Source organism: Ipomoea nil, unplaced genomic scaffold (assembly GCF_001879475.1).
Source record: "Ipomoea nil cultivar Tokyo-kokei standard unplaced genomic scaffold, Asagao_1.1 scaffold2761, whole genome shotgun sequence".
NCBI lineage: Eukaryota > Viridiplantae > Streptophyta > Magnoliopsida > Solanales > Convolvulaceae > Ipomoea > Ipomoea nil.
Genome location: NW_017619189.1, coordinates 2,747,982 through 2,820,070, shown reverse-complemented (window position 1 = coordinate 2,820,070; position 72,089 = coordinate 2,747,982). Strand labels below are relative to the sequence as shown.

Here is a 72,089-nt window from a genome sequence, read left to right as displayed (position 1 = left end):
TGAAGAGATTGATATATTGTACACTCAAAACGTATAATGAGTGAATGAGGAATTAATTCTCAGACCCATTTGAATTATTAGAAAATAAAGTGGAAAGACTAGTAACAAGCATTTGTCCCACATTCGAAAATTTTCCAATGGTTCTAGTTATTGTGAGCAATGACCACTCAACCTTGCGAGTGCCTACCTCTTGGACTTGGGTGACTGAAAGGTCAAAATAAGTACCCTTTCGAGCACCTTTCGAAGGTACCATCCGGAGGAGTCACCGTTCGAAAGTACCATCCAAAGTAGTCACCTTTCGAAGGTAACATCCGAAGTAGTTACCTTTCGAACTACTCACATTCAATTTTCGAACCACTCTTTGGAGTATCGTTATGGGTATTAATTCATATGTTACGAAATTAATTGCGAATTAATTCCAATTTTGAATTTGAGAATTAATTCTCAGGTTAATGGTCGATGGTTTTGGATGTTGCAATTATTATCAGTTTTAATGCCATGATTAAATGTTATTTAATCCTTCAACTCCTATATAAGTTATGGTTGAGCAGGTGATTTTATACATTGACTGAAATTAGTTTTCTCCATCTCAAAAAAAACTATATATGTTCTTCCTTCTATTCTTCCTGTGTTCAAACCTTATTTTCGTTCGTTGGGTTCTTTAGTTTGAGTGCTCAAACTTAGAACCATAACTTGTTTTATCATGAAAAACCTACCTACAACGCTTCTAGCACCAAAATGAGGTAACAAATAAGTTTTAAGAATAGTGTGAATATCACACAACTTAAGCTAACCTAGCTCTTTCTTCTTTCGTTTGTTATGCTTGTTATTTTTTGTGGAAATAATCCTTTTTTGTACCTTAACAGATATTAGCATACTTGGTAGGGCCTATAAACAGTAACAAGCAGCTAAATTAAAATAAAGTACCTGCTTCATCCAAACTTTACTCAAAACATATTTGGATATATAATAATCGGGTCTAGAATGAGTTCAACGTATACTATCTATCGAGATAGTTCAAATAATCATGCAATCAACGTTTAGTGTTGCTTTCAATAGCATGGTGAGGAGTCAAACCTCATTAAAAACCTAATAAGTCATTGCTAGACTTTGACTAATCGATTAATAGTAGTAACGACTTCTTGTGCGTAAACGCGTATGCGAAGAACCTAAAATCACATGGGGCAACCTAGGTTATAAAAAATTAAAATAAAAAAAAAAGTATTAGTATACTATTCTTGGCTGCAAAGCCCACATTTGTTTTGGGGGTAATGTTGTTAGGTGAAAAGGGTTGACTTGGGCCACATTAAAAGTTTAGAAACTTTTGAGCTATTTTGAGATTGACCTCAGCTCCATGAAATGGCTTGGACCAAATAATGGCTTTTGGGACTCTTTTATTGTTTCAAGTGCGTGCTTATTGCTTAATTAAAAAGTGTTTTTTGAACCCAGAAGCTTTAAACAGTGATCCGGTATGAGTACTGATCAGTACGTGGTCACCGAGGGTTGGAATTTTATTTCTTTTCTCAAATAATGCAAAGATTTAAAAAATCCTCATAATTTATTGGATCAGTGTGTGACTAATTTGAATTCCACTCAGATCACAATCGTAAAGTTCGATTCTTACTCAAGGTGATTTTAATTTTCACATTGTAGTTGTATTAGCCGTTCGCTTAACCATTGCCTCAATGCTGAGTTCTAGGCTTAATAAAATTGAATAATGTTATTTCTCCCTCATGATTTTACATCCTAAATTTCACATTTTTATTTGCGAATAAAATTCTTTTTAGACTATTATGGATTGGTTGATTCCACGGCTATGGTTAAAAAACAATTTACTTATTAATCAAATATAAAAAGGAACGTAACCAATCAAATATTACTAGTTTACTACGTAAATAGATAAAAATTACTAGGTGAAATTATGACGGGAATGAAACATTGCTCAATAAAATTTTAAAATTATAGGAAAGTATATCTTGGCAAATATATTCTTTGTTGCATTAAGATTTACAAATGCAACCCAAGTTACCAATCAAATTGGTATGATAGTTAGTTTGATAATATAAGGTTTTAAGTTCAACTTTCATTGCGAGAAATCTTGCTATTTTCGTCTAACATTTCCGTTCAATAACAATGTTGGTCGATAATTTGTAAAAAATTGCAACTTTTTGTTGCAAATAGATATGGATGGAACGTTGGACGGAAATGCCGACCGACACTAAATGTTGGATGAAAATTTCGTCCAACGGTTGCGCCTTGGATAGAAAATCAAATTGACCGGTAGGTGACATGCAACATGGAAGGTATTACTAAATACCGTCCAACAACAATGTTGGACGGAAATTAGAATATTTAAGCCTCCCTTGCCTATTTCAGTTCATTTTCTTCAACTTTCCTTCATTTTTACTCTCATTCTCCACTGTAAAACTTGCTTCTTTGTTTAAAATTTGCATGGGTAACAATATATATATATATATATATATATATATATATATATATATATATATATATATATATATATATATATATATATAGAGTTATTTTTGATAAAGTATATTCCAAATTCCCGTAGGAGCGCTATTTATTGACTTTTTTTGTTTTTTTTTTTTTTGTTTTTTAATTTAAACTGGTTAACCATGGATAACCTAGACTTGTTTATTTCTTTGTAATCTTTTATCAACTAATGTTACAAGACAAACTTAACCCAAAACACACATTCAAATAACAACGGCAAACTTCCTTCGTAAATCAAAAAATAACTTCTTTATCCCACATGGTTCTAAGTCCGATACTTATGAATTTTTTAAGTTTGAAATGATGAGTATATAATATAATTTATTTATAATATCAATTAATAAATAAATACAATTACATTACTACAAGAAAATAAGTATCTACCGATGGATTTAGCTATAGTCTTCATTCGTAATAATTAGATTAATAACAAAATAGCTACGACATACTTCCTATGAAGATCAGATTTCCAAAATAAATAGAAATTATACCATAAGTTAACAAATGATATACTTCCCAAGTCATTGAATTACTATAATTTATCACTCTATTATCATGTTTAAGTGAAATGCAAGAATCTAGCTAGGGTGATAAAATTTCATCTTTTGTGAACAATTTAAAAATATACCAAAAACAATTTTTATTGTTAAATTTTAAAATAAAAAAACATAAAAAATTAACTCACAATCAAATAAGAATAAAATATCTAAGAGAGTAAGAGACTAAAATATCCTACACAAGATTCTTCAATCTTCATTTATTGTGGGGCATTTGAGCCTAAGACCGGTCATTTGCATCCCCATGCCCAATTTTATATAAAGGCAATTAAAGATCACAAATTCCTATCCCCATTAACGTGGAATAAAGTTGCACAACATAACAAATGTGTTTCCTTTGGAAAATTTCTTTATAAGTAACTAGTATTTGCACCCGTGCGATGCACGGAATGTATTCGTTATAATATATGAATTATAATCTGCTTCATATTCGATAGTGTAAAATTTTAACGTTGAACTAAGGTTTGTATGAATGTTTTGAAATTGAATTAATTGGTCTCATTATCTTTATGTGTAGTAATTGAGCTATAGAAATTTTTGTAACGGAATATATACGTAATATGTAGATATATAACATTTTTGTTATATTTGTGCAAGAAGAATACATAATATAACTATTTTGAATTAGACACTGTTGAAAACCTCTTTGTAGACGATATTAGTAGTAGTAACAAAAGTTTGTCCATCCTCGTGTAGAGCTAAAACCTTAAGGCCATCAAGATGAGTGACTCAGGAAAAAGCCACGTACAATTGACCATGATTAAAGACTGATTTTTTCAACAATAAGTCAACGTGAGTTAGTGTTTGACCCTGGCTTTTGTTGATAGTCATTGCATATGCTAGTATCAATGGGAATTGTTTACGCTGGAACTTGAACGGTAATCTCATATCAAAAGGGGTGAGAGACATTCGTGGTATAAGAACTTTGTTTCCTTGTTGCGTTCCATTAACTATTCTTGCTTCGACAATATGATCCGTCAATCTTGTAACGATGAGGCGCGTACCGTTGCAAAGACCAAGAGAGTGGTCTATGTTTCACCGTAACATAACAGGTGCACCAACCTTTATTGTCAATGAATGATTAGGAAGTCTAGACAATCTCAATCTATTTAAAAATTCAGGAGTGTGTACTTGTGAGAGATTATCACCATTTATCTGATTCTGCCTTACATAAAGAGTCACAGTTTAAATACGTCTGACCTTCTGCAGTGCTCATGTCACACATATACTGATTAATTTGATCAACAACATCTAAAGTCGGTGAGAGGATCGCTTGTCCTTCTAGGTGCGATTCTTCTAGCATTTCATACTTCGCGGTCGGGAAGATGCTTTCAACTATAGTTGCAATTGGATCAGGTCCACACTTCAATATTATTTTGTGCGTCCATTGTCACGCCTTCTGTAGATTAGGTAACCATCTTTATCCAGAATCGTCTGACTAACATATTTTTTGGGGAAATACTTTGAACATTTACCATTTACCATGCATGGTGAATTCTTCTGGAGTTGTCCGCATGGTTCGTGCAACATAAATTCGCTAACTGCGTCATTGTACTCATTGTCAACATCTGGGTCTGGAATCTCAGCAGAAATCAAGGCATCAACTTCTGGTGCAGAATGTGCCCGATTCATTCTTTTAGCAAATAGCAATATGTGCGCGTGAGGGAGTCATCTTTTTTGAAATTCAATTGTGTAGATAATTGTGCAGAAAATTAAAATAAAAAAAATTAATTTTATACATGGAATTTAGATTTAATTAGGGCACATTAAAGTATGTATGATAATCAAATACCTCCATATGTTGCCAAACAGCTTTTCTATCTTGATCTCTTCAATCATAGCATCAAGTTTCAACTTAAACACGCGACAAACAATATCGGGTCTATCCTCTGCTTTAAGCCCACGTTGTGCAACATACCGCTCAATCTCAGACCACTTCGGGTTGCATGTGAATGTTATGAACAAATGAGGATAACCGATGTGCCTGCATATTGCCATTGCATCTTGATAGTTTTGAATCATATACCTAGCTCCGCCTGTGAATGATGATGGTAGTATAATTATTTTACCTCGAGTTGTGAGATCTAATTCGCCCCGAGTTGAATGATGATGGTAATGCAATATTTTCAATGAATTTTTCCATTTATTACGTTGAATTTGTTTTAATTATTCTCACAATTATAATGGTTTAATTATTCACAGAATTTGTTAACTATTTTTCATTTTTAAGTACATATTGACTTTAATTTGGGGTAACAATTCATTAGATATTAGTTAATTTTCATATAAAATTTTGTTACCAATTAAGCTTTATTAATTTTTTTACGAATTAATTAATATTCTTTATTAGTTTGGACGGAAATTTGAAAAGGATAATTTGTCTTTTATTAATAGTATAGATTGGTGTAAATAATAATTAATAAATTATTATTTTCTTATAAAATTACGCAAAATTTCAAAAGACGTAATTTTCCCATTTATTACGCAGAATTTGTTTCCATTATTCTCACAATTATAATGGTTACTTATTCTTAGAATTTGGTAACCATTTTCCATTTTTAAGTACATATTTTGGGATGGCAACGGGGCGAGGCGAGGCGAGGAATATACTCCCCATCCCCGCCCCTGCGACCCCGTTCCCATCCCGATCTTGTCCCCGTCCCCGACGTGAAATTTGAAATATTCCTCATCCCCGTCTCTGCGGAGAATTAGGCGTGGACGGGGATTCTCCATTCCCCGTCAACTCCTAGTCAAAATGTTACATAATTCAAAATTTTAATAATAAAAAATTTAAAATATAAGTCCTAGATATATAGATAAATAAATTATTTATTTATTAATAACATATTTCTTTATTTCCAGTAATATATTCTGATCCATTTTAATCAAGTATTAATTATCATTTCTTTTTCCAATTCGCCTAATTTTCATGTCATTTTTATTACCAGGCAATAATTTTTTTAATGCATATTAATTAGATAATTATTAATATTTTTTTTATTTCCAGTAAATTATTAATAACAAATACCTTTTTCCAATTTACATATACTATTGTTAATCCGTTTTCTTTTCGACATTGTTAATTTGGATATCTTTTTTTTTTAAAAAAAAAAATTATACCATGATTTGTATATTTCGTGTCATTTTTAATCTCAGTCAATTATTTTTTAAATTAACAGATTTCTTTTTCAATGTACATATACTATTGTTTGGGCGGACTTGTTATTATTTTTATTTTTTCATTTGAGTCAATTTGAGATTATTTTTAATTTTTAATCAAGTATTAATAATCATTTCATTTTCCAATTAGCCTAACTTTCATGTCATTTGTATTCTCAGTCAAATATTTTTTAATACATATCAATTAATTTATACTATAATTATTAATATAATTATCGTTATATATTTAGAAATTATATATCTCGTGCCATTTTTTAAAAGGATTCCGTGTCATTTTTAATCAAGTATTAATTATCATTTCTTTTTTCAATTGGCCTAATTTGCATGTCATTTTTTATTCTTAGTCAATAATTGTTTTTAATACATATTAATTAGGTAATTAATAATAATAATTTTTTAATAATTCCACTAAATTTTTAATAACAGATAGTTTTTCGAATATACATATACTGTAGTTAATCCATTTTCTTTTCGACATGGTTAATATGAAGATCCTTTTTTTTTTTTAATATTATACCACAATTTATACATTTCGTGCTATCTTCAATCTCAGTCAATTATTATTTTTATAATTAACAATTTTTTTTTTCAGTTTACTTATATTATTGTTTGGACGGTCTGACCATTTCCTTTTTCATTTGAGTCAATTTGGGATCATTTTTAATTTTTAATCAAACATTATTAATTATTTTATTTTCCAATTGGTCTAATTTTCATGTCATTTTTATTCTCAGTTAATTTTTTTTAATACATATCAATTAATTTATACTATAATTATTAATATATATATTCAAAATTTATATATTCCATGCCATTTTTAATCAAATATTAATTATCATTTTATTTTTCAATTGGTATAATTTGCATGTCAATTTTACTCCCAGCCAATGATTTTTTTTAATACATATTAATTAGTTAATTATTAATAATATATATATATATATATATATATATATATATATATATATATATATATATATATATATATATTTATTTATTTATTTATTTATTTATTTATTTCCAGTAATATATTATGTGCCATTTTTGTTCAAGTATTAATTATCATTTTCTTTTCAAATTGATCTACTTTTCATGCCATTTTTATTCTCAGTCAATGATTCTTTTTAATACATATTAATTAGTTCATTATTAATAACAAATGTTTTTAATATTTCTATGTTGAATGATTTTATAATACTAACAACTTTTAGTGTAAATAAGTTTCATGTGTAAATATGATCGATATGTAACCTTTATGAATTTTAAAGTTTTGTTATGTAATAACTATATAGGAAACATACCAGGACTATGTGGCCTAATGGTACTCGGGTTGGACTTCCATTTGGAAGATTATGAGTTCGAGCCTCAGTGGAGGTGTTATTGGTTCTTTGTGTTTCAGTAGGTTGAGAAAGTATATGAACAGATACTACAATGTAATAGAGCTACTAACTTCCAAAAAAAACTATATAGGAAACATTGTGATATTTTATTGATTTCTAAAAATATACTGTCAATTAAATAAGATTTGATATTTAAAATGAGTAATTAGCTAAAATAATAAACTTTTAATACACCGTATTAAAATAAAAAATTATTACAAATATCTTAGTAAACTACATTAGTAGTTAAACTACAAAAGAAAAGTTAGGTGTTGCCACATCCTTTACTAACATCCATGTTAATTTGTCCAATGTCTAAACTCATGATTCATCTGTATAATCTTCATCACAATAAAATTAAAAAGAATATGATAGTTGTTAATTCATCCAATGTCTAAACTCATAAATACAATCTTCATCACAATAAAATTAAAAAGAATATTATGATAAAGAATTGGATATAAAATTAAAACTCATAATATGCAGTATGCACGTTAATTCACTATGCAAGTTAATTAAAATAAATAATCCATAATTAATTAGTTTATATTACCATAATATTCTTTCCATAATTAATTAGTCAATATCCATAATCTATACCTAATTATATATATAATATATGAACTATGCACGTTAATTCACTATGCAAGTAAATTAAAAGGAATATTCCGTAATTAATTAGTTTATATTATCATATTATTCTTTTCATAATTAATTAATACATGGATATTACATAAATGACCCTAAGTTTTGAGAGAAAAATTTAGATAAGAGGATTTTGCTTGTAATTATATATAGATTCTTATAAACATAAATGATATTCTACTAATTAATTTATGATATTTATCAAATTTAATTTTAAAAAATATAGTTTTTACCCGTTTGTTGCACATAAAATTTTTGTTATTATGAATTTAAAATTGAAAAAAGAAAAAAATGAAAAGATGTTAATGTAACACCCCAATTTTCATATTCAAAATTTTCCTTACAATAATTGTTTTTCTCAATTGAAAATTAATTAAAATCATAGAAGCATTTACTAACCAAAATAAATGGGTGTCACCACCACACTTACGCAAACAACAACCTAAGTGCTAAGGCTAAAAATTACAACTTACAAATAAACAATACAAATTCAACAACACAATAAAGTTAAAATTTCTACACAACTGTATAATCCTCAAAATAACAAATCTTCATCATGTATATTCTTAGATAGACTTAATTCCTTCACAACTTGAATTCATCTCGAATTCCTATATCCATGTTCACCTGTAAAAATGATTTGCAAACAAAATAGGATGTAGACAAAAATGAGCATAAACTAAATAAGAATCCCTTGTAAAATATAGACTTGGATTTTTATATATTTTCAAAACTCATATGATTTTATACTTTTTCCAAAACACATGTGGAGTTATACTTTTTCTTTTATAGAGAATTAATATTTATAAATGGAGAAATAATCAATCTTTTTGAAATCCACTTGGAAACTGGACTAAAACATATATACACAGGGCTCGACACACACAGGGTTCGACACATCGAAGCTCATTCTCGAAAATCACCACACACAACAATAAAATTTATCAATAAATTCACATGTGATCACTTAAATATTATAGTTCATAGCAATACATTTTTGTAACAAATAATTTTGATAGATATAAACACTCATGAATATATATATCATACAATCAATCACAAATATATATAAATTTGTGGAAAAGTAATTTTAGTGAACATGAAAATTTATCTTCGAAGCCCAAAACTCTTATGAATTCTTAATAGCATCTTAGTCACCATTTCATCGTCATCAACTTCATCTCTACGCCATTGACAACTTCTAATCATCATCATTATCTAATCATCTCAACAAATTTCGTCATCATAATCCCTCATTTTTTTATCACAAAAATAGATATTGCTACATCATTAAAAACTCATCGTCATCATCATCTTCATCATCAACACATAAGCCACCATTACTTTCTCCAACTACACAGCCAGTCAACACTGAGAGAGAGAAAATGCGGGGAAAATTGTGTTTATGTATATGTTGGTGTATATAATTATCTAGAGAAGAAAGAGAGACATGATAGAATAGAGATGAGAGAGTATTTGGGTAGCGTATAGCTCTTAAGGAGAGAGATGTGAGGAAAGGATGAAAATATATTAGAGAAGTTTTCATGCACATATATGTAAGTATAACCAAGAGAGATGAAAGGAAAGTGATGGAATTAAGAATATATTTAGGTTAGGAAAAATGAGTACATATATGTGCATATCTTATAAGTACTAACGTATTTATGTATATCTATATTTATTATATAATTAAAATATATACATATTTAGGTAGGATTAAAAAAAAAAATAGTACATATATTGTACATAATAAAAACGTATATATATACCATATATGTACATATATAAATTCTGTAAAATTTGAGGAATAGAAATATATTAGGGTTAGGAAACAAAGATAATACAAATACATATAGTAAAAAAATAAAAAGAGATATTAGAGGAGTCAGCACTCAGCATCCCTTTAAACGGGCAGAGTATGCACCACTCAAAGCGAGATTCACATGAGGGCTGTCTTTCATCAATGATAATGAAATTTCAATAGAAGCAAAAAATCAATATATGAAATGGACTTGGAGTAACCGTAGAAATATTCACAATAAATCATAATCTAGTCATATGATATGAATAGCTTTTCGCTGAAAAAAGTATTAAATTTGGACAATACAATCATGAACAACGTATTGTATCTAATCCAATCAAACTACTTGGATGCTAAACCTACCGTTAATTTCAAAACGCGGCTAAACTGAATGATCAAGGCTGAAGACCTAGTGGGAAAAAAAGGATGCAATATAAAATGAAGACTTATAATTTTTGTAGTCATCAACTCATTGTATTTATAGATGAAAAATATGAGAATTATAAATTTGTAAAATTTTTCAAAAAGAAAGTTATTTATTTATTTAAGGTATTTCTCTAATCAATTTATTATATTGATATTCTTAATCAATTCATTGTATTAATATTCCTAATTAATTATTTGCTTACCAAATAAGCTTTATTAAGTATTTGACCAACAAAATATAAAATATTTAATTAACTAGTATTTGCGCCCGTGCGATGCACGGAATGAATTTGTTGTAATATACTAAGAATATTTGGATCGATATATAATTATTTAAATTAGAACATCAAAGATTATATAGTGCAATTGAAAGTATGGTTTGGATCATTTATGTGTTTTTATGTTATTAATTGCTCAAATTAATAGCTAATATGTAAATGTACACATGCGGTGCTGTAACTTTGGAGATTTTATTTATCATTGTTCAGTACTTTTATAAATTAATCAAATGTGCTCGTTCTCTAGCAACTCAGTTATAAAAATGAATTGATATCCTAATTTATTTGTATGGAAAATATATTTTTTGTCTAGATATATAGCAATTTTGCCATTTAAAAAAACATAATATCACAGATTGTATTTACATACTATTGAAACCTCTTTGTAGACAACATTGATAGTAACAACACAATCTTGTCTATCTTCGTCTAGAGCTAACACCTTTAGTCCCAAAGGATGAGTGACTCGGGTAAAAATATATAATGGTAGAATTTCAGTCAATTAGTAATCCTTTTATATTTTCAGTCAATTACTAATATCAAATTCATTTTCAGCCAATTATTCTTTTTTATTTTTAGTCAATTAGTCAATTAGAATATTAGATGTATTGATATTTTTACCTAATTTCTGTTCCAGTTTTAATTGATGATGTAGAATATTTTTATTGAAATATTTTCTTTGTATTTTTAATTTACTTTTACTATTGTTTAAAATATGTATTTACTATTGATGATGTAGAATATTATTATTGAAATATTTCCGTCAAATTTTTAATTTCTGTTTCATTTTTTAATTAAAATGCAATGATCTGTCAATTTATTTTTTTCATTTCAATTATGGATCATTTTTTATTTGTAGTCAATTATTAATATTCATTTCCTTTTATAATTTCAGTCAATTAGTAATATCATATTCATTTTCAGGCAATTATTCTTTTTATTCTCAGTCAATTGGTCAATTAGAATATCAGATGCAGTGATATTTTTACCTATCCGAACCATTTTTAATTGATGATGTAGAATATTTTTATTGAAATATTTCCGTTCCATTTTTAGTTTACCTTTACTGTTGTTTAAAATATGTCTTTACTATTGATGGTGTAGAATATTATTATTGAAATATTTCCTTTTCATTTTTTATTTACTTTTACTTGATGATGTAGAATATTATTATTGAAATATTTTCGTTCCATTTTTAATTTCTGTTCCATTGCTTAAAATTGTGAAAGATTTATGATATAATTGTGTTTTGATTTATTCTACTATGTAATATTATTGTGAAAATTAAAATGCAATAATCTGTCAATTTTCTTTTCAATTTTAGTCAATTATGGATCATTTTTAATTTTCAGTTAATTATTAATATTCATTTCTTTTCCACTTAACCTAATTTCTATTTCTTTTTTTCATTTTTAATTTTCAGTCAATTATTAATATTCATTTATTTTTCAATTTACCTAATTTTTGTTCCATTTTTAATTGATGATGATGTAGAGAATTATTGTGAAATATTTCTGTTTGTTTTTTAATTTTCCTTTACTATTTACTATTGTTTGAGCGGGAAATCAAGTAAATAGAATTTTGTTTTTAATTATATTATAGATTATAGATTTTCCAGCAATCCAAACACTATGGATAAAGAAAAGTCATTTCATTAAGAAAATTAAAACTAATTAAATTAAATCTAATCATGCTATATTTATTTGTAACTGTATATTAATTTCATTTTGAAATAATTGGTTCACATATTTAAATTATTTATTTTTTCGTTAATTATTATAAACAAAAATGATACTATACTAATTAATTTATGATATTTATCAAATTGTATTTTTAAAAAAATATAAGATTTACACATGTTATGAGGGGTTAAAACATATTTTAAAACATATTTTAAGATTTACAAAAGTTTGGGCGGGAAAATGAAATAGGAGGATTTTACTTTTATATATATATATATATATATATATATATATATATATATATATATATATATATATATATATATATATATATATTTTTTTTTTTTTGAATCCGGTGCACACCCCTCAGTCAGCCGAGCTCATGAGCACATTCCCTGGTCGTTGATTTGTTTTGATCAAGGGCTCAGATGGTGTTGGTTTATTCCACACATGCGCTGTTTATTTAGGTAAGGAGGAGCTGTTTTGTAATTTAGCTTATGCTTTTATTATCCTAGCCTTTATTTCCGGCGTAACTAAGGATTTGGGTTTTTATTTTTTATGTTGTTTTTTTTTTTTGTTTCTCTACGCTTTGCTCTCGCATATCTCTGTATTCCCGCGCATCTCTCTCGCCGATTGGTCTCCCTCCGGTCGAAGGGTTGCATCGATTGCTCGGCGTTAGTGTCTCCATGGATGGGTGTAGCAGAAGGCAGTCCAAGCGACTTAGGGGTATCTCGTCTTCGTCTAGTGCGGGTACTATCTATCGCAGCTCTATTTTTATTATTATTATTTTTTTTTTGGTTTGTTTTTATGGTGTTTTTTTCCGGATGTTGGTGGGTTTGTTGCCGTAGCGTACATGATTGGTTTGGGGTTTTGAATTTTCGTTTTCTTGTGCGGTCGGAGTTCTTGGTTGTGTGTTTTTTCTGGGGGGTTATCACCGGGGGGTCGTGTATTTTGTGTCGCCTCTGTAATTAGGGTTTGGGGGTGGTGTGAGAGTGACATTGGGGGTTGTTTGATTTCTGGGTTAGGGTTTTGGGGTTTGACAGTTTGGGTTTTTTTTCTCGAATGGGTCTGGGGGTTGGTGATTAGGTTTGTGCATGCGGGATGTGTTGGGGTTTTTCTCTCTGGTATGTTGGTGTTTAGTGTATGGGGGGGGGGGGGGGGGGGGAGGGGGGCTGGTGGTCTTGTGTTTTGGGGTTTGGGTCCGACGAGGTTGTGGATGGGCGGTGGTTTGGGGGCGGCGGGTGTTCTTCTTTATTTTATTTTATTTTATTTGTGTGTTGTTGTGTGTTTTTTTTTTTTTTAAAAAAAAAATTTGGTGTGTGTGTGTGTGTTTTTTTTTTTTTGTTTTGTTTTGTTTTTGTTTTGTTTTGTTTTTTTTTTTTTTTTGAGAAGAAGGTCTGCATATGTGCTTGCATTCTTTACCAGCATTTATCTCCTCTGGATAACAGTAGTTAATGATGAACAGAGAGTTAATGAATACATCTTCTTCATGAGAGGAGAAAACCTTTAGGCAGAGAGAGCAGAAACTTAAATGGAAAATGAAGATAAATACATTAACACCAGTCTAGTTAACACTATACAAAAGTACACCCAATATAAATCGCAAATGAATTGTTTATAATCGGAAGTGTTATTTTGTGTTTTTTTTTTTGGATTATTGGTGCGTGTTTTTTTTTTTTTTGTGTGTGTGTGTGTGTGTGTGTGTGTGTGTGTGTTTTGCAGTGTATTAGAGGTTAGAGTTGATAATTATATTAGTTTGTGCATAGTAGCGTATCGTCGTGTGCAAGTAGTGTAGAGTTGTGGGAGGTTACAGTGGGTAATTGTATGTCTGTGTATATATGCATGTCTGTACTGTTATTTTCATTCATTAAAGACAATTGTAATTTTATTTATGTGTGTTGTCATTGTTATTCATAGAAGATAAGTGTCCAACAACGGTTTTTAGTTAATCCTGATCTTTTAATGTTTGTGGGGCTTAGGATGTTTGGTTGCTTGGTCTGTGCGTAGTTGGGCCTCATTGATTCGGGATTGTTTCTGAATTTCGTTGTTTGAAATTAAGGGGGGGAATTAAATTCACAAATATGGGAAAGCAAGGACCTTGTTATTACTGTGGTGTTACCAATGAGTTTAATTTTTTTGCTTATAAGAGTGTTTATGTAGTAAGAAAAGATTGAGTCTTTGTGATTGTTTCCTGTTGGGGTTGTTCTTGTTTGCGGTAAATGACTGCCTATGATTAGATTATGTATTGAATTACGAACCTGAAAATCAATAGGTTGCTGTTATTGGACAATGAAGAATAATGGATAGTATGTGATGTTGCTCACCTTATTCCAGTTGTTTTTTGGTGGTTTTGATTGTGTTGTTAAGGTGTTATAGAGCTATGGCTTCACATAAACTGTGGGTTTCAACAATTGGTCTTAGTTTTAAAGTTGAATTCAACAAGCTTAAATGCAATTTAAATGTTTTGCTAAATGTATTGCCTATACCTGCACAACAATTCATGTTTGGAATTCATCCTGCACTACAATTCATGATTTTGCAACCTCCAGGGAATGGGGTTTAACCCACGGAGATACAAGTTTCTTATAGTAGTTCATGCCTTCAGGGCAATGAGCAAAGAGACTTGGGAAAAGAAGATGGAGGCTTATAAGAAGTATGGATTTTATGAGGCTGAGATATTCAACCCTTTTGAAGTTGTATACAGAAAGAAAGATTGGCTCTTCTTTATTGATCATGACCTGCATATGAAGAGAGAGCCAGATACTCTTTTATCTCTTTTATCTGCCAAGGTGTACATTTCACCATTTTTGCCTAGAATATTGGTTGTTAATAGATGACATTTAGGATTTCACACAACCAAGATGTAACTGAAGTGACTCAATTTAATTAAATGGTTGCTTTCTTGCCAACAATTCATTACATGTGTAATGTGTTTAAATCAATTGCCTCCAAAAGTTGGTTTTCTTCTCATTGTATAGAAGTATCCGAATTCGTGTGGTTCCAATGTGATATTGCCTCCACAACGCGTAAATGCGCACGCCCCATCATCATTACGCACACGCTTCTCCATTGCCCGACAAATAAACATCTGCTACCAAAATGAATTTACCCAACACGCACTAACCGAATCCACGACACGCACAGACCACTACATGAATACGCACACTCCATAATTAAAAACGCATAGACCCCCCATACTTCTACCCATTCAGTAATTTTCTTCCATATACGGTCAAACCACATGCATTCAACCATATCCCTAATAATAACTTAGCTCCTTGGATCTCGAATTTCAGGAAAAACATTTTACACCTCCAATTCACCAAAACGCACACGTCACAATAGTAACACGCACACACCATTACAAGTAGACACACATACCACAATTCCAAACGCACAGACCCGCAATACTACTCCTGTGACTAGGGGTGTGCAAATTTTGGAGAAATTTCGGTTAACCGACCGAACCGACGAAATTCGGTTAACCGTTTTCGAACCGAAATATTTCGGTTCGGTTAATGGTTAAAGGTTTTCCTAAAATCCGGTTAACGGTTAATTCGGTTCGAAAGTGTCGGTTAACCGAATTAACCGAACGGTTAACCGAATTTTAGAATATATATATAATATATAATATATTAAATATTAAATATATAATTACTAAAATAAAAAATAGTCAAAATGTCAAATAGAATACATAATAATATGAATTTATTATGATATGTATTTTATTTTAATTGGAATTATTATTTTAGGAATTATTTTATGGATTTTAAATTTTAGGGTTAAAAAATTTCGGTTAACCGACCGATTAACCGAAAAAAAGTTCGGTTCGGTCAATTCGGTAGAGTAAATTTCGGTTCGGTTAACGGTTAAAGCAAAAAAAAAGTTCGGTTAATTCGGTTCGGTTAAAACGGTTCGGTTAACCGAACGGTTAACCGAATGAACACCCCTACCTGTGACGCCCAAAAATAACAAACCACTTCTACCTATTTAGTTAATTTCTTCCATATTCGGGCAAACAACATACATTCAACCATACCCCAAATAATAACTTAGCTCCTTGGATCTCGAATTACAGGAAAAAGATTTTACACCTCCAATTCACCAAAACGCACACGCCACAACAGTAACACGCACGCACTATAACAAGCAGACATACAGACCACAATCCCAAACGCACAGACCCCCAATACTACTCCCGTGACGCCCAAACAATAACAAACCACTTCTACCCATTTAGTTAATTTCTTCCATATTCGGGAAAACAACATGCATTCAACCATACCCCCAATAATTTTTTAACTCCTTGGATGTCGAATTACAGGAACACGCACACACCATTACAAGACGCACAGACCGAAATTCCAAACGCACAGACCCCAAACACTACAACACTAAATTTCCGTACTACTACTACATGTTCGTATCTCATCCACAGATACTTTCTATTTGTTACCATTCTTATTCCATCTAATATTATGCTAAATATTACTAATTTATTTTAGCCATAATTAACAACACTATTACAATGACTCTTTTATCCTTATTTTTAAATTCTAACCTTAATTATCTAACACATCTCTTTCAATCACATCCATCAAATTCTAGTAACTTAATGGTTGTGATGAGACCTCATGACCTCATCTAGTATAGGGGGTGCACCAGATTCGAAGCATATATATATATATATATATATATATATATATATATATATATATATATATATATATATATATATATATATATATATATATATATATATATATATATAGTTTTAAAATCAAAATAATATTATGAATCATTCATTTTAACAAATAATTACACTAACAATTTTTAGTTCGTGTTGAGGGTCTAACTTTATTGACTCTTATTAGGTTTGTAGATTTGTACAAATGTGATAGCTAGTGTGTTAAAGGGTTAATTCAACTAAAGGTCCATGGTCTTTGGTGACAATTCCAAATTTAGTCTCAGACTATCGTTTTTGCCATTTAACATCCCAAACTATTATTTTTTTGGACACTTTTAGTCCTCATGATTTTTTATACTTTTAGTAAGGGTATTTTTGTCTTTTCATATTTTTCATTTTTTATTTTTCCGGTTTCAATCGGTTTAATTGGTTTAGAACTTTACTAAAAACCGGTTGAAAAATATGGTTACTAAAAATTATAGGTTACCTAAAGTTCTAAACCAATTAAACTGGTTGAAACCCGAAAAATTACAAAAGAAAAATATGAAAAGACTAAAATGTCCTTACTAAAAATAGGAAAAGTCATGAAAATGACTAAAAGTGTCCAAAAAAATAATAGTCTGGGATGTTAAATGACAAAAACGATAGTCTGGGACTAAGTTTGAAATTGACCCCAAAGACAAGGAACCGCTGGTTGAATTAACTCTTTGTTAAAATTAAAAGTTCAGAACATTAATTTTAAAATGTCTAAAATTTCAATTAAACTCAACTGATAAGTCTAATACTATAAACTTTTAGGGTTGGGGCAGCAAAATTTTATCCTAAAGTTGATAAATTCGATGGTCTAAACTGATTAACTCGAAATTGAGTGAGTTAGTCTGGTTGATATTACTAACTAATATAAATTCTTATCTTCTCGACGTAAATATACTATATAATTTAATTGGATAAAAGTGTTGTGACATCATAGATCCAATGTAGTGATACCTCAATAAATATAATAAATAAGCTTCAAACATATATACCTAGATGGCTAGATATGGTCTTAATGATAAAACCATAATTTGTATGCTCACTTTTGCAAAACAAAATCTTGAATGAGGTACGTAAAAAGGGTAAAGCTTTGATGAAAGAAACGTGGGAACCCTGTCCCATTGCTTGCTTGTCTTTTCCTCTAAGTCAAGAAATCTTTGACACAAGGAGGTTATTGTTCAATCCTGGCCCCACATTCCTTTAACTGCTCAAATCCAACGGTTTCTCCTCTTTCCTGCCCTTTTCTCACACCAAACCCCAATATATCCCATATATAGGTACAGAAGTACGTACCCCTTAAACAATTGTAGGAGTAATTTAAAACCATATTATTATTATTATTATTATTTTTTATTTTTTTTGTAAACTAAAACTATGTTTTTAAAAGGATAAAATGGACCAACGAATTATTTAATATATGAACATTAATATGATATATTTTTTTCATACAATATTAAGGGGTGTTTGGTAAATAGTTGTTAGTTGATTGTGTTAGTAGATTTGACTAGTTGATAACATTAGTTGATTGTAAAAACATGTTTGGTAAATTAGCTGATAGCTGATTACATGTAAAATGACTTTCTCAGAAAGCTGATAAAAAAAAACTGTTTTGAGCAGTTTTTAAATTTTAACATTTCGGAGCAATAAACTATTACAAAAAACTAATTAATCAAACACCCATATTGCAATTTAACCAAGTCAAACAACTAATAGTGATCAAACAAGTTAAAATAAGCTGATAAATTAACTATATTATCAAACGTGGTCTAAGTTTTGTTATTGTTACGAGACTAATCCAATTCAATCTGAGTCTCCCAATTCAATCTGAGTCTCGCTTATAAAGTTTAACCTGCCTACTTTGCAGATTTAGTTTGCTTACTAATTGTTCTAAATTGTTAAATTTTAACTTTTAATCTTTCAAACATTGCAAAACAAATCTGAAACATAGTCAACATTAAGTTCCAACCTTTCAAATATCAATAGAATATTTCTTATTTTAAATTTTATATTCTCAGGCCAATTATGTGTTGATTTATCAAATAATAAAAATAATGATGAAACACGACATTATAATGCACAAATGCATCTATTACATGACATTTAGTGACCTATTGATTCACGTTTAGATTGTACGGCCAAAACAAGTTGAGATTGTATATAGTAATTAGTAAACTCAACCGTTTCTAAATTCAAACTTTTACGTTAAAATTTCAAAAATAGTAATTAAAAGACAATAATTAAATTAGTATCAAGAGAATACATAAATTCATTATCGTGAAAAATGATTGCATATCGATAAACACTATGTAAGCACATACCATTCTCTTCATCTTTATTTTTATTATAACTACACTAAGTTTTCTAATTCAGAACGAATTCTCACGTTTTTCATATTCTCTTCCTTAGCTGATTAATTAAATAAAAAAATGAACTAGTATATGATTATTAATGCAATAAATATTATATATATATGAACAGCTAAGAATCAATTTCGTGACTTTTTAGTGACTGACATATACCATCCATTACAAAAATTTAGTTGAAAAAAATACGGAATAATGTAACCTCTTACCTAATTCTTTCTAAGTTGTAATTTTTTTATTTTCTATTTGAAGAATATATATATTGATATTGGTTTTATTTTCATGTTTTGGGATCAAAGTTACATCTATGATCTACCCACCCACCCACCCCGGCGCATGCCTAACATTTTTGGACTTAAACGCAGCAATTTCCCCATTGTCCTTTGCCTTCGTCTTCCCTGAGATCTTTCGTCGGAAAGCTCTTTGATTTTTTGTTTGTTTGTGTTCGTTTTCTGGGCTATACCCATGGAGTCTTCTGTGAATTCCCGCCACAACCGCACTTTTCTGTCCAATATGCAGCCTTCTCTTTCTTTCATTTGTTTTCAATTTTGACATTTTCTGTTTGGTTTCCCTCTCTCTCTTTCTCTCTCCTTGGAAAATTCAGAAAATGGTCAAATCAGGGAATGGTAATGGGGGAAATCCTTAAACATGCTGCGGCGCAAGTGCTGGAGCTAATTGAGCTGGGAACATTTGATGAATGCTCCAAGAAATAAAGAAAAGAAACACGGAAATCTCTGTTTCTCGTTCGAATTTCGGGTTTCTGGAGGGGGAGAGAAGAATGGATAAATTTTCCTTCCTTTTTTACCTGAGAAGAAGAAGCTTTGGTTTTCAGGATGGATGTTTGTAGTCTCTGCATTAACTGTTTGAAATCTTGAGGCTGCCGTACACCATTGTTGATAATCTTGTTTTCTGCGTAGAAATTTGTTGAGGAGAACAAAAATGGCGACTTCCCAGGTCCAAACTTCCCCCTCTGAGTGTGTGTTGAGAAAGCAGAGCCATTTTCACACGAATCTCAAGGTTTTGATGAGTTCCTGCGGGTCCGATCGGCGGGGGAACGGTTCAGATTCCGATGAAAACGGTGTCGTGGTTGACATTACGGACCTCTGGGTTCATAAACCCCAATATCTAGACAAAACGCGTAGGAATGATGAAAGGAATACGAGTACTGAGGATTCTGGTAATTGGGGTAAAGTCAGAGAAATTGTGTTTCCCGGGGTGGGGAAAAACGCGGGTGCGAATAAATCGGAGAATTCGCCGTCTAGGTCGGATGCCTCGGCGGCGCAGGTTCGTAATTCCGGCGGCGTCTCCTCCCTTGTGCGGCGGTGGAGAGACTTCGGAGTGGTTGCAAAAACCGCCAATTCCGCCGCCGCCGCCGCCAACAACAACAACTCCTCTATTAGCATCTCCAGAAGCAACTCCACCTCCTCTACACTGTGCGATGATTCTTCAATCGACGGAAGGCTCGTCCAATCGTCCTCCGGCGACGGCGAATCCGACAGGACGATGCCTCACAAAGACTCCGATGCCTCGGAGAGAGAGAGGCTAAAGGTCGCCGATATCATCAAAAAACTCTCCTGCAACGTCGGCGAAGAAAATCAAAGCGATCACGGAGGCACTGATTCCCCATTGCCGCGGCTTAGAACTCCGTCCGATCATCACCATTCCGATCAGTCGCCGTCCAGATCCCACTCCCTGGCCGTGAATTCGCCCCGCTTCATCAGAGGCCGCAAGGCGTTTGTTGATTTGCTTATGCAGATGGAGCGCGAGAGGGTTAGGGAGCTTGAAGGAGTTATGGAACGCAAAATCGTCTCAAAATTCCAGCACAAAGGCCGCATTCAGGTTATAATATATTCATGTTTAAGCTGATAGTTAAAACTGCATAGTTAATGCTCCGAATATGCTTCGAACAGGCTATATTCATATTCTCGACTAAAAGTTTAAGCTGATAGTAAAACTGCATATTTAATGCTCCGAATATGCTTCGAACAGGCTATGCTTCGGCTTAAATTCCTCAGGCGTCCCGAGGATGCCAATGACAGTCGGCCATTACATTGCAAGGCGTCGTCTGAATCGAACCGATCAAAACAATCTTCGATAGTGAATCTGAGGTAATATGTTTCTACATTATGATCCCAGGAAGTGTAATGTCTTTTTTACATGTTTTACATGTTTCATTTGATCCCAATCATATAAAAATCTTACCTTTTCTGAGAAAACAGAAGGGGAAGTACTATGAAAGTTTTGATTTATGATGTATCTTACCATCTCTACTTAGAAAACAGAGAATGGAAACTGAAAAATTAGAAAACAGAAAACAGTTTCCGTTATTAAACAGACCCTCATTGTCTTCTAGGAAATGGTGGGTGTAACGAGGGGTAACCTTAAACCTTGAACCTTGATTCACATTTGAGTGAATAGATTTCTTGACCATATTTTCGACTAGCCTGAGAAATTTCTGATTCTAAAGGATATTAAGTCCATCTGGACCTATTCGAGTCGTGATTCCCAGGTTTATTTTGCATATAAAGCATGCAATGAAGCCTTATGTTGCTGATATATTGCTATTAACGATCACTGTTTACCGGTTTTCAGGGAGAGATTCAATGCTGTGCTTCAGCAAGGCGTTGCGGATTCCAAAACAACTCCCAAAGAGGGTGCTGATAATAGAGACGTTGTCGATCGTACCTTAGTAATTGGAAATGTTTCCACTTCTTGTCAGGTGAAAGAAGAGAAACATCCTCAACAAGGGGTGGAAACCTCGTTAAGTCCACAGAACGCGAGGAGTTCTGTTGCAGGCATTCGACTTGACGGGTGTTCTAATAGCAAAGAAGTAACAGGGCAAAACGTGAGCTCTGGAGTTAGGCGTAATGAGGAAACTGGGGATACCGAAGAAAGGAAAGAAAACTGGGGAACCAGTCACAACAAAGATGAAGAGACCATTGGTCATCAACCAATGGAAAGTGAATGGGGGTGGGTAAGGGAGTATTCTCACGTGCAAAATAGATCAGATGAACTGCATTACGATTTCAGTCAAGATTGGATAACTGATGTTTCTCGCCCACAGAGCGTATGGGAAGATCTTAGGCAAGCTAGATACCAAGAAATGCTCGATCCGTTCTTAGATAATCAAGACATTCAAGAACTCCTTCAAAGGTATTTCACTCGTCCTTGTTGAGCATATAACCATTAATGTACAATCCAACTATCAGCTTAGCCTTTTAGTTGAGATGGAGCACATGCTTCAATTGTCCTGTTGGAAATGACCAACTTCAAGAAATCCCCATGGTTTTGTAACGTTAGATTGATTATTACTTGTGTGTAGACCAAAGGAATCCAAGAATGTAGGATAGATTTGATCCCATATAATAAATGCTCTAAACAAATTTATACTGCACACAGGAGAAGCGTTTCAAATTTCCTTACGGGAGGCATGAGGGAGATCATAGATCTGCTGATGATATCTCGCTCACAAGGACACCAAAGAACAATTGATACTGCTGTGCAAGAAGTAAAAGAACAAGCAGCAGCAGATGATGGTGACAAGGTGGAAGAGCGACGATGCATTGCGAGTGGGGAAGATGAATATCAAGAAGAGGAAGACGAAGAAGTTGATAACCGTGAAGAAGATAATGGTGTTAATGATGGACCTGCAGGTTCGGTTGATCAGACGTGGAGCTACAATCAAGGCCGTGATTTGAGCGACGACTCTGATCAGACCACATCAGCATACTCCCAAAACAACGAACCGTACCGGTCCTCCCAAAGGCATCCTTCAATCGTGAGTTGTTGATTGATGCTGTTTGTTACTTTGTAATTTCATGGATCAGACATAATAACTTGCATTGACAGGAAATACAACTCATATATGAACTAAAGACTCACATGGAGCAACTCCGTCAAGAGATGTTTGAAGTACAAAGATCAATAAAGAGTTGCGTGGACATGCAAATGAAACTACAGCGTTCCATCAAGCACGAAGTCACAGCCGCGCTTGCTCAATCAGGTAACGAAGGAAGGGTGGGCATCAAATCCGCCACTTTTTTAATCTGCAGAGAGGTCTGAAATAATACATTGAAATTTGGCGAGTGCAGGGCATAAGAGGGGGAGAGGTTCAGGCAATAAACGCGTACGCAAAGGGAATTGTTGCATTTGTCACGACATGAAAGTGGACTCTCTTCTTTACAGGTAATATAATCTTGCGACTACGGTCCACGTGTTGCTTAGAACCCACCGTACACGTGAGGGGGCGTGTTCAGCATATAGCTGTGCAATCCAACTATCAGCTTAGCTGATAGTTGGATTGCACATTAATGGCTATATGCTCAACACACAGAAGCTCATCATAAACTTTGATTGAGGCGATATGATTTCTTCAAGTTATAAACAAGGCAATGTTCTTCTTCGTTGTTCAGATGCGGGCATATGTGCACGTGCTTCAACTGCGCTCGCGAGTTGCAGTCAGGCGACGGGAAGTGTCCAATATGTCAAGCTCCCATCCTAGACGTTGTGCGTACACATACTCATTAACACAAGCAAAAAAGGGTTTTCTTGCTTAAGATGAACAGTTAAGATGATGAGAAAGATGAGATGTATAATTCTGGAATAGGTTAATCTATTAATGGGCATTTCACATCAGATTGACTGATGAATGCCCACTCTTCTTCTTCACTGAACCTAACGGATAATGCATCTTCTTTTAGAATTTTATGAGTGATGCTGAAATTCAATTAAGCTTTCTGCACAAGTGGCCATAGATCCCATGGACCCAGAATCATGTGACATTTTATGGGCTTAACTTTGTCACAATCACAATCTCAATCTTCTAGCCTCTTAATCTTTTGTCAGCGTTACATGATGATACTAGCAATTATAATTTGAATCAAAATAAATAAATAATATATATAATGCACCTATAAGAAAAGAGTTAAATACTGAAATGGTCATTTGACTATAGCGAAATAACCAATTTGGTTATTGACTATTTTTTTTTTTAAGTTCATCAACTTTAAAATTTTTAACCAATTTGGACTTTTGTTTATTTGACCGTCAGATATTAGTTTATCTGGGACCAAATTGCTAATTTTGTTATAGTCAAAGACTATTTCGGTCATCACATGCACAATTTCCCTTTTTATTAAATTGAAGAGTTAATTATCGAAATGATCCTTTGATTATAGCAAAATTATCGATTTGGTCCCGAGTAAACGTACGTTTGACGGCTAAGCAAATGGAGGACCAAATTGGTTAAGATTTTTAAAGTTGAGAGGCTTAATTAGGCAAAAAAATAAATAAATAAATAAATCAAAGACCAAATTGATAATTTCACTAAATAGTTTTATTTTTTTGATAATTAACTCTATAAAAAATTAATCAAGGGATATTTTGATAATTAACTCTATAAAAAAATAAAAAAATTCTAACATGTTGATCAATAATAGTGCCGATTAAAATGCAGTAATACTTAATTGTATCTGGTACCATTAAAAATTAATTTAAATAATACCAGGTACAATTCAAGTGGAAATTTTTAGCAAAAATTAAATTTTAAGTAATTATTTTGTTATACAAATATATGTAGGTCTACTTCTGATTTGCGTAATGTCAAAGTTGATTCAGACTCTTCGAAGTATATTATTGTACGCTCAAAACGGATAATGAATGAATGAGAAATTGATTATCAAAATAGACTTATTTGAATTGAAATATGGAAAAGTAACCTGTCCCACATTAAATGAGAAGTGAATTTGCACTAGAATATACTCCGTATACAATTTCCTTTTAGAAAGAGTCCAAATTATATAGGATAAAGACTTTCTCTCGTCCACATAAGCGTTAATTTGAGACTACTTAGATTCCCCTTGTTTCGTACCGTTTCCATTTGAGTTCATATTTTCAGAATTCAAATCCTTTATTATATTTATTTTTGAAGTAGAAAAATAAAAATATAATAATTGAAATCAAATTTGATAGTGAAATATAAAAGGATTCAACAAAATGACACCTTAGCCTGGAAATGAGGATTGAGACATGCCTTTAAAGACAAAAAGAGCACCACTTCCACAACTTCCGCTTAGTACTACAATCCATTTTCCCCTGGAATTTGGATTCTGTACTCCCTATGTGCAAATGCAATAATTAAAATAATTTTATTATTATTTAAAGGACAATTTAGAAGCCAACCAGTATGTAATGTGATAGTATATCTGTTACCATCTCAAATGAGTAGTTACGGGATCAAATCTCGGTGGTGGGTCCATTGATTCTTTAGGCTGAAAAAGATTGAGAAATTATAAAACATATATTGCATTGTAAAGAACCACGAGTGTTTTTAAAAAAGGACATTTTAGGGAAAAAAATTGCTAGTAGAGTTAACATCTCTTACATGAGCTAGGGATGTCAATATACTACCTTATAAGTTTTAATAAAGAATCATGAGTGTTTAAAAAAAAAAAAAGGACATATTAGGAAAAAAAAAATTGCTAGCAGAGTTAACCTCTCTTACTTGAGTTTAGGGATGTGAATCTTAACCTAAAATTGATGGATTACCTTGATAAGATTGAAACATTTTAGGGTTAGGGCTAAAAATTTTAGTCGAATAAAAAATTAATCTGATAGTCCGAGCCACTTAAAATTATTCTTTGTTTTACAAGTGATTTGAAAAAATGTACATAAAATTTATATATGTAACTTCGTCTTTAGTATTTTTTTTTTATTAAATGTGTAAATAAAATTGTAATAAATATATTACAAAATAAAATATTTTTTATGAAAATAAATAAAAAAAACTTATTATAATTATTACTATGTATATTATAGTGTAAATATATTAATTAATTTTAGTTGAAATTTGAAAATGTAGTTTTAGATTAATTGAATGATATATAAGTTTATACTCCGTATTTATTAGTTTAAATGCGTTACTTTATTAAAATTGAAAGTTTAAAATGTTAATTTGAAATTGTCAAAAGTTTTAGTGAGACCTTTCGATAAGTTTTATAGTTTGAAGTTTTAGAGTTATGACCAAGAATTTTAAACTGACAAAAAAAAATCAATTAGTGAAAACTGATAAACCCAATAGCCCGATAGAACTAGACTAAAATCGAAGAGATTGGCCTGATTGATATCTGTTTTCGGCGTGGACAATCAAATTTTCATCTAAAAGATATGTTGAAATCAACATGACTAATCTTTAGAAAGTCATGTGAAAGAAGCTAAGTTTGGTGAACTATTTCATTCCATCTCCTTTATTATATTCGTCGTCGTCCTTCAACTAAGATATACATGCAATGTTTTCTTCATATAATGTTGTTAGAATTCTTTTTCTAGAGGGCAACCCATGTGAATTTGGATGTGATGTTTGCTTCATCTTATCTTAATAACCAATCTTATTCTCACTTTCTCACCTTGTGTTTACATGATTTGGAGTAGCTAGCAACAACGGATTGTAATTTGTACATTACTGGAAGTGATCTTAAATCAAGTCGAAAGCAAAAAGTGATCGGAAATAGCAACAAAGGTTTTTCCGGACACCAAAAGTGGTCGGAACAAAACTTTCGACTTGATTTAAGATTACTTTTAGGTGGTCGGAAATTTCATAATTTCCAGTAGTGGTAAATAAATATTCTATTTGATATATAAGCGAAGAGTCTGGTGAAAGATGGGGTGAGATTTGAGCCGTTGATATAATCTAGATCAATGGTTCAAATCAAGAAAAATTATTTTTTTTAAAAAAAAAGCGTGCTCCCAATCAACTTGCATGCAAATGATCAATTGTCTCAAACTGATGCATTTTAAAATATAAAACTACGAACCTTGAGCTATAAAACAACACATCTTAAGTTTAAACTGATACACCTTAAACTAGAAAAGTGACGCACCAAGCTTTAAACATACGGACATTAAGCTATAAAACAATGCACCTTAAGCTATAAAATAATACACCTTAAGTTTTCAATTGATGCACCTTAAACTAGAAAGTGACACACTTTAAGCATTAAATATACGCACCTTGAGGAGTACATTTTAATTAAAAAGTATTACATACAAATTTCACGTGAGATGATTTTATTCAAGATTTATAAATTACTGCAAGGGTTACATTATAGTCCATGCCTAATAGAATTTAGCAACGTATGTCCAATTAGCCTAATATGGTATAGGGTTGAATCATTAGAAGAGAAATTAAATTTATCAACAAAAAATTCATAAGCAAATTATTAAAATTCATAAATATTTAATTTACCAACGGATTTAATATTAAAATTTCAGAAGTATTTAAATTGTATCTATTTAATATGTTGTTATATATAATCTCTAAGTCTTTTGTTGTTTTCTTGTAGTGCATGACCCATGGCTTGTCACAAGATAATGTAGGACGGTCCATGTCCAATTCAAATACTAAAAGATTTAACTTGGCCGGAAAATATCTCTTCGATCGGCTATGCTCAAGAATTGGTGTTCAAATGGCTACATCTTACAAACTTTAAACAATGCCTTTTACCAAAAATAAAAATAGCATAATATTTTAGTCATATCAAGAGACTAAAAAAGAAAAGTGAATACTTTTTTTTTTTTTTTTTTTTAAGAATTATCTATTTTTTTGAAACATTAAATTATCTCATTTTAATTTTACTTGACGACAACAAAATAAGAAGTAGCTAGCCATGTGCATTGGACGGGTTCGGGTTTTAAAACCGTCGACCCGTTCGGTTGTTGGATTACATTATTTGAATCCAATCTGTCTATTTTTAGAAGGCAATCCATTCGAAATTTGATATTTCGGTTTCGGTCGATTTGTTATCGAATTTTGGTTATATTCAGATTAAAATATATATAAAAAAATTACTTAGTGAACTTAACTTAAAAATTACATACCAGGACTATGTGGTCTAATGGTACCCGGGTTGAACTTTCATTTGGAAGATTGGAAGCGTTATTGGTTATTTGGTTCTTTGTGTTTCAGTAGGTTGAGAAAGTATATGAACAGATACTACAATGTAATAGAGCCAGTAGCTTTCAAAAAAAAACTTAAAAATTACATATTTACTAATTTACATGTTACAACTTACAACTTAATTATAAAAGACAATCAAGTGAAATAACTTTGTTTAAAATTATACAAAACTAAGATGAAATATAATACAAAATTACATTTTTGAAATGTAGATTGTCCAAACTGGCAAACTCTAAATGACCAAATTAAAAGTTTAGAAATTACAACAAGTCAACAACTTCATTCGATCCCCTTCAAACTTCAATCACTCATCAACTCAGGCACACAGGCACTCAATAATCAGCATTCATCACCTTCCTGCTCAAAGTTAAAACACAAGTTAAATAAACGTATTATATGAACTTGAAAGTTGAAACCACCAACACAGTTGTGTTGAGAAAGGAAAAAATCTCAAATTGCTATATTTTCATATCAAGGTAGGATGGGGGCAAATTGTTACTTGAGTTTTGGGTAACTCATGAGCAACATACCAACTCAAAGCCCTTTATTTCAAAAAAATGATGGAATCATCATAGCCATTGACAACAACTGGAGTTAGTATTTATTGAAGTTGTAAAGTAGTAATTAGTAAAACTACTAATGAGTAAAAACAAAATGAGAATAAGGGAGAGTAATATACCATACCAGATCAAATGACTATAAGACCCATGCACTCATGATTCAATTAATCAAGGCAAAAGGCTTAAAGCTTAATAATCCGATACTGATACAGTTATACTTGATAGAAAGGAATCAAGGGTAGTAACAATTCAATTGTTGCCAAGCCATTGTCCCACAATCCCAGACATTTCCCATTAATCAATTTGCCCTAAGGATTAAGGATCTTTTCAAAGTGCATGATCCCAAACTTTTAATCTAGACTCAACCTCCTTCCTCTTCTTTGCAGGAACAACAGTAGGAGTCTCCATAGGCTGCTGAGGATTTGCCTTAATACCTTGGACTTCTACTCCATGTTCTTCCTTAGTTGAGGCGGTAGGATATCTAGATGCACTGATACTTTCTATCTATAATGATGGGCATCAGTAAGTCAAATGAACACAATATCACATCACATAAATATTAATAATCATACAATCATATTTAGGGGACATACAGATACAAATATCCACATACAAACAAATTAGGGACAATAACTTCCACCACAATTTTCATACTCAGAATTCATTATCATATGGAATTGCCTAAATTTTTGGGCTCAGATATGGGCAACAACCAACATATATCCACATAAAGCAGTAAAGCACATTAGAGACAATAACTTCCACCATAAATTCCATACTAAACATTCATCATAATATGGAATTGCCCATATTTTAGGGCACATAATCAGACAATATTACAATAGTCCAACATTCAAACATAATAGCAGAAATACTCAAATACAGACATAATGGATCATCATTCATCCAAATACCCAATCATTTAGAATACTGAAATATTCATATACATCCATATATCATAAATTATTCAATTTCATCATTTACAACGAATTTTAAGGGTCTTCTAACCATAAACTGTTAAATGTACAACCATATATTAAAAATTATTCAATTTCATCATCTATATGGAAAGTCCAAAAAACTAGGGCTCAGTGGCTCACTTACAAATTAGGGTTAAGTGGCTCACTTACAAATTAGGGGTCACAAATTCTTCACAGAAACTAAATATTTATAGATTTACAGAACACATCAAACACAGAAACACTACAAGTATACAACAACAATATTTAAAAAAAAAAAAACTGCGATTTACTTATTTTCTCCTAATTTTTCTCGGAGAACTAGGACTTCAAGCAAACGCTTCCACTACGGTTTGAATACCTCTGAGGCTTGTAGGCTTCCACCACAGGACTACAATAGTACATCAGCACCGACGTCGAAGAGACTTAGAGAGTCAGAGAGTGAGTCTGGGAGACAGAGTAAGAGAAGACGAATTAGTACTCTAGTACTCTAGTAAATACTATTAGACTAGAGATTGGAGAATGGACTAATGGAGATTTGGATTTTGGAGAAAACGAATAAAGAATGAGATTTAGAGATTGAGACTATGAGAGAACTAGAGAAGAGAGTATGAGAGTCTGACTGTCTCTGACTGTCTGAGAGACAGTGAGAAGCCTCAAGTGCGCAACAATAGGAGAAATGGCGAACCATACACACACACACACATAAAATGAGGTATTCGGACTGGTCGGGTGATCTAAACCCTTACCCTACCCGTAATCAATTAAACTTGTGTACAACGTGATAGCAGGTCGATTTCTAAACTTCGAATTTGGTTACCTTTACCCTTGCCATTGTCCGGGTCTTTGTTCGGACGGATATTTCGGGTGGGACGGATTTTGCACACCCTTAGAATTGAAGTAGCAAAGCCCTTCTCTAAATTTTATATACACACACATACACATTTATTTGTTTGTTCGACGGTGAGCATGTGGTGACCTATAATCGAAAGTGGATATATACTTGTACGTATATACATAACAACTAAGGTCGTACGTTGGTGTATAAATAAATAGACGCCACGTGGTGCGAGACAAAGAGTGTATATTTATATAGTTACTTCTATAATAATACGTATGGAAAGGAATAAAAAGAGGAAAAACACAAAAAGAAGAAGCAGCAGAGAAAAGACCCAACATGTGTGCAATCAACATTTTGTCTTTCAATTTTGCTGCCTCACTTCGACATTTTCCTAATCTTATCAACACGCGTCTAACATATATCTCACGTTTGGGATTTGATTTCTTAAAGAATAAAAAACAAAAATCTTTTCAAAAAAAAAATAAAATAAAAATCTTGATACATGACATGAAAGGGTTGGTTGAGTCGGTGGAGCATAATTCTTTTATTTTTACGGTTATGAGTTGATTTTTGTCAACAATTACTCAATCGAACATATTGCATACACCCTCGGGTAATGTCTATGAATTTTTATCATCACTTAAAAAAAAAAAAAAACTTAATACATTTAAAGAGAACGAAATTGAATTTAAAATTGATTAGAGTTTATTTTACTTTTAATTTTTTTATTATAGTAATATTTTAACTTTTTTTTTCCATCAACATTAATTTGTTTCAGTGTTTAGTTATTAACTTCTAATAAATGCGTTATTAATTTTAATTTATAATATCTAAAATGTTCTCACTTTATGAAAAACTTAACCAAATCTTACTTTGTTGCATTGACATTTGAACATTTTGAGACTAAATTTGTGAAGTAGTGTAAACCACAACGTGGGTGGATGAAGCTAATTGGAGTATGACAGGTTGTGGAGTCTTATATGATTGGCTATCGGAATTGTTAGGCGGATCGGAGGTCGATAAAGGATAAGTCCAACATTGATCAGGTGGCTAAGAGATTGTTTGGTGGAGACCTGCTGAAAGGTCAAGTCTAATACCTTGCCTTTTAAAAGTGTGACGATTTAAAAAAATAAAGTTACGTCTGATATGATCTTCACTATGACCTATAGCTTTTGGTATAGTGCGTGGCTGGTAAACGCTTGATCCTAACAAGATGCATGTTAGGTCACGGGTACTGGACCCACGTGCTAATTAAAGCTTTCTTTCCACAATGTTGTTGTGGACATTTTGGATGATCCCTCCTTGAAAAAAAAAAAAGAAATTATATTCATTTTATTGTAAAAAATCTTGGCACAAGTGTCAAATAGACCCATCTACTACTGTGAAGTGCTCAATTCCCACCACGAACTAAATTAAGTGTCAAATAGACCCATTTACCAGCTAAATTTGTTCGATTGACATTTTTTACAGGTTGCCTATTTAATTATTAAAAATAAATAAATAAATAGAATAAAAAATAAAAATAAAAATATTAGCCGGCGGACAGCCACGACTGTCAACAATGAGGTCCAGATCTAGACCTCATTGTTGACAGCCGTGGCTGTCCGGCTGTCCTCGTTGGACAGCCACGGCTGTCTGCGAAAGGGCAGCCACTGGTGGCTGATATTTTTTTTTTTTTTTTTAATTTTTTATTCTATTTATTTATTTATTTTTAATAATTAGATAGGCAACCTGTAAAAAATGCCAATCGAACAAATTTAGTTGATAGATGGATTTATTTGACACTTAATTTAGTTCGTGGTGAGAATTGAGTAATTCGCAGTAGTAGATGGGTCTATTTGATATTTGTGCCAAAAATCTTTGATATTATTGGGAAATTAAAGAAAAGGTATGTGTATAAATTTGGATTATCATTGTGAAAGGTGGAAAGACAAGAATATAGGAGGAAGCTAGGAAGGAAGGTACGTTGTGATATATAATTGATTGATGTAGTATTAATGTATATTATGATAGATTGATAAGATATGAAGAAGCGAATCATGTGTTTTGCTTCCTCATTATTTGTACATGCAATTATGTGCTCTATGCACATGCTTTGTTTCCCCCTTCGTGTGGATAAATATGTGATTACCCACCATTCATCTTCAATTTCTGCTTTCTTTAAAGTAGGATTTTTTTTTTCTTTATAATTAATTTTGTTTAAAGTAATAACATGGAAAAGAGGGCGGATATGTATTTAGGATATTTGTAGGGTAGCTTGTAACACTTAATCTTATAATATCTTATTTATCCATAAATGATACTAGTTCAAATGTTGACCGTGCTTTCCATACGGTTAGTGCAGACTCACCATACAATGTTTGAAAATGCACTACAATGAAATGCACCATACACAAAAAAATGCACAACATCGCACCACACCTAATGGTGCAGTTTCAAACCCTTTGTGGTACATTTATGCGTACCTAATAATGAGTGACCGCAGAATCGCATAGAAAGCACTGTCAGCACGAAAACCTGACCCTATCTACAATATATTATCTTCTCATTGTTTCAATTAATTATCTTTTGAACTTCACTATCATTATTAAAATTATTTATTTTATAAATTGTATTTAAAAAAAAAAAAAAAGGATAATTGTTTGCCAACACCTAGCGGGTAGCGTGTACTTGCCAATCGTTATATCGTGCACCAGGGCGCACAATACGCCTTGCCCAAAATATTTTTTATGTTAAAAGTTTATGTGTATTTTGTTAAAAGTTTATGTGTATTATGTTAAGAGTGTATGTATATGATGTATTATGTTAGATTATGTGTATTATGTGTTGAGTTTATGGGTATTCTACTATACAATTATGTACATTCGAAACAAATGACTTTTTTTTTTTTAGAAGTTAACGACAGAAACAGGAAACCAAATTAAAAAAAAAAAAAAAAACAGATATAAAACGATGTCGTTTTGGCCAAGGTGCACAGTGCATTGTGCACCCTGGTGTACGATATAATTTGCCTGCAATTGCTAGCTGGGCTTATGATGACCCTGTTTGGTAAATGGTTGTTAGCTGATATCTGTTAGTTGTTAGCTGATTGAGTTAATTAAAGAGTATAATTAGTTGATAACATTAGCTGATTGTAGAAAGGTGTTTGGTAAATTAGCCGTTAGTTGATAGCTGTTTGGTATAATTTCTTTTCTCAAAAAGCCAATTGAAAAAGTTGTTTTGAGTAGCTTTTTGAATTTTAACATTTTAGAGTACAAAAAGCTAATTAACCAAACACTTATATTAATTTTTTAAACCAAGTCAAACTACTAATAGTGGTCAAATAAGTCAAAATTGACCTATAAGCTAACTATTTTACCAAACGGAGCTGATATCTAATGTGTGAAATCACGTGATATACTTTTTTTACCCCTCCAAATATTCAAATATAACAAAATATCTAGCTAGAAACTTGAAATATGTATTAGTCTCCTAATGTGCAACATCCATACATCGTGTGAGCTAAGTTATCATCCCAATGTCCAACATCGACGATGCCTTTAGAAATGCAACTCAGTAATATGTCACATTAATTTGGGATTGATTATGTGACGAAATGAGTTGAGGTTGACTATATGCACTAGCTCATTTGTGTTTATATTTTTACCATATTATGTATTGATTTGGCATATTCACTACTTTCACTAAATTATAGCTGAAAATTCATATGGTACATAATAATTGAGTGAGACCCTTAAAGTAAACACTACATTCAAGTACTTAAAACCTTTAAAAAAAAAAAAAAACCCTATTTTAATACCTAAAGTGAGTATAACAATTGGAAATTGCTAATAACATTAATTAATTACAACTTATTTTACAACCTTGGACCGGTTGTTGACCGGCCAACATAATCTGTCAGATAATGAAATAGAATATAAATAAATTGAGAAAAAATAAATTGGATACAATTATTATTATTATTTAAAGAAAAAAGAGTTTGGTCAATTTTATTTTTAGGGAAAATGATACTCTCCTGAGTTATATACATATTGCACTTTTTTCTCTTGAATAATTCAAGTAAGCATATTAGTCTTCTCAATTATTCTAAAAGTGGCGATTTTTTTCCCTAAAATATTAAATTGACATTTCTATCCTTAAAGTAAACATTCTATTTATTTTTCTTCTCCAACAAATTATTACGTATATGTAGGGATGACCACGGTTTGATTTGAACTGAACTGGACACTATAGCAATCGAATTAAAAGTTTCCGGTTATGATTCGGATCCAGAACCCAATATTTGGATTTCAATTTATTAAAATTATAAATAAAAAACTGGATCCTGAATCGTGAACCGGCGGTTTCGGATCCGTTTCGCGATTTTGAACCGTCTTTATTTTTAAATAGTCTAAATTCAACAATAAATGTATTTTATTTTTTTCAGTTTGAAACATGAACCGACCGTTCCGGTTCGCGATTTTAATAAACTCTAAATATATGATTTCGATTCTAAATTGTAATTTGTATATTTCGGTTTGGTTGCTATAGTGTATGTTTGGGTTGAACCAAATTGTGGTCATAATTAGTTGGGGAAGAAAAATAAATGAAATATTTATTTTAAGGATAAATATGTTCATTTAACATTTCAGAAAGAAAAACAACCACTTAAATAATTTAGGAGGAAAAGTGCTATTTTCCCTTATTTTTATTTTTAATAATTTGACGAATTGTAATTTACCAATAATGTATAACATACATATTGAGATTTCAATTCCACTTGAAATAGCAATCTTCCTTTCCTTGAACTATATATGGCTCTGTTTGGCAAACCTAGCTGAAAAGCTATAAGCTAGGAGCTGATAGCTGAAAAGGAGCTGAAAGCTGAAAAGCTATAAGCTCGGAGCTGAAAATTGAAGAGCTGTTAAGCTAGCTGTTATGATTGAAAGTGTTTGGTAAAATTAGCTTTTTGATAAGCTGATAAATGTAAAAAGACTAAAAAGGACATCTTCATAAAATTTAAATTAGTTTGTTTACATATTAAAATTTAACATTTCGTCTTCCAAAAAAAAGTAAACACTTTTTAAAATAAAACTATTAGCATGATCATGATCTAGCATCCCATAATGAAGTAGCAATATTGTTGCGAATCTCCTTCATCTCCATAGAGGTGTGACTTAAATTTTCGTTGATGGAGATATTACTACTTGAGTCTTGAAGTTCATTGGGCGGTATGTAATCTGGATGCTGCTCAAGCACATTAAAAATCATGTCATCTTGTGAATTCTTCCGAATATAATTATGTAGTGCAAATGTGGCCATAATAACATCAATTTGGGTCTCCTCACTAAACTGCGACGACATTTTAGCAAGTATGTTTCATCTCTTATTCAATACTCCAAACGATCTCTCAATACAACTTCGAAGAGAAGAATGTGCACGATTGAATGCTTCTTAAGCATTAGTTGGCGGCTCTTGTTCAAATTGAGATTGAAGCCATATTGCTAATTTAATAATAATAATAATAATAATAATAATAATAATAATAATAATAATAATAATAATAATAATAATAAGCTAAAGTTTCAACATAATTGTTTAGCATGAAACAAGACTAAGGAAGGGATTGACGTGAAAATTAGGATAGGGGAAGAGAAATGGTTTTAATTCATAAGGTTAAAATATGTCATTACTTTAAAATAATAAGGGTAAAGATGAAAAAAAAGTTAGGAAGCTAGTAGCTTATTTTGAAACGCTACCTAAAGTAGCGTTCCAAAATAAGCTCTTATTTTAAGCTAGGAGCTTATTTTGGGAACATTACCAAACAAAGCTTATAGCTTATTAGTAGCTTAAAATAAGCTATAAGCTCCTAGCTTAGCGTTGCCAAACAGAACCTATATTTGCTTAAATCTTACTATTTTGACCATTCATCACTTCTTTAGAAAGTAATTCAAATTCAAGATTTCACACTTTTTGTTCATATCTATTGCTTGCAACTCAAGGATTAGATTATGCGTTGAGGGAATTGAAGTGGATTTAATTTATTATATCAATCTACTGATGGCAACAAGCTACCAAAGAAAGGGTGGTGCTTCACTACTCCCATCCCATTTTAGAGCATCTGATTAATTTATTTTAAAACAAAGTATTATAAATTCCTTCTATTTATACTCTTTTCTTCAATTCTTTTTATAACATAGGTTTCTTGACTTCGTCAGACTATATCTTGGATCTTATAAACTTATTTCAAAACCTATGATAAGATAAATCGAACTAATCTAGTTTTGAGACTCAACATCAAACTGTACATTTTTGCGTATAAGGATCCAAACCCATGCCTAAACTCCCAATGTTCCTGGCAAGCTAAGAAATCAAACCTCCACACTACCGTTGGAAGTAGGTCATAAGTGAGATTTCTCATACACTAGACCAATAACTTCATCACAATAAGTAATTAACTGTACTACACACTTTAAAAAAAAAAAATTGGAGACAATAAAAATAAACGAGATAGATTGATACTATATGTAATATAAGAATGGAATAAGGTTCAAATTGGCCACTGAACGTAACCTGAAAATGCAATTAGGCCACTGAACGAAAAAAAAGTGCAATTAGGTTGAACACTCTAAAAACGTGCAATTAGGCCACTGAACTCTCCAAACGTATGCAATTTCACCGGATAGCAGGTTACCATCAATTTTAGCAGGTTACCTGCTTACGTGGCAGCTGAGTTGACATTTTTAAATAATTTTTAATAATTAATTTTAATAATAAATTTTATAAAAAAATTGAAAAAAAATAAATAAATAATAAAATAAAGTCGTTTTTATTTTTTTTTGGAATAAGGTTCAAATTGGCCACTGAACGTAACCTGAAAATGCAATTAGGCCACTGAACGAAAAAAAATGCAATTAGGCCATTGAACACTCAAAAAATGTGCAATTAGGCCACTGAACTCTCCAAACATATGCAATTTTACCGGATAGCAGGTTACCATCAATTTTAGCAGGTTACCTGCTTACGTGGCAGCTTAGTTGGCATTTTTAATAATTTTTTAATTAAATTTTAATAATAAATTTTAATAATAAATTTTATAAAAAATTGGAAAAAATTAAATAAAAAATAAAATAAAGTCGTTTTTATTTTTTTAAAATTTTTTTTAATAAAAAGTTATTATTTAATATTATTAAAACTTAATTAAAATTTATTAAAAATGCCAACTCAGCTGCCATGTAAGCAGATAACCTGCTAAAATTGAGGGTAACCTGCTATCAGGTGAAATTGCACATTTTTAGAGTGTTCAGTGGCCTAATTGCACTTTTTTTTCGTTCAGTGGCCTAATTGCATTTTCAGGTTACGTTCAGTGGCCAATTTGAACCTTATTCCTTTTTTTAAAAAATTTTTAAATAAAAATTTATTATTAAAATTTATTAAAATTTATTTAAAATTTATTAAAAATGTCAACTCAGCTGCCACGTAAGCAGATAACCTGCTAAAATTGAAGGTAACCTGCTATCAGGTGAAATTGCACATTTTTGGAGTGTTCAGTGGCCTAATTGCACTTTTTTTTTTCATTCAGTGACCTAATTGCATTTTCAGGTTACGTTCAGTGGCCAATTTGAACCTTATTCCTATAAGAATTATTGTGCCTGTATTTAAATATGAATAGAAAGGAATGACAACAATTTTGTAAGTAATTATTATATAATATAAATAAAACGAAATAATAACATTTTTTTACATGAAATTAAAATAAGCTAAGTAATTAATTGCATAACAATTTTTTTTTATCCTTTCGTGATATGTGATCATTTGTCACATCAAGATAATCGAAGGAGTTGAGAGACTGAGAGAGTAAATATAACAGAGATATGTAATGTAGAAAAATCAACAACGACAAAAAACTATTATGACTACTACGTACTATAATTAGGAAAGAAAAATGACATTTTTGCAAATGATCGATTATTATCATGAAAAATGTACAATGTCTTGAATTATAATACGTGTGTTTTGTAAAGTTGTACATACGCTGTACTTTGCATGTTATATTCTTTTGATATATATCTTTAATATAACATAATGTACAACTTTAGAAATTACACGACGTTATATAAATTTTTTATGATTTTATTAAAAAAATATCCTCCTTATTTATTTATAATATGAATAAGGATCAAATAGGCCACTGAACTATACACCAAAGTGTAATTAGGTCATCGAACTCAAAAATAATATAATTGGGTCCCTAAACAACACAAAATCATGCAATTAGGTCTGAAATGACCTGTTTACCTAAAATGTCGGTTACCGATTTTAAAAATAAATTTTAAATAAAATAATTAATTAAAATTATTTTTAAAAAAAAAAACAAACAAACTAGAATTGCCGGGAAGAATCGTCTCCGGCAGTCTCCATGGCCAGCTCCATGGCCGTAGACCATCCCTTTGTCTCCGGCCATGGACCTTCGTCTCCATGGCTAGGGAGACGAACCTTCATCTCCATGGCGGGAGATGAAGCTTTTCGTCTCCGGCCATGGAGACGAAGACTGCTGGAGACAAAAACGATTCGTCTTCGACAGGTCTAGTTTTTGTTTTTTGTTTTGTTTTGTTTTTTTTTTAATTAATTATTTTATTTAAAATTTATTTTTAAAATTGGTAACAGTCACGTCAGTACAATTTCATATCAATGGGTCATTTTAGACATAATTATATGATTTTGTGTTGTTCAGAGACTTAATTATATTATTTTTTAAGTTTTATGATCTAATTACATTTTAGTGTGCAGTTCAGTGATCTATTTCACCCTTATTCTTTATATAATAGTAAGTAACATACCTTTTTGGTATATTATTTAAAATTTCAAAGGGATATGAGGATTGGTATCCAATAAAATAATATTCATTCATCATATCATATGGGAGTGCACTTTAATATCTCATCATACGCTTGATTGACATGTACGTTACCGGTCTAGAGATATACGCCAGAATGGTGTAACCTTGGAATCTGAATTCTGAAACTCCAATGAATATATGCATAATATACTTTCCTGAATGTCATGCCCCATCACACCACTCGCAATCATTAAACTTCTCCATTCCCAATAAGAGGTGAAAATGCAATGCCCCAAAATAACTCATAATACCCTATCCTACTTTTTATATATGTAACATGGAAACAAAAAAAAATAATAATAAAAATCATAATATCAATTTGATAATTTACTCTTTTATTTAAATAAGAAATTTTGACTTTAAATTTCATTTCGTGCATTATATAAATAGAGAGTATCTCCAATTAGTATTGGTCTCTTGTGTCATGTACAAGCTACCTAAACAATTTTGAAAAATAAACTCTTTAGATTTTTACCATATACAAAATACAAAAATCTTTACCATTCATTTTATATTATACTGGATGCAAGAAGTATTAATATTGATTTGTATATCTCAGTGGTTGTGTGTGCGCACACACACATACACATATAGAATATATATATATATAGGATTCGAATCAAATAAGAACATGTCGGCATGAGAGAATTAGGAACCAATCAGAATCATTTATATGGAGAGATCTAACAACTTTAAAGCACTAAATATGAAAAAAAAAAAAAAACGTGGTGATATTTTTGTAAATAACTGAAAATTTTAAGTGTAAGTAATAACACTATGGAGTGCATTTAATAACATCATAGAGTGCAAAAATATAAAGTACACCCGAGTAACAAAAATAAGTGCACCTAATGTTATCATTAATTGCACCGATTGTGAAATGTAATTACTTGGACTCTATATAGTGTAAAAGGTTGCTCTTTATAGTGATCAAGGTTGCAAAATACGTTAGGCGCCCCCTAAGCGTTGAGGGGGTGCCGATTTTTTTTAATTTTTTAAAACTAAAAAAAATAAAATTTAAACTAAAAATTTTAAAATTCAATAGTAAAACATAAGATTCTTCTAGTTTTTTCTTACAAATTATTTACGTAAGTGGTTGTAAAATCGTTTTGAATATTGTTGAAACCATTTAAATACATAAAAAAAAATTAAAATTAAGAGCAAAATACGCGATTTGAAAAAAAAAATTGTCCAAAACGGACAACCGAGTCAAAAGTTATGCCTTGTCAAAGTTTCTACACTTTTCAACACAAAAAAAAAAAATGAAAATTGTTCAGCCGGCTAGGCGGCCGCCTAGCTGCCCGGCCGCGGAGGAGGCCGGTTCCGGCCTAATCGTCCGCGGCCGAGCGGCGCCTAGCGCCTAGGCGTCGATTTTGCGATTTTTGCAACACTAATAGTGATGTTACTTGTACTTCAAAGTTTGAATTATTTACAAAAATGTTACAACGTTTTTTTTTTTTTTAAATGTTTATGATCCGTTAGATCTTTCTAGATAGACGACACCGAATAATTCATAGTTCTCTTGTGGGAGCAGTTCTCACGAGGCCTTGTACTTAACACTTCGCGAATACCTTGACTAGATGAATCTTAAAAAGTTGATTTTCTTTTGAATAATTTTTCCATAACCAATAAAATCCATATGACTAAGATTTAGTGAAATTAGGGCAGAAACAAAATTAGGGAAATTATGGCAACACCAATAAAATCTAGACATACTTACTGCCTCACTAGCTCACAATCCTCACATTCAAAACAATATTAGAATTTAGACATACTCACTGCTCAAGCCTCAGTGCTCACATTCATATAATTGATATAAGGGTCCGTTTGGAAAGCTGGAAAATGAATTCTGGAAAATGTTTTCAGGAAAATGAGTCATTTTCCAGAAAACATTTTCCTTTCCAGTGTTTGGTTGCATTCTGGAAAACTGTTTTTGTGTGTTTGGTTCATTATCTGGAAAATGAGTAGAATTGTATAATTAAACATTTTAATTATTTTATTTAGAATATTACAACATGTATAATAATATATAATAATATAATAATAATTTTAAATATAATAAAAAAAATAACTAATAATATATAAAAAAAAATATTAGGGTGGTGGTGGTGGTGTAGTGGTAGTGGTGTTATTTGTTATATAATAATAATAATAATAATAATAATAATAATAATAATAATAATAATAATAATAATAATTGGTGGTGGTATGACGGTGGTGGCGGTGGCGGTGGTGGTTCCGGTGGTATGGTGGTGGCGGCAGCGATGGTGGTTGCGGTGGTATGGTCGTGGTGGTGGTGGTGTGGTGGTGGTGGTTGCAGTGGTTGCAGTGGTATGGTGGTGGTGGCGACGGCTGTGGTATGGTGGTGGTGGTGGCGGCAACGGTGGTTGCGGTGGTGGTGGCGACGGCGGCGACGGTGGTCGTGGTGGCGGCGGCGGCGGCGGTGGTGGTAGTGGTGGTGGTGTGATGGTGGTGGTGGCGGTGGTTGCGGTGGTATGGTGGTGGTGGTGGCGGCGTCGGCGTTGGTAGTGGTGGTGGTGTGATGGTGTGGTGGCAGTGGTATGGTGGTGGCGGTGGTTGTAGTGTTATGGTGGTGGCGGTGGTTGCGGTGGTGTGGTCATGGTGGTGGTTGTGGTGGTGGCGGTGGTGGTCATGGTGGTGGCGGCGGCGGCGGCGATGGTATGGTGGTGATGGTGGTGGCAACGGTGGCGGTGGCAGCGGTGGTGGTGGTGGTGGTGGTGGTGGTGGCGGTGATGGTGGTGGGGGCGGCGGCGGTTGTGGCAGTGGCGGTGGAATGGTGATGGCGACGGCGGTTGTGGGATGGTGGTGGTGGCGGCGACGGTGGTTGCGATGGTATGGTGGGGATGGTGACGGCGGCGGTGGTGGTAGTGGTGGTGGTGGTGTGATGGTGGTGGTGTGGTGGCAGTGGTATGGTGATGGTGGTGGCGGCGGCGATGGTTACGGTGGTATGGTGGTGGTGGTGGCGGCGATGATGGTTACGGTGGTATGGTGGTGGTGGTGGTGGTGGCAGCAGTGGTGGTATGGTGTTGATGGTGGTAGTGAGGTGGTGGTGTGATGTTGGTGTAAAAGTTGGAAAATGACTTCCCCTCAAAAAAAGGGAAAGTCATTTTCCTCAAAAACAAGCCTATTTTCCAAAGTCAACGAAAAATGATTTCCGTTGACTTGATTTTCCAGGCACATCCAAACAATGGAAACTTGAAAAATGATTTCCAGAACTCATTTTCCAGGTTTCCAAACACACCCTAAATTGAACAAATTGAGACACTGTTTAAAAAAATTGAGACACTACTCACATTCATATACAAAAATCACATTCATAAACTAAACAAATTATGTCTCCCTGGCAGCGAACAAACTCGAATTGAGTTCTTCGATTATGTTCTAACAATATTTTTGAACTATAGAATAACGTCTTAAAAAGAAAAAAAAAACTGAACAAATTCACATTCATTGATTCACAAATTGAACAAACTGAGATACTGCTCACATTCATAAACAAATTGAACAAAGCACATACATTAAATTGATTAAAAATAAAATTAGAGAAATGAAGGAAATTAGGGCATAACTAAAATAAATTAGGGCAAAAATACGAATCTGAGTCCTGAGAGAAAACGGGAGGCGGTGTTCATGTTGTCTTGCTGACCGATAAGGCGGCGAGCCGCCGACTGGTCACCGGTGTGGCGGTGTCCGTGCGACACAGACAGTGAGACAAGGACAGAGTCACATAGGACTCCTAAATTCTGAGAGGTGACGAGAGGCCAAGAGGGGCAGTAACCGGTACTTCGGTAGGCAGGGACGGGAGATGCAGGGAGGCCGGAGGCGACGAAAGAGACGAGAGCTCTGCGGTAAAAAATGTGAAAAAATGAAAATAAACAAATTATATATATAATATAGCCCCAAAACAACGTTGTTCTGGGATTGTATCATTTTTGAAAGTGGGGACAACTGCCCCCATAGCAGCTCCGTCTGTATGTATAGAATTTGGTTCATATGAGAACCAGTCACTAGGTGAAAATCTGTGGACAAATTCAAACTGTGTATCCACAAGATATGATGGATAGGAAATCAAGTAAAAAAAAAAAAAAAAACGAGGGCATTTTCATAAATATATATTACAAAATTTATATGAATAGTTGAGATCAAAACCTAATTCTAAGTTTTCAATGCTTTTTTTTTTCTTCTTAAATTTGTTTAACTCAATATCCACTCTATTGTAAAATTATTGTGTCATACTCCTAATAATGTAAAATATCCATTCTATTAGCACTAATTTACTAGCTAGCATTGTGGAAAAAGTTGGGATACATATATAAAGATCAAAGAATTGAAAAGGATTGTGGGCAAGAATTGAAAAGGAAAGAAAGGGAAATTCAGGCCAGCTCTAAAGCAAATAGCAATGATTGGTCTTTTTCCACCCCCCTCACCATGCTAGATTTGGCTTGGGTTTTGGGTTAACTCTCCGAAGCTGGCCTCTAGTGGCGCCACCTGTGACTTAACATCTCCCAAACTTTTTCTCCTTCATTAACTACCCAAGCAAATCCTTCTTTTTGTGTACAATAATCTATAGTACTAGCTAGAGTAGTATGCAAGTACAAAAAGAAATTTGCGCTGCATTTGGATGGGTGAAAACTATGGATAACTAATGTGGGTGCAACAACAATCTTAAAAAAAGTTTCTTTCGAATGGGACGGGATCAAAATTAGGCCGAATTAGTCCCATCTAGTGACTTGCTGAATACGGGTACAATGTATTATGCAAGAAGTATAAAGAACAGCAAAGAAAAGTATATACTCCAGAAACAAATGCTGGGTAGATCAGAGATCTAGAAGACCCAATCTAAAGTTTTGCAGTAGAAAGGCTGATTGCTATACAAAAACTTTTGACGTAATGATAAATGCTTGAACCTAATTAAGAATAGAACTTGCCTAGCATGCCAAAGTTTCATCTATAAATGCTTTTACACAAACAAATGTGGTTACTAAAGCTTTAATTAATTAAACTCCCAAGTTGAAAATTTAGAATTCAAGAATTCTTATGACCTAACCATTAGGTCAAGATGGATGTTAAGTGTTGAATAAATTAAAAGGAAGTGCCCTTCACAAGAAGGTGTGTATGTATGGCAGACCCCAACTTCCCCATGTTACTAACTTCCCCTTGACCTGTCCCCACCCCCACCCCCCACCCCCACCCCCACCCCCAACTTCCAACTTTTTATAAATTCCCATCCCTCCCTCCTTCATTTTCATCTCATCAATACTATTTGCAGTGCTCCTTCATTTGCTCTTTCCCCAAAGCTTTTAGTACCTAAGCCCAATTCTCCCAATTTTTAGAAAGGACATAAAATAAACAAAACCAAACATCATGTGTTCATCCGAGACTAAACTGCAGGCGGCTCCGAATGTTCTTCAACCCAACCGCAACAGAGTCTCTCTGTTGGAGCGGCGCAGTTCCCTTAAAAAGCCCTCCTCCGCCGCGGTGCTGCCCCTTCCGCCGCCGTCGCGGGCGGCGGCGTCATTGACCACCACTCCTCCGGCGTCTCCCAAGATAAAGTCGCCCAGACAGCCCGCAGTGAAGCGGTCAGGGAACGACCCCAATGGCCTCAACTCTAGCGCCGAGAAGGTTTCCACTCCGAAGCCGTCGTCAGCAACCTTGTTGGCAAAGAAGTCCAAGAAAGGCGGCGGCGCCGGTGCGCCGGCGGCGGCCGTGATGGTTGACGAGCCGGGAAGCATAGCGGCGGCGAGGAGGGAACAGGTCGCAATCATGCAGGTGCAGAGGAAAATGAAGATTGCTCACTACGGAAGAACCAAATCCGCCAAGTATGACGGAAAGGTGGCTTCCGGCGACTTCTCAGCCGCCCCCGCCGCCGCAACGGCGGTTGTCCGTGAGGAGAAGAGGTGCAGCTTCATCACACCCAATTCGGACCCCGTCTATGTCGCTTACCATGATGAAGAATGGGGAGTTCCTGTCCATAATGATAAGTAAGTATACAGATTTACAATGCATAATTAAACACCTTAATTAACTCCTTAAAAAACCCATTAATTAATTTTCTTTGGGTGTAATATAATTGCAGCATGTTGTTTGAACTATTGGTGTTAACTGGTGCACAAGTTGGATCAGATTGGACAATTGTCTTGAAGAAAAGGCAAGATTTCAGGTATATATATATATAACATTTGCATTATTGATATGATATTCATCTTATGTCTGACTTTCTGTAACCACAAAGTTACAAGTTGACTCTTAATGGGGACTGTTTATTGGTTTTCTTAGTTTGAACTAGTAACCTATACTGGTCACCTGGTTATAAGACGGGGTTTAGTTACAAGTTCGATTTTTAATGGAAGCGACCTATTGGCTTTCTTGGTTTGAACCGATCTTGGGTAACTGACTAGTTTATCTCACTGCTGGAAATTATGAAATTTCCGACCACCTGAAGGTGATCTTAAAATCAAGCCGAAAGCCTTGTTTCCACCACTTTTGGTATCCAGAAAAACATTTGTTGCTATTTCCGACCACTTTTTGCTTTCGACTTGATTTAAGATCACTTTCATGTGGTCGAAAATTTCATAATTTCCAGCCGTGCCTCCTCGTATTCCTTTGCTGACTAAAGGTCATAAGGCAGGGTTTTTTCGTGCAAACTCTAGATAGTGGTTGCGAGTTTTCATAGTAACTCTGAAGAATTTTGGTAGTTGTTAATTGCATGATGTGTGTTTTGTGCAGGGATGCATTTTCAGGGTTTGATGCAGAAGCAGTTTCAAAATACACAGAGAAGAAGATAACTTCTGTAAGTGCTGAATATGGCATAGAATTGAGCCAAGTGAGAGGAGCTGTTGACAACTCTATCAGAATTCTTGAGGTATTAATCATGCATTATTATTATTATGATATGTGATTTACGTACTAAATAATCTTTAAAAGTTTGTATACTTTAGGCTTCCACTTGGTTGCCACTTGGAAAGTGAAATTAATTAGTTAATTAATTAATTAATGTGGGCTTAATTAACATTAACACACCTTCATGACATGATCACATCATCCCACATGCCCCACATGGACTGAGGATAACAAATTAAAGGCACACCTTGACTAATAACTATGTCACATCTCACATGGTCTGCCTAGCTAGCTCCAATCCATTTAATTTTTATTTTTTTTTTCATTAAGAAAAATTAATTCTTGTCATTAACTTAATTCACTCTTTGTACAGGTCAAGAAGCAATTTGGGTCATTTGATAATTACCTATGGGCATATGTGAACCACAAGCCAATTGCCACACAGTACAAGTGGTGCAACAAGATTCCGGTGAAGACCTCAAAATCAGAAGCCATAAGCAAAGACATGGTGAAGAGAGGGTTCCGGTACGTCGGTCCAACCGTCATCCACTCGTTCATGCAGGCCGCCGGCCTTACCAACGACCACCTCACCACCTGCCCGCGACACCACCCGTGCGCCGAGCTGGCCGCTCCCCAACGTCCCTCCACCACCCCCTCAATCTAAATCAACTGCCTTCAACAAATCATCGTGACTTATTATCATGATTGACTAATTAACACTAGATAGTTGTACTTTTTGGTTTGATATGATGCAAGTAGTTTGAAGTTGTAATATGATTTGGGAGGTGTGACATGCATATTATATTCTTAATTAAGATAAAGATGTAATTAAGTAAAATAAGAGTTGGGGGGGGGGGGGGGGGGGACAGGTTGCATGTGCAATGGGGGCAGGGGAATGGTTAAAGGCATGTGTTTGGTGCATATGCCTTTCATTTATTCTCTTGACTGACCCCCACAAACCTCTATTATTAATTTCTTGCCCCCCCTGCATGTACTTTGAAGAGAAGAGAAGATAAACATTCTCATCATCAGAGCAGAGAAAAGGAGGCTCTTTTGGGACCCACTCCTTCATTTCCTTAAATTATTTTAGGAAAAAAATTGAGGAAAATAATAATATAAAAAGACATGTATAGAGATGGAGTGGTTGTGGTTGTGGTGTTGTTGCTCATCCATCCATCTTGCTGATCTCTTCTAACTTTTTACCAGCTTATTAGGGTCAGAGTTATGGGCAAACACAAAAGTTTGTGTTGGTGGAATAATATCATGTACCACATTATCTTTTGTTTTTGTGTTTTTTCTAGTGTGAATTTTGGTGTGTTTTTGGATCATATTTGATATTTCCCATCTTCTTTTTTTTGGTTGGGGATTGTAATGTTTTGGATGATGTTCTATATAAATAAGTGGTTTGTTTTGTTATTTTGATTCTCTTTTTGTTATTTATGAAAAATGATAAGTATTATATAAAAAGTACTTCTAGCTATTATCATATGTTCTTCATTAACAAATGAAAGAGAAAGAGAACAACAAGAATATATGTCTTATTGTTGGGGACAACTCCAGCAAAGTTAGTTAGGCGTGCCATTGACTTGATAATCACAAGATTCTAAGCTATTGACCTTTTTGGTTTAAGCCGGTTAACTATGAGCAACTTAGGTTGATTAATTAACTTCCTTGGCTCTTGTGGTCTTTTGCCGACTAAAATCACAAAGTGAGATTTATTCTGTGCATACCCGGCTCTCAGCCAGTGACAGTAGATTTTCATCGTCACAAAAAAAAAAAAAAAAAAAAGTGATCTACATGCTAGCACCAATGATATGGCATCATGTTAGGGATCGGAGGAGTACAATTGTATTATGTGTACCATCATTTTACTCTTACTTTTGACATATTAATTGATTATTGATTGATTTCAAAGAATGACTTCTTATTTTTATTTTCTTTTTATTTGTCTTTGTGACAACAATAATATTTTTAAGAATATATTATTTATCATATTTTGTAATTTGATGAAGAGTTATTTTGATTGGGGTTGGAATCTTGGTGTGCCAATGTTAGAAGCATTGTATAAGTTAAGGATGCTTTCCCATGTGCAAAGATCCCCCCACCCCCAAGCTTTATAATTTTTCTTTATCTTTTAATTGCCTTTTGTGATGGGAGGGATAGCATATTTTGATACATGCACATGGCCAATAATACTTTAGGTGTACAATTGCTTTTCGACACAAAATGGGAGTGGGATTTAGTCAACTACTTAATTATGCTATACTAACTATTACTCCTTATAATCACACACAACTCCAAACAATATCGTTTTGTACATTTTAGTTGAACAATTTATTGCTTATTTCTAATCATTCAAAAAATGATGAAAATTTCTCACTTTTCAATATTTTTTTTGTTAGCAGGAAAAATTGTAATCACCATCCGAAGGTATGTCTGAAGATAAAATGTTCTTTTTGGGGGTGTTTGATAAATAGCTATTAGCTGATTGAGTTAGTGGGTTTGACTAGTTGATAACATTAGCTGATTGTAGAAAAATGTAGCAAATAGTTGTTAGCTGATTGAGTTAGTAGTTGATAACATTAGCTGATTGTAGAAAAATGTTTGATAAATTAGTTATTAGCTGATAGCTAATTACATATATGCAAAATGACTTTCTCAAAAAGCTTATCGAAAAAATTACTTTGAGCAGCTTTTTGAATTTTAGCATTTTGGAACAATAAGTTGTTACAAAAAACTAATTAAAAGCACTCATATTGATTGTTTAACCAAGTCAAACAACTAATACTGGTCAAATAAATAAAAAAAATTTTTTCTTTTAAAAGGATAAGTAAAATTAGTTGATAGGCTAACACTTAAAGTGGCTGGACGGAAAATTTTTTATAGCTAATTCAAAATATTTGAAAACTTGTACTTCTTATGTATGGTGAATAAAGAAAGAGGAGAAGAGAAGAGAGACAAAAGGGGAAAAAAGAAAAGGAAAGGAGAGGATGGAGAGAAATATGAAGAAAAAGAATTATTTTTTTTTTAAAGAAAAATAAATTTAAATCATTCTATTTGCAGTGGGTTTCCAAGCGCATCACTAGGTTTTTGTTTTTGAGTTTTTACCTTTAGATAGAAATATTTGCTTTTTTTTTTTTTTGCCTTTGACAATGGCTATGGTTGAAGGAAAATAGTTTAAAATATTGTTATTTTTTTAATTTTCAATCAGCGGGTGGTTAAAAATTTAGGTAATAACCATTAGGTAGTTAGAAATTTTGACAGCAATTGATCATCTTTCAAAATTTTTCAATGACCTTTTAGGTAGTCCGTATTATACATTTATACTATTATCAAAAGTGATTTGTTAAAATATTGAAAGTGGCTAATAAGGTTGTTTTCATCTACAAACTCTTGTTTTCTAATCTTGGGTATATCCTAGCTAATTGAGATTTGAATTTAAAACTTTTATATTATACACATTCACTAACTTTAATCCACCAAAAAAAAAGTGTTAACTAATAATCTTTGTTAAGACAGTGATATGATATGACTATCTAGAGTACTTTTTAACTGATGAAAAATTTTCATTTATTGGGAAATTAGAAAGCTAATAGGGGGGTGACATTATGTCCCACGTTGTTACCGTTAGGACTCTAAGTATAAATAGGGCTCTCCTCATCTAGTAGAGGACACACTGTACTTTCTATACTGAGACAAAAGGCAATACAACTATTGTTACGTCTGTTGTTACTTTGTCACATCATTTGTTATTCTAATATTATTACCGGTAACGTTTTTACCGTCAGGGGGAAAAAATTACTTTTGGTTTCCGAACAATTAAACATGAATCACATTTGGTCGTTGACTATTAAGATTAATTAAATGTATGATTATGTAATTTGTATCACATTTGGTCCTATCATCAAATTTTACAGTCAACTATTGCTGGAAGAAGCAAATGCAGTGGTCTTTCTGGAAAAAGAAAATGCAACGCTCCTTCTTGTTCATTGATGTGAAAGAATATAAATGATTTATTGTATTCTATATAAAGAGCTCTACAGAGATCTACTATTTATACATGTATTATCTTAATGGGCTCATTCTTAAGAAGAAGGTTTAGGGATTCACTTCTGGCAATAATTTTTTTACTTGATTAATGATGAGAATAGTTTAAAACGAATTTTAGTAACCAATCATTAATTAGGTAAAAATATTTTAACCTCAAAATTTACAACTAAATTTTGCATGTGACATAATACGGTTTATATATATATATATATATATATATATATATATATATATATATATATTGAAAGGTTCCTGTGCGGATGTGCGGTTGATTAATGTGCGTGAGATTTGTACTCAATGTGCGTGAGTGTTGTGCTTAATGTGTCTGAGATTTGTACTTAATGTGCGTGAATGTGTAAAATGCAGCAGAAAATATTGATGTCAGCTTCTTCCCCATCCCCATCCCCAGTAGCCATTGCCTCCTCCCTGATGATGATGATGCGGAGGCGGGCTATGGTGGTTAAGAATTATGCGAATAATACAACAGAAATCCACACTTAGCTGCTGTGCAAATTTTACTGTGCGTGCGTCATCTATATAAACATTCAACTGCACTGAAGGTAGCTGATAATCCAGAATCCATGGCCAAATTGAAGGAAAAAGTAACAAGAAGCTTGGGCGTTAATGTGCGTGAGTTTCTGTTCTGCTCCCTTCTGAGCTCGTAATTATGAAATACTCACGCATATTAAGCACAAATCTCACGCACATTAAACACAATACTCAGTCACATTAAGTACAAAACACACGCATATTAACATGACGCACATTATGTACAAATCTCAGGCACATTGAATACAAATCTCACTCACATTAAGTATAAACCTCACGCACATTAATCCACCGCACATCCGCACGGGAAGCCACAAATGCACATGATCCCTTCCATATATATATATATATATATATATATATATATATATATATATATATATATATATATATATATATATATCAAAAGGGAGGGGTGACCCCGAAGCAATCAGAGTTGCCTCTCATAGATACGTCTGTGACGAGAAAACCCCCATCAAATCATCTATAATCATCTCCATCAACTCGATCAGAATCGGGTTGCTTGGTCTTTTCCCACCATATATACATGTTTTGGCCCGTTTAGCTAATATGTTAGCCACACGATTCTGTTCGCGGTAACATTGAATAAGTATGATAGTCCAATCCACCACTCCACCAGCAGCATTTTCTAATGATATTATTTAATGGGACACTACTTTCTTTTCTCTTGTGATATGTGTTTGGGTATACATCTTTTGATGAGTTTGCAAATAGCGTCTCAAATTACCTCCAAGACCAATGGATATAACAAGGCAAATTATTCTGTGGATCCTGGTCCACACACTGTTATGTGAACTATAATAAAAAGTACATTTTTAATATATTAAATGTACATTATTTTTATACTGAATGTACATTAGACAATATAATATACACTCAGTACAAAAATAATGTACACTCCCTAAATACAATGTACATTATTTTTGAATTAAATGTACATTATTTTTGTACTGAATATACACTATTTTATAGTATACAAAATATGGTCCACACAACTTGTATGGACCATGGTCCACACAATAATGATTGATATAACATATTGTTAAGGTGATTTTGCAGATCAGAGGGATAAGATGTTTCAATAGTTATGTTGTACATGGTGCACACGGTTGCAAAACGACGTCGTTTTGACTAAAAACGCGCGTCCCATTTAAAAAAAAAAAAAATCGGTTTCGATTCCCCTCAACAGCATTATGTTGTTCATTCATTATGGATTTTTAGTTCATTCATTGTGGATATTTAGTTCATTCATTGTGGATATTTAGTTCATTTATTGTGGATATTTAGTTCATTCATTGTGGATATTTAGTTCATTCATTCTGAATTTTGTGTTATTCATTCACTGTGGATATATAGTTATAAATTTGTGGATATATAGTTATGAATTTGTGGATATATAGTTATTGTCAGGAATCGAACCTGAATTTTTTTTTAAGTGAGACGCGCGTTTTTAGTTAAAACGGCGTCTTTTTTGCAACCGTGTGCACTACACAGCATAATGTGCGAAGATGTTTGGTTCAATTTATAAACCCAAATAAGTGGTATTGTTTGTGAATAATTTAAGCCCACATACCTACAGGCCAGTCTAGTAGTAATCCAAGTTTGTGTAGACCCAATAATAGTGGATTATATTTTGGCATCTAATCTCTGTAAGCCAAAACCCATTTGACCAAAGCCCAATTTGAACAAAATATTTGAACTCAAATTTTATAAAAATATGTTTACTTCTCTCAATGAGTTTGTTTTACTCTCTTTTTGGCCCATTATAATAACGAAAATGAGTTAAATTGAGTATTGAACTAAACATTAAATGTAAATAAGCCAGTGAGCAATAAGTGTAAATGTATAATTCACTCTTCAAACAAGTTCAAACTTAAAACTGTACAATCAAACCAATTAGTCGATTCCTCTAATAAAGCTCAATTAATTCCTAGATCATTAATAACCTGTTTCAAAACACCTGAATGATCAAGAAGTTCGTATGGTCCAAAAGATCACGACCTTCCGGACCATTCCGGAATGTTGCCTAAGCATGCACCTTCTGAAATGGCAAATTATGCTATGAATGGTGGACACGCTATAGATTTATAATTTCTATACTGTAGATTTATAATTTCTAAACTGTAGATCCATAATTTCTATACTGTAAATTCATAATTTCTATACTGCACATTCATAATTTCTGTACTATATGAATCTACATTATAAATTTTATGAATCTACAGTATAGAAATTATGAATCTATAGTACATAAATTATGAATGTACAGTATATAAATTATGAATTTACATTATAAATTTACAGTATAGAAATTATGAATTTACAGTATAGAAATCATGAATGTACAGTGTGTCCATCATGCACATGGTGAACACGGGTCCACAACATAATGCTCATTCTGAAATATTTCGGAAGGTTGCCTAAGAATGCACTGCACCTTCCGAAATTTATCCGGATGGTCACAACCATTCGGATCTGTCCGTATGGTGGCCATTCGTTGCTGCCACCTTCCGAAAGGTGCAATAAAAGCACTCCAAAGTACTTAAGTTTTGACATGTCTCAAATATGTTCACTTTTGATAATTAATTTTTCATTCACATATTATCTATTTTGAGCGTACAATATATTAATTTATTTATCTTACAATGAAAATTTTGAATTCACTTTGATCTGACCTAAATCAAAAGTAAACCCCGCATATATTTACACCACAAAATAACCACTCAAGCTTGTTCGTCTTACGATCTTACCCTACATCATAAAGGAAAAAATATATAAATATTTGTATCATGTGATAAGAAAATTCTACTTGACTCAACCTTGTTGAGTTGACTATAACTTAGCAATTATAATTTGTAAACATCATTTAGATATGTGGAATGTTTTTTTAGATAATTTAGTATGAAGCTTTTAGTTGTATGGAACAAACATTTGGATACATTATACTAAAATATAAAGAAAATTAATTAATACTTATTATTCAAATAAGAGAATAAAAAGATCAATAGTTTTTGTAAAATAATTTAGATATAATTTCGATGTGTTAAATTTTGAATTTTGAATTTTAATTTTCTTTTTTGTTATTATACATTTTCCTTGTGTGGTGTTTTTTTTTTACATGTCAATTAATAACCAATTTAACATGAGTGGGTTAAGCCAAGTTTTTGCTTTGAATTCAATACTAGTAATTGTCCTGTGCGATGCATAGACTATTATTAATTTAACAAATTTACTAAATGGTTGTGAAAACAGAAAAACGTACTTAAGTTCTTCAGCTCAGAATTAGTTTTATTAAAAATGTAAGTATTTATAACTATACAATGTAATATTTAATATTTTTAAAAGTTTAATTATGTTATTATTATGTTGATTTTAAAGTTTATTGTTCCTTGTATTATTATTTGAATTTGAATTTGAAATAACTACTTTAATTATATGACTAACGTATTTAAATAAACTTTGTAAATAAAATAGCATGCAATATTTGTCGAAAATCTCCACCAAAAACTTATTCATTTGAAAAAGATTATTTATGCAAGAACTATGTTTATTTTATATCTAATTTCTCATTTTTATATATGTGGAGTCAAGTTAATTATAATTGAGGTTTAAATGAATATATACACAAATTATATTAAATATAAAACTTTACCAATTAATTTGAACATAATAAACTTTTTTCTCTACTTCATTTTGCTTATATATATATATATATATATATATATATATATATATATATATATATATATATATATATATATATATATATATATATATATATATATATATATATATATATAGATAGATAGATAGAGATATAATAAAATATAATTTATAAAATATAAATACACATAATAACTTCAAAAAAATATGTATAAATACATTTACCCACACAATTAATGCATTCATACTTGCTAATCTTGTTTCTATCAAAATGCATTCAGACTTTGGAGGAAAAATTTTGTGGCCATCATTTTGCTTTAATATATATAGAGATAGAGATTATAATTAAATACAATTGTCATAGGTTTAACTGTTTTTTTTTTTTAATCATATATTGTCTAAGTTGGATCGTGTACATTCACCCAACAAGAATAGAATGTGTGTTTCTTAAGGATGTATTTGAAAATCCGGAAATAAGTGTTTGGATGTACACGGAAAATTCAGTCAACGAAAAATATTTTTCGTTGACTGAAAAAAATAAGGTCATTTTTCGCCACAATATATAAGGTTTCCGGCAAAAATCAAACCACTAGTTTTCGCCGGAAACTAGTAATGTGTTTAAAAAAAAATTAATAAATAAAATTATATTTAATATTATTATAAATATTTTTTATATTTTAAATAAAACAATTAAAATGTTTAATTATACAATTCTACTCATTTTCTAGAAAATGAACAAAACACACCAAGACAGTTTCCAGAATGCAACCAAACACTAGAAAGAAAAATATTTTCTGGAAAACGATTCATTTTCCATAAAGCATTTTTCAAATATCATTTTCGTGCTTTCCAAACGGACTCTAAGAGAAGAATTTTAATTAATTACCTTAATTGGAGTGTCCAGGCCGGAATCATTGAATAGGAGATTTAAGCTAACGACACAATCTATATATAGTCAATTTATTGTTGAATAGTTTAGATCACAATGGGAAAGCCATATATAATGAGTCTAAAAGATTGATTCGGATGGACCCAATGCAAAGCGATAAAGTGACCATAATTTCTAAGCAAATACCGGAGAGCTCAAGTAATGATTGTGGGAGTGAAAAAGATTATTTCCGTGCAGAATCCTATAAATTAAAATCATATTCTAAACCCATAAAATATAAATGAATCCTACACCATGTTTAGTATCATAGAAAAATTTGTGTGACAAATTTAATCAAAAAGTATTAATAAGAATTGATTATATGATATAAATTAGATTTCACGTATTTGATCACGTCTGTTAACGCAACAAAATGTAATTTGGGTAAATAAAAAAAAGTTGGGGTAAAGGGTGCAGTGCTATTAAATTTATGATGAGGCCAAACTACTATGAAATTTACAGATCATCTATCCACTAATGAACATTATTGGCAATTAAGTTATAGCTTAAATTATTGTGAAGAATATAATGGAATGTTATTTACCAACTCAACTAACTACGTTACAAAAATAATAATAATAATAATAATAATAATAAGAAATCATATATTGATGTTTGAAAATTAGGGGATAAGTAATACCTGATTAGGATTTTGATAGGTTGAAAATATTAGTGGATTGTAAAAAGAAAAAAAAAAGTATTTTGTAAATTAGTTGTTTATTGTTAGCACGTAAAATATAAAATAATTTATAAAGATGAGTCTATTGTTTTATTTGTTGAATAATTATTTTTAATTTTAGATATAAATTGTTTAACAAGTTTATTTAAAAAAAAAAAAAATCATTATTGTTGTTGTTATTACCGTCGTCATCATTATCTACGATTTATCTAATCAAAATTTTAATTTGGTCAATTATGTCCAGTCCAAACAGTAATCAGACAAATAGTAGATAGCAAATCGATCAGCTTCTTTTACTAAAACGGGTAATTTTTGTTAATCTTATTTTTAAATTTTGATAAATAACGAAACACTGACAAGTTTAAAAAATAACTTTTGAAAGTAATTTGTCAGAGTTATTAGAGAGAACTTAAGCTTATGAAGAGGGGGTGAGGGGTGCAACCAGCATGCACGTAACAACAATCATTATATTGTAGATCATTATATTATATACATTATAAAATGAAATTTCATTTTTAATGTACTGAAAATTATTTTTAGATATATTACTATTCATCATTTGACGTGGACTTTTAGACAGCAGGGCATGGGTATATGCGGCCCCATGCTAGTCCATCTAACCCTAGTAAAACAAACGAGACCTTTGGCGTTGCTTTACCAAAACTAAAAAAAATTTGGACTCCTAAATTGGAAAATTGTATTACGCACAACGCACCAACTCTTTCGTCACCGACAAAATTTTACACTCTGGAATGCTCTTCGATCTGCTCACATGATCAAATCATTTGTCTATATTTACAAACCGTAAATAACAGACCGAATTAATTTCGATTTTTAATGTTTGACAGGCAACAATAATTGAAATAAAATTATATAAAGTTACAAGGACACATTTACACATGTCATGCAACCGACACCAATATCATGCTTTTTTACTACATACTCCGTATTTCAATAGGCCAAAGAATTAGGTAAATCACAGCCAGCTTCATAATTATTCATTAACAATGTGATTATTAAAATGGGTTGATTAATTAATGAAATTATATATATATATATATATATATATATATATATATATATATATATATATATATATATATATATATATATATATATATATATATATATATTGCTCATCACTAATAAAACATGAACAATTGTGTTAAATAAGACTCTTGATAGCCCATAGCAAATGATGTTAAGGACCAGAATTCTTCTCATATGAGAGGCCGAGTTTTCTTCCCTATCATCAAAATATTATTTTTTTAATTTCATTGTCTAAACATTTTCTCTCAATAACGGTGTTATCCATGATAGATTGTCTAGAGTTCAATCTTAACGCTCAATGTAATACCAATTTTATATGTAAAACTACAATCCAAAACTTTAGCTAATTAATTCTATATAACACCTCCAATTACTTGTAAATATAAAATTATAACTCATAGTAAATAGATAGGTATAGTAAGTGCCCACTTTATAGCAGGCACTAAGAACTTTACCCACGTTGAGGGGTTGTGACTTGTGAGGTGAGTTTAAAGGAGTGATAGAATTGAAATTTTAAATTTATACGTTTTAGAGTTTAATTTGTTAGTGTTAATTATCATTGATGAGGAGAGAAAATGTTAAGAGATAATATCTAAAATGATTTATTGATTATTTCATAATTTTCAAATTGGTCATCAACTATCAACTCATCTAAAATGGTCATTCAACTATATATGCAAAATTTTACTTATTTTAGTCCTCTATTACTTATACCTATGATTAAGTTGAGTAAATTTTTGCATAATTGATGACTATTTTTAGTGAATCATTAGTTGATAATCAATTTGAGAATTTTGACATAGTTGATGGACTATATTTGGTATTTCTTGTAAAAAATAATTAAGCAAATACCAATTTTGGTCTTACGAGTATTAGCAAAATGACGATTTTGGTCTACATGTTTAATTCCTACCAGTTTTCATCCACAACTATTGTTTTAGTACCAATTTTCATCAACGACTATTATTTTAGTACCAAAATTCATCACGCCGGTCGCCCCTCTATTTAAGACATGTCGAAATCTAAAAATTTTAAGGACATTTTCGTCATTTTCAACTTAAGATTCTAATTTGAGCATGAATAAAGGAATTTAAGCACTCAGATCGATCCCAATTCGCAGTTATTGTTCTCATCATACCTTAATTTGAGGAGGAGAACTGCGAATTGTGATAGATTTATGACTTAAATCTATTTATTTATGCTCAAATTGTGATCTTAATTTGAAAATAACAAAAATACCCTTAATAAATTTTATATTCCGACATGTTTTAAACGAAGGGGTGACCGGTGTGATGAATTTTGACACTAAAATAATAGTTGTGGATGAAAATTGGTACTAAAACAATAGTCGTGAATGAAAATTTATAAGAATTAAACATGTGGACCAAAACTGTATTTTACTAATACTCGCGGGACCAAAATTGGTATTTGCTCAAAAAAATTGAAGGTGACCAGTAACTTTAATGAACATCATTGGATACTCTTTGACTTGACTAATTGGCGGGTATTTTATCTTGTTGGAGTGTCTCCATATCAGCTCAGACAAGTGACTAAAATTTTAGCGACTATTAGTAAGAAATACACCCTTAATTTTTTTTATTTTTTTTTGAATGGGACTCGATTACAATGTTGTATCTGTTTATGTTCATATAACTTTCTCAACCTACTGAAGCACAAAGAATTAATGTCCCAACACTACGGTTCAAACCTAAGACCTCTTATTTAAGAAGTCATAACTATGTCGCTCGACCACAAGACCTTTGGCAAATACACCCTTAATTAAATCGCGTATTATTTGAAATGTTGGTCTAGCTAGGATTGGCCTTTCACAATGGATGGTGATGAAAATAATGGGTCCTTGGACTTGGGATCAATGTGTCTCATCAACAATCATGCATATATACCTGGTAATGTTCCAACCACAAATTGTAATATGTGGGCACAGGATATGTATATATAGTAGATGCAAAAACTAAGCACTACTAATGACAATGGAATTGATGTTTGATAATGCAATTAAGCACGTACTATATGTCAGAAATGACTCTTACTTTGTATTGATGTGATAAACTGGGCACAAGTGTCTAGCAAATTATACCATGCATTAGGATTTACCTTGCATTGTTGATACTGGTCCAAAAATAATTTTCAGATTATGTACCTGTAGTTAACCGTTTTTGTACTTGTAAACAAATTGAAGACATATCACTTGATAATTACAGACACATAACATGATAACTACAGACACATAACTATTAACTGCAGGTACAGAATATGCTAACTGCAGACACAACATGCTAACTAACATGCATCTTATGTGTCTGCATTTAATATATTCTGTACATGCAGTTAACAATTTATGTGTATGTAGTTATCATGTTATGTATCTGTAATTATCATGTTATGTATCTGTAATTATCATGTTATGTGCATTCAATTAGTTTACACGTACAGAAATTATTAACTGCAAGTACAGAATGTGTTAATTGTATACACATAATTTTTAGACTAAATTCACAATGTAATATAAACTCTGATCCATGGTATATCAATTAGAAGTCTCTATGTTGTTGGGAGCAATTTGATAGCATAACAATAACTAGTAGAGAACGGTTGTTGTTTAGCGGCAGTAATAACAATGACTAGGGTCTATCCTGATCCAAAATGATATTTAGATTATGTGATGTTAGTAATTTTTTTTTTGAATGTTAGTGACTCTATTACTAGGGGCGGAGGAGGATTTTATAGTGCGGGGGGCCAATTTCAGTTGAAGACTTAAAGTATTAAATCAAATATATTGATATCTAATTAACATATTTCAAAAATAATCATTACATTACAAATTCATTAAAGTTTAGAATTTTTTGAAGGTCATTAAAGTTTAGAATAAATCAATTATAATTGAATTTAGATTAAATTATTTTGTAATATGTTTTGTACGGTTGTAAGAATGAAAACGTTCTCGCATGTTTTAAAAGACTATTGATTATATCTTAAAAAATACCATCTTCATAACATAACATTGTTTTCCCAAATACATATACTACACAATTTTTACATTATTATTGTTAAATTAAATACAAAATTTATCACATAACCACAAATCTACATAATTAACCAAACAAATGCACCGTGATATCCATTATTTAGAATCAAACAAAACAACTATTTAAAATAAAAAATAGAATATACAACAAAAATTATCCAAACAAGTAGTTAGAAAAAAAAAAAAAAAACTTGAAATTATGCATAGATTTTAATAATAACAAATATCTTGTTATAGCGTATATGCCGCATATATGTCCAGAGAAAGAAACTAGTGGATAGGTTAAATGAGGTTTAATTTGAATGTGAATCAACAATATAGACAAGACATAATTTGAAATGGGAGAAAACTGGAAAAGTTGAGAAGATGAAAAAATTTATAACTTAGGTGTAAGATTAATTTAAGTGGGAGGGGGGGCCAAATATTTTGAAAGAACAATAAAATTTTAATATTCTATATAATAATAATTTTTTAAATTAATATTTTATATATATTAAAAAATTGGATTGGGGTGGGGTGGGGTGAGGGGGCCAAGGCCCCCCAAGGCACACACTTGCCTCCGCCACTGTCTATTACAGTGTAATATATGTTCATATTATGTGTTTATAGTTAGCAATTTAGCATATTATGTGTTTGAAGTTAACATATTATGTGCCTTCAATTCTTTTTACAATCACATAATTTATTAATTGAAAGCATATAATATGTTAATTGCAAACATATAATTTTTAAACTAAGATCTACAATGTAAGGCGAACTCTAGTACATGATATAACAATTTTGTTTAGGGTGTCAAGACCTTTATTTACAGTTATAAAGAATTGTATGGTTTACGCAATTTGTGTTAGGTCTGAATCAATTAATTAAAAATAAAAAAACAATTAATGCATCGATCTACTTCTTAATTAATATGTTTTCAGTCTCTTTATGGTGTCATTGTATTGGAACTATTTTGTAACTGATTTATGTCGCATCAGATAGTTAAATGAAAAATGCTAATTACTCTTTAATTTTATAATAACTCACAAAGCAGTCATATCATGATGTAAAATCATAGGCTTAGTTTTCCTTTTCAAAATTTAATTTTATTAGTCTTGGATTTTACCATTATATTGAGTGATTAGTTTGTGAGTGGTAAAATTGTAGGAGTGTAGAAGAAATGATTATAAAAAGTAAAATAAATGAAAAACAAATGTTTAATTTGACTGAACAATCAAAGAAATGAATATTAGAAGAAATAAACAATAAGCTAAGGTTCAAAAGTTGAAAAGAATTTAGTGTTGTAACTTGATGTTTCTTCGCATGGTTGATCTTCGGTGAAAGTTTTGTTGCACAATTCAAGATAAACAACAAGATGAGAAATAAAATTAAAACTGAAAGTTGATAGTACTCTTTTTTCAAAGTTGGATATCTGCAGGGACTTGGCGAACAAATATGCTAGATTGTCACTTGACCGAACCTTCTGAATAAGAATTTTACCACTCTTTTGGAGTTCATTGAAGGGATGTCAACGGGGCGGGGTGGGGGCGGGGGACGTTCCCCCATCCCCGCCCCCGACTTTTTTCTCATTCCCCGTCCCCGTCCCCATCCCCCGCCGGGGAATGAAAAACTCCCCCCATCCCCACGGGGATTATTCAGGGACGGGGAATCCCCACCCCATTAATAAGTTATAAAAAAAATTAAAAATTAAACATTCATAAACATTTAAATAAATAACGTATATATATTCATCCCCAATTTAAAATAGTATTCAATATTTTACAATTAAACATGTTATTTAAATTGCATTTGATATGCATGACAAACAATGACAAGAATACTTCTAAAATTATATATATTGTATACAAATTACAAAGTAATACATATGTGTGTGTACTCCCCATACATACATACATACATCGGGGACGGGGCGGGGCGGGGAGAGTACTCCCCATCCCCGTCCCCGTCCCCGACGGGGAATTAAAAATTGCCCCCATCCCCTATTTCTATCCCCATCCCCGTCCCCATAGAGGCGGGGAATCGGGTTCCCCGTCGGGTGCTGGTACAATTGACATCCCTAGTTCATTGGATAAAAGAACTTAGGTGCAATGTGCTTTGTAAGGTTTCCCTTAGTGTACCATTACTCATCTGTGCAACACATGTCGCGTTGTCCTCATACAGGATAATAGGAATATCATCTTTGCTCTCTATACTGCACGAGCTATTGATATGATGTATCAGCGACCTCAACCATACACAATCTCGATCGTGAAGCCTCATATAGGTCAATAATCTCTAAGTGATTAGAGAAGGTAATTAGGGTCTATTTAGCATATCTCCACGAAATAGTCGTATTTTCACAAATAAAAACATAACTAGTCTGAGATTTGACATTATAGAGATCAAACATATAGCCAGCATCTGACAAACTATGCATACATCACATGCTTAATATGCACACATGACTAATTATACATACAACATATACTCCATATGCACACACGAATTTTGAATTCTCCAAATTAATCTCATGCATAGATCTGTTCTTTTTGCAAACTAGCACCAATAACCTTAGCTTATGCACATGAGACACTACTAACAAAAAAGAAGCAGATCTCTTATCTAATACCCTACCAGCTACAATAAGTATTTAGATAATTGTTTTTAAAAAAGTACAAATTAAACATTAATTTTTATGCTATTTATAATGAACTTATCCTATATTATCTTGCATTGATATACTTTGAATTACTTATTTATATATAAGTATTGGATATCAAATCAGTCGCGTAATGTGTGTGTAAAACTAGTTTTACTATAAGTTTGAAGTACAAATTAAATTTAAAGCCTTTCACCATTTTTGAGACAAATGGAAAAGGTAAATAATGAGATGTATTCTCAATTGGCTTATTGGTTCCTACATACTTTGTCATTTTTACTCTTTGAGAGTAAAAAATGAAAATCTACATCTCTATTCAGTTCCTTTGCTTGTGTAAAATAATAGTGACCTTGTGTATATATATATATAGATAAATAATGCAGCGATTATACATACACATTGTTTGTTTGTGTGTGTCAGCTTCAACTTTTGTGTTAAGCGGAGGAGGAGGAGGAAGAAGAATAGAAGAATGACGGTGAAAGATCAGAAAGGCGGCGGCGGCGACCGGAAGATGTTTGTGGGTGTTGTGTGGAACTGCGCGGCGGAGTTGAAGCTTTTGCTCACTGCTCTCCTCTTCCTCTTTTGCATCATCACCGTTCTTCAGTTCATTCCTTCTCCGCTCTCTCTTTCCACCGCCGATCTCCGCAACTGCCTCTCCAAACCCGCCGCCGTGAAAACTAACTTACCGGTCTTGAATGCCGCCTCGCTTCCGACGCCTCTGCAGCGGGACAGAGCCCTGGGGAACGGCGCCGTCAAACGGGGTTTCACCGGCATTGGCTCCGCCGCCTACACCTTCATTCTCATGTCGGCGTACCGCGGCGGCTACAACACGTTTGCCGTAATGGGTTTAGCCTCAAAGCCTCTCCATGTTTTCGGAACTCCGAGTTACCGGTGTGAGTGGGTCCCGGCGGGTGAATCCGAAGATTCCGTTTTCACCCCCGGCCAGAGAATCCTCCCAGACTGGGGATACGGCCGCGTGTACACGGTGGTGGTGGTGAATTGCACATTCCCTGTTCCGGTCGGCGACGCCGACCACGGCGGCAAACTCCTAATCCACGCCGCCACCAACGGCGGAGGCGATTCCATCTTCAACATCACCGATACATTCGAGGCATTAATCGAATCCCCCGGAGATTTCGAAAATTTTAGCTCTGTGTTCAAATCTCCGCCCAAATACGACTACTTGTACTGTGGATCGCCCATCTACGGCGATTTGAGTCCACAGAGGATACGAGAATGGGTAGCCTACCATGTCCGATTATTCGGCGAGAAGTCACATTTCGTGATCTACGACGCCGGCGGTGCCCACCCGGCGGTAATGGAGGTTCTCCGGCCGTGGATGGAGAAGGGCTACGTCACATTACAAGACGTCAAGGAAGAAGAGCGATTCGACGGGTATTACCATAACCAATTCCTAATCGTAAACGATTGTCTTCACAGATACAAATTCCAGGCGAAATGGATGTTCTTCTTCGACGTCGACGAGTTCATCTTCATCCCCAAGAAAAACACGCTCAAATCCGTCGTGGATTCCCTCTCCCCTTTCACCCAGTTCACGATCGAGCAAATGCCGATGTCCAATAAGCTCTGCCTCAGGGAAGACGCCGGGAAAACTCACCGGAAATGGGGGTTCGAGAAGCTGGTGTTCAAGGACTCCAAGACCGGGATCCGGCGGGACCGGAAGTACGCGGTGCAGCCGAGGAATGTGGCCGCCACCGGGGTCCACATGTCGGAGAACGCCGCCGGGAACACCACCCACAAGACGGAGGGGCGCATCATGTATTACCATTACCACGGCACCATCGCCCAGCGCCGGGAGCCGTGCCGCCAGCTCGTCAACGACACGCGTCTCGCCGTTGACGGAATCTCCTACGTTGTGGACCCCACGATGCGTGACGTCGCCGGAGCCGTGAAAAGATTCGAACTCAAGACCATCGGACCCGTGCTACAAAGAACTCGCCAATAATAATAATTAAATTAAATAATGTTAATAATTAGTGCAGTAATTATAATTATTATCTCTATTTTTTTTCCTTCTTTAAAAAAAAAAAAACTATTTATTTCAGTTTCATGCACTCCAATTCCATTTACACCTTTCATTACTCGTATTTATTAGTGTATCACTTTTTTTTTTCGTTTATTTTTAAAATAAATAATATAATATAAGTGGGTATAGATTAATAGATACAGCAGCAGTCATGAGCTCACAGCCTTGTCTTCTTTTAATTATTATAATAAAAAATAATCTAGGATATTTTATGTATATTTTGTCATATTTAATAATTGTGCATATTATATTTCCTGTTTTTTTTTTAAATATAATTTTCATCATTTATTTATATATATATTTTGCTTGCTAGCTGGATTGATTTATGTTGTCGGTGACAATGGCTACCAACCCTCATCATTTCTTACCATTCCCCACAATAAAGACTAAAGTTTATTGGGTAAAAGAGGGGACACTTCATATTCTTTAATTTCTAGAAAATTTATTGTATATAATAAATTATAATTATTAAATGGTATCATGTATGCTATTTAGAATCAATTGTTATACAGTGAATCATGATTCGCACATCGCTATGTGAATTATGATCGTCGAATGAAATTGTATTAAAATTAAAATAATACTTTAATGTTATTATAATGAAACTAGTGTGTGAAAAATGAAATTAAAAGACAAAGTATATTATTATAAAATAAAATTGTAGTATAATTAAAATGATAATTTATCTGGCAGCTTTATAAGACTAGTCACTAGTACTCAAGAAATGCTGAATTATCTATTAGAGATTTCCTTTAAAAAAAAAATCTACTAGAGATTTTAAACTATCCAAAATTGGAAAATAATAAAGAAATTCCAAGTGTTGACCTCTCTGCACGCATATGTATTCATGATTAGTTGGAGCTTTAGACCCTCCAAAAAAGCTATAAATACTCTATAAATAAAAGAAAGAATAATATTTTTCTTTATTCTTCTTTTTTACTTTTTAATTTTACAAGTGTTTTTTTTTAATTGTAATTTTCTTTAATCGCTTTTTATTTTTAGAAAATTGTTGAATAGTTGAATGATTGAATATTCTTTGTGTAAGGTAGCCTGGTAGGTATATGGCTCATATACAACCGACAATATATGCAATGGCATCCATATTTTTAAAAGTTGTTTTGTTGTATATATTGTTAATGTTTACTGTCAATTAAGTAACTAAAAATTTACCTACAAAATGAAAAATGCAACAAAATTAAATATCCATAACTATTAGTATAGATCAATACAATAACTAGGGCTGTTAACGAACCGAACATAAACGAACGGAGGTTGTTCGTGTTCGTTTGTTAAGGAATTTGGAGTGTTCGTGTTCGTGTTCGTGTTCGTTTGTTAAGGTTTTTGAAAATCATGTTCGTGTTCGTTTGTTAAGTGTTCGTTAGTTTTTGTTAACGTCCGCGAACATGTTCACGAACGTGTTCGTTAACGTTAACGAACATGTTCGCGAACGTGTTTGTTAACGTTAACGAACATGTTCGCGAACGTGTTTGTTAACGTTCGTGAACACATTCGCAAACGTGTTCGTTAACGTTGACAAACACGTTCACAAACATGTTCATTAACAAGTACATTCACGAACATATTCAATTACGTTCATGAATATTAATAAACAAACATCTGCACATGTTCATGATCATAATTCGTTCATGAACAATAAATAATATACGTTCACGAACAATAATCAAACAAACAACACAACTACAAAACTAATATAATATAATATAATATAATATATGTTTGTGAACATGTTCGCGAACATTATTAAACGAACACAAACGAGTTTGTTCATGAACATTATTAAACGAGCTTGTTCACGAACATTAGTAAACGAACACAAACGAGCTTGTTCACGATCTCTTATACTAAAAAAAAAACTGTTTCACAATATACTCAAAATATATTATATAATGCCATCTAAAGAGATATTATTTTAGACGTTATATATATAGTATATTTTGTTATATATGTTATGACTTGGGTACGATAAAGTCTAATAGTTCAAGAATTTAATTACTATTAGAAAAGTTAATATCGCTATACTACCATCTAAACAAATTATAATTTTCTACTTATAGATCAGTTGGAGAAAGAGATCAAAATTACATATGGAAAATCCCCTATATATTCCCTATATATTCTTAATTAACAATTTTTTTTTACCACTAAAAGAATTGAAGTCCAGAAACATTTGATAGCAATGATGGACATGGTTGTTGAAAATTTTCAATAACTATGTTTTTTTTTTTTTTTTTTGTTAACTTTCAATTATTGGTGGTTAGATATTTGAGAACGAACATCTTAGGTACATATCTATCTAAATTTTTTAACTATCTTTATTGGTGCAAACGGTTACAAGTCACTTTTGATCGTTGGCCTAAAATATCAATAATTTTTTAATCTTCAAAGTTATTAAAAATATGATTTCCAGTTACAAATCTTAAACTTTCAAATTTCAATCATTTTCAATAATGTTTAAAAATATAACTTTTTTTTTTCATAGGAAAGGAAATACCCGATAAGTACAGAGAGTACATTTAGGAAGCATTTACAAGACGCCAATGAGGCAAACCGACGCAATCATCATCTAGAATGCCTAGAATCTCATCTGGTGGTGACGAAAAATCATGCAAACCTTTGGGATAACTTCTGGACGATCGTACCATGAAGCCTGTTGATGAAGCTCGTAATCTACATGGCATTTGTTTCAAACACCACTTTTTTGAAACCCATATAGACAGCAAGTTGGATACCTTTTAGTAAGGACAAAAGTGATTGTAGTTTAGTGGTAAGAATTTCACGTTGTGGCTGTGGAAACTTGGGCTTGAATCCTAGCAACCACATTAAAATATTTAACTTTTCTTATAGTAAAATTCTTTAGTTAAATCATTTATACTAATATTTTGCATTACATATTATTGTGACATTACACTATCATCATCATCATTATTATTACTTCGTATGTCTCATTTTATCTGTCATACTTATTATTCATTAATCAAATCAACTCTTTCTTCTTTGCTTATTTCTATTAACATTTTTTTTTTATAATTTTTAAATTGAATTTTATGCGTTTAATACACTTTTATTGTAGTTTTAAATATATAAATTTTACACGTACATTATCTTTATACTTCATATTATGAAAAATTAAATTGTAATTAATTTCAGTCGAGCATCATTAATCGAACTCGACATATAAATTGGACGAAAGGAATATTATTATTATTATTATTATTATTATTATTATTATTATGCATGCGTATTAAACCAACGGGTGGCAAGATTTGTCGGTATGAAGACGAAAGCGACTATTGATATAATGATATGGCTGCAAGTCGGAAATTAAGATGACGCGTGTCGACTGTCGACATAGACGGATGGACACCTTATTTTTTAATTCTCAACCTTAGATTATTGTTTTGGGTGACAAAGAGAATACAGTCATTACTATATGAAGTGTATTAAGTAAATCTCATTTTTATTTATATAATAAGAGAAAATTTTAATTTTGGTCACACGATTATAGGAGTTTTGTTAATTTCAGCACTTAACTTATAAAAGTGTCGATTTAGTATTTTGAGTATGTAATTTTTGTCAATTTTGATCACTCTGGCCAAATTGTCGGTCAAATTTGACCGAAAAAATTTAATCCAACATTTAGTCTAAAATCTTGCGGACAAAATGGTCTTTTCTATCATTTCTCCTAATTAGTGTTGACCGAGGGACGTGTCGGTAACTGAGGGAAACCGAAATTACATCTACGCCGTCGGTGATTGCCTGGCCATGCCAGTGATGAGGTTGGAAGTAACGTTTCCTTCATCCCAGTTGACCTTGTACACCGCCACACGAGTGCGCAGCCACTCCTTTCGCCGTCCCCGGCGCATAGACGAAGTAGGAAACACTGTCAACGAAAAATTGAAATATGTTCCTTCTTTGCAACATAATGTTGTTGCTGGGAATCGAACCTGAATTTTTTTTTTTTAAGAAGAGACGCGCGTTTTTAATAAAACGACTTCATTTTTGCATCAGTATGCACCATGCATGGTGCATACGGATGCACGGCATAATTTGCCCCTTTGAGAGAGCTTAAACTCTTCAATTTCTTGATATTCCCCTTAAAAGCCCAAACTTAGTAGGAACAATCGTTATGATTGCCATGGAACCGTGTTCACCATTCATGGTGCACACGGTCCCAACGGTGTTAGTGTACCGTTATTTTTTTTTTTTTCCCTTAATTAATCGCGTGACTTTTCTTCTTTATTTTTACATTTCGCAGTTTCACTTTAATTTGAGGTGAGCAATGATTTCGGACATTCATAAATTATGAATCCATGCTTGCACATTCACTTTGGAACCATGCCTACACATTCCCGTCCGAAACCATGACTACTCCTCTGTAGCGCAAGCTTCTTCAACATTCATAAATTATGAATTTTCTGTTATGAGATTATGAATTTTCAGTAAATTCATAATCTCATAACAGAAAATTCATAATCTGACTAAACACGCGCCGTTAACACCACATTCGCGATTTTTACCTAGTAGGAATCTCCACAAAGTTAAAAACATTAAAAAATTGTTTATTTTCTATCATTAATTTTTTAATTTTCATCCTTATATCTCGAGTTAACTTCGACTTCAGCCATTTGACTATTACTCATTTTCAATTCTAATCATTGACTTTTAAAGTTATTAAATTTAGTCATTGAGTATTGAACCATTTTCAATTGTAATCCAATGTAAGCTTTTCCCTATGTGAATATTAAAATTGAAGCTGAAATTATGATTGTTAGCATCAGAAAATTAAGGCTTTGTTTCTTGCATGTAAGAAAAACTGGTGCAATGGTAATAACTTTCTAATTTTACTCTCAATTTTAACAGTTTACAAAAAAAAAAAAAAAAAAAAAAAAAAAAAAAAAAAAAACCTATAGTGAATTACAATTGAAAATGATTCAATACTTAATGACTAAATCTGATAGCTTTACACATTAGGGGCTAAAATTAAAAATGACGTCAGATGAATAAGTCTGAAATTAACTCTTATTTTTATATATATCTCCTAAAGTTATTATTTTTATCTTTGCAATTCTTTCACACTTTCAGAAGTAGATCCTACCACTATATCAACATATTTGCAATTCAGTATAAATTTGTCTACATCTTATACTTTTACCTCACTTTCAAAATAATAATAATAATAATAATATTCAAATTTATTATTAAAAAGAAAAGAAATACGTATTGATATTTTGATAATTTCCTGCACCAAGTTTATTTATGTGGTCATTAAGTGCTGGTATGTAGTGCACTTAGCAGTGATCTGTGATCAAAGTGCTAATATGTGAAAGTACGATATGTAAACCATCAAGCATATCTAAGTGAACCACCCCTGCTACACTTAGGAGTGATATAATGTGCTTGAGTGGTCTATGATGCACTGATGAGTAATCTATAGTGCACTTATGAGTGTCTTGTGGTACACATGGGAATAAATGTACCACTAAGCAGCCGTGCACTCTCATCCCTTAAGAGAGGTGGAGAGGTGTCTCTTAAAGTTAGGACCTGCCCAAGACACCTCATGGTGTGACCAAAAAATGCACCACCAAGCATATATAAATGCACCAAGTTTTTTTTTAGCACAAAGAGTTACTCCACTGCGGTTCAAACCCACAACCTCCCATATGAAATAACAAATTGGTACCACTAGACTACAAGGTCATTGGCGGCTCGAGTACATTTTAATTAAAAAACTTTTATTTTAGTTGATTTTACAATTATATAGTAAAATTTCAATTAAGACAAAATACAGTACTATCTAATCTTTCATTTCGGTGTTTCTAATTAAAAATTCAACTAGGGACGGACAAACACTATCCAAATTCAGCCCTAAAACCCGTTTCCCAACAAATCTAATACTCCGTATAATGCAATCATAATTTGCAAAGAGGTGAGATGGAACTGATTCCCGGGCACAAAGCCCGGCAGTTTTCGTGGGTGGCTTCATAGATAGATTGGTAAGCCTCCCCCAGGTTTCACCAACTCTCCCTCTGCTTCTCAATTCTAAATTGTCGGTTATATTGTTTATTTGTATAAAATATATAGAAATATTATAAAATGTCATGTTGTACCTGATACAAACACGCTAATGTAACAAATTGTATTCGATACTGTCAATGTTAATACTCACCACACCTGCGTAATTGTATCAACTACAACACTGACACAGCGCATCAGAAAAGTTTTCATAATTTATGCCCCTGGTGTAAATGTTGCTCCTCAATTTTCAAAACGTGACATATATTGCCCCTCTCCTAATAGGAAGAAGAAGAAGCATTGTTGGCAGAAGGAGAACAAATGAAGAAAGAAAAATGGAAGAAAAAAATGTGATCTTTGAACATAAAAAACAGAAAGTAACCACATTTACCCCACTAATAATTCAGGAGAGGGACAACATATGTCATGTTTTGAAAATTGAGGAGTAACATTTATATCACTAATAATTCAAGTGTGACATTGATAATTGACATATTTGTGAATGACATAAATTACAATTTTCCCTTTTCACATATGTATGTTGGAACAAATCCCTTCATAATTAGAAATGTGAGTAATAATATATGTAAAATATAAGAAGAGGCACATGAAAGCATGTGGCAAAGAATGATGTACATACAACCACAAATTATGTCTGTGGGGTAGACCATTCAGCAGGAAACAAGGAATACAACATGTCATTAATAATGCAGTTCAATAATTACAGTGAGTTTACTGTAAAATGGGTAAGTTTACTTTGAAACCAGATTCCTACTCAACAAGTATGG

The 72,089-nt window shown here is 32.4% G+C and overlaps 4 protein-coding genes across 4 annotated transcripts in view; 3 read left to right on the top strand and 1 right to left on the bottom strand.

Annotated features, from left to right (window-relative positions):
• Window positions 1-19,849: 19,849 nt before the first annotated feature.
• LOC109157187 lies at window positions 19,850-24,276 on the top strand. The gene is made up of 7 exons (XM_019305121.1): window positions 19,850-21,384; window positions 21,535-21,653; window positions 22,138-22,698; window positions 22,945-23,323; window positions 23,395-23,548; window positions 23,637-23,730; window positions 23,958-24,276. The coding sequence occupies exons 1-7, from the start codon at window positions 20,485-20,487 to the stop codon at window positions 24,070-24,072; spliced, it is 2,322 nt and encodes a 773-aa protein (XP_019160666.1). The 5' UTR covers window positions 19,850-20,484; the 3' UTR covers window positions 24,073-24,276.
• A 20,731-nt stretch (window positions 24,277-45,007) lies between these two features.
• LOC109156961 lies at window positions 45,008-48,013 on the top strand. Its single transcript, XM_019304844.1, has 4 exons — window positions 45,008-45,738; window positions 45,834-45,917; window positions 46,484-46,619; window positions 46,971-48,013. Exons 1-4 carry the CDS (start codon window positions 45,122-45,124, stop codon window positions 47,259-47,261), a joined length of 1,128 nt encoding a protein of 375 aa, XP_019160389.1. The 5' UTR covers window positions 45,008-45,121; the 3' UTR covers window positions 47,262-48,013.
• Window positions 48,014-63,591: 15,578 nt separating this feature from the next.
• On the top strand, window positions 63,592-65,403 carry LOC109156955 (galactan beta-1,4-galactosyltransferase GALS3-like). The gene has a single exon (XM_019304837.1). The coding sequence runs from the start codon at window positions 63,691-63,693 to the stop codon at window positions 65,185-65,187; it is 1,497 nt and encodes a 498-aa protein (XP_019160382.1). The 5' UTR covers window positions 63,592-63,690; the 3' UTR covers window positions 65,188-65,403.
• Window positions 65,404-72,048: 6,645 nt separating this feature from the next.
• The window catches only part of LOC109157172 (ycf3-interacting protein 1, chloroplastic), a 4,296-nt gene continuing 4,255 nt past the window's right edge, over window positions 72,049-72,089 (bottom strand). Inside the window, exon 6 of the mRNA XM_019305092.1 lies at window positions 72,049-72,089. This exon is cut by the window's right edge and continues 510 nt beyond it. The gene's annotated coding sequence lies outside the window, so the exon portion shown is untranslated.

What these genes read in the sequence shown, in the direction of transcription:
- LOC109157187 (XM_019305121.1), top strand. Translation starts at nt 20,485, where the DNA reads ATGGCGACTTCCCAGGTCCAAACTTCCCCCTCTGAGTGTGTGTTGAGA. An exon ending in TCTTCGATAGTGAATCTGAG is followed by an intron (nt 21,654 to 22,137) that starts GTAATATGTTTC and finishes ACCGGTTTTCAG; the next exon opens with GGAGAGATTCAATGCTGTGC. An exon ending in AGCCGCGCTTGCTCAATCAG is followed by an intron (nt 23,549 to 23,636) that starts GTAACGAAGGAA and finishes TGGCGAGTGCAG; the next exon opens with GGCATAAGAGGGGGAGAGGT.
- LOC109156961 (XM_019304844.1), top strand. Translation starts at nt 45,122, where the DNA reads ATGTGTTCATCCGAGACTAAACTGCAGGCGGCTCCGAATGTTCTTCAA. An exon ending in GTTCCTGTCCATAATGATAA is followed by an intron (nt 45,739 to 45,833) that starts GTAAGTATACAG and finishes ATATAATTGCAG; the next exon opens with CATGTTGTTTGAACTATTGG. An exon ending in AAGAAAAGGCAAGATTTCAG is followed by an intron (nt 45,918 to 46,483) that starts GTATATATATAT and finishes TGTTTTGTGCAG; the next exon opens with GGATGCATTTTCAGGGTTTG.
- LOC109156955 (XM_019304837.1), top strand. Translation starts at nt 63,691, where the DNA reads ATGACGGTGAAAGATCAGAAAGGCGGCGGCGGCGACCGGAAGATGTTT.